At 45.5% G+C, this 72,089-nt stretch overlaps 1 protein-coding gene across 3 annotated transcripts; it reads right to left on the reverse strand.

Annotated features, from left to right (window-relative positions):
* Window positions 1-15,325: 15,325 nt before the first annotated feature.
* LOC100281480 (protein kinase) lies at window positions 15,326-19,886 on the reverse strand. Of its 3 annotated transcripts, none has more exons than XM_035966739.1 (4): window positions 19,125-19,886; window positions 17,549-18,926; window positions 16,290-16,745; window positions 15,326-16,055 (listed from the first exon to the last, which is right to left on the reverse strand). In XM_035966739.1, the coding sequence occupies exons 2-4, from the start codon at window positions 18,605-18,607 to the stop codon at window positions 15,774-15,776; spliced, it is 1,797 nt and encodes a 598-aa protein (XP_035822632.1). In that variant the 5' UTR covers window positions 18,608-18,926; window positions 19,125-19,886; the 3' UTR covers window positions 15,326-15,773. The 3 variants fall into 3 exon arrangements, with proteins under 3 accessions (XP_035822632.1, XP_035822633.1, NP_001147870.1); XM_035966740.1 differs by having other exon boundaries at window positions 19,701-19,878; NM_001154398.1 differs by having other exon boundaries at window positions 15,327-16,055; window positions 19,508-19,842.
* Window positions 19,887-72,089: the final 52,203 nt, after the last annotated feature.

Here is a 72,089-nt window from a genome sequence, read left to right on the forward strand (position 1 = left end):
AGCCAGAAGATAAGATTCATGATGCTACATATCCTCTTTGTGGCTTCGGAGGAAGACAGATTGTAGCACTGGGCAAGATCACCATGTCAGTAACCTTCGGATTCATCAACAACACTAGAACTGAGCAAGTTGTGTTTGACATTGTTGACATGGAATATCCTTACAATGCAATTATTGGTCGTGGTACTCTTAATGCCTTCGAAGCAATCCTTCATCCTGCCTATCTTTGCATGAAGATACCTTCGGATCAGGGACCCATTGCTATCCATGGAAGTCAGGAAGCTGCAAGAAGGGCCGAAGGTAATTGGACTGACTCAAAAGCAATCCATAACATAGATGGAGCTGAAGTTTGTGAACAGTACAAGTTTAGGAGGGAGAAAGCAGCTTCAGCAGACCAGCCGAAGCCTATGCTCTTATGTGAGGACATAGCAGAGCAGAAGGTGCTGTTAGGATCTCAGTTATCCGAAGAGCAAGAGAAAACCTTGATAAGGTTTTTGTTCAATAACAAAGATGTTTTTGCATGGTCAGCCAATGATCTTTGTGGAGTTAATAGAGATGTTATCGAGCACTCGCTCAATGTCGATCCATCCTTCAGACCCAGAAAGCAACGGCTTCGGAAAATGTCAGATGATAAGGCCGAAGGCGCTCGCAACGAAGTCAAAAGACTTCTCAGTGCAGGAGTTATTAGAGAGGTGAAGTACCCAGAATGGCTGGCTAACACTGTTATGGTAAAAAAGGCCAATGGCAAGTGGCGAATGTGCATCGATTTTACAGATCTTAACAAGGCTTGTCCGAAGGATGAATTCCCACTACCAAGGATAGACTCTTTAGTTGATGCAGCAGCTTCGTCAGAGCTCATGAGTCTGTTAGACTGCTATTCAGGCTATCACCAAATTTGGATGAAGAAGGAAGATGAGCCGAAGACTAGCTTCATCACTCCAAGTGGCACATATTGCTATCTTCGGATGCCTGAGGGGCTCAAAAACGCTGGAGGAAGTTTCAGCCGAATGACTGCGAAGGTTCTTCAATCTCAAATAGGCAGAAATGTGCTAACTTATGTTGATGACATCATTGTCAAAAGCACGAAGCAGGAAAATCATATTGCTGATTTGCAGGAGACCTTTGCCAGTTTCAGGCAAGCTGGTTTAAAGTTAAATCCAGAAAAATGTGTCTTCGGAGTGAAGAAGGGAAAATTTCTTGGATGCTTGGTTTCAACAAAGGGAATTGAAGCCAATCCAAGTAAAATTGAAGCTATACTTCGGATGGAGCCACCAACTACAAAGAAGGGGGCTCAAAGATTGACAGGAAGATTGGCATCTCTCAATAGATTCATATCCAGATCAGCAGAGAGAAATTTACCATTCTTTGAAGTGCTGAAGTCGGCCGAAGTCTTTCAATGGGGCCCAATCCAGCAGAAGGCTTTCGAAGAACTGAAACAGTATTTGATAGATCTAACAACACTGACTCCACCAATGCCAGGGGCTCCTTTATTATTATATGTGGCAGCTTCGCACTCAGCGGTAAGTGCAGCGCTTGTCCAAGAGAAGCTTGATGGTCAAGTCAGAAGGCAGGCCCCAATATATTTTGTTTCCGAAGTCCTTAGTTTATCAAAGAAAAATTATACAGAGTTGGAGAAGATACTGTATGCTGTCTTGATGGCCTCCAGGAAGCTTCGGCACTATTTCCAAGCTTACAACATAATTGTTCCTTCTTCACAACCTCTGAAGGATATTATGAGGAACCGAGAAGCTACTGGAAGGATTGGAAAATGGGCTGTAGAGCTCAATGAATTTTGTATTGAATATGTTCATAGATCTTCGATTCAGTCACAGGCACTGGCAGACTTTATTGCTGATTGGACGCCAGGGGCTCAGGAGGAGGAAACAAATAAAGACAACGAAGCCTGGACAGTGTTTTGTGATGGATCTTGGGGAACCTTCGGAGCAGGAGCGGCTGCTGTGTTGGTTTCACCTTCCAAAGTCAAAACTTGTTATGCAGCAAAGCTTGATTTTAATTGCACAAACAACATTGCTGAGTACGAAGCATTGATTCTAGGTCTTCGAAAGTTAAAAGCAATGGGAATCAGAAGAGCCATACTTAAAACTGATTCCCAGGTTGTTTCGGGTCATATTGACAAAAGTTGCAAGGCTAAGGATCCGAAGCTTGAAAAATATCTGGATATGGTTCGAAGAGTTGAAGCTTCCTTCGAAGGGTTTTCTGTGAAAAATATCCCTAGAGGACAAAATGAGCATGCTGATTTGCTAGCAAAGTCAGCAGCACAAGGGCTGCCTTTACCTTCGGATGTATTTTTCGAAACAATAAAAGCACCTTCGGTGGAACTTCTTGAAAGAGCAGTTCTTAATATATCTCCTGTTTTTAGCGAAGATTGGAGAACCGAGATCATCTCTTACCTTCAGGGTAAATTTCTTTCAGATGACGAAGCTTATAACAAGAGGATAGAAGCAAGAGCTCGCCCATATGTCATGATAGAAGGGGAGTTGTATAAACATGGAGTTTGTGCTCCGCTGCTCAAATGCTTATCTAGAACCGAAGGTATAGAGTTAATGAAAGAAATACATGCAGGCCTGTGTGGATCTCACATTGGATCTAGGCCGTTACTCGGAAAAATTTTCCGTCAAGGGTTTTATTGGCCGAAGGCAGCTTCGGATGCAGCAGAATTGGTTCAAAAGTGCGAAGGTTGTCAGAAATGTGCAAGAGATAAAAAACAACCTTCGTCCTTGACACAGCTCATACAACCCACTTGGCCATTGCAAAGGTGGGGCCTTGACTTGTTAGGTCCGTTACCACCAGCCCAAGGGAACCTGAGATATGTTGTGGTAGCTGTGGAATATTTTTCTAAATGGATTGAGGCGAAGCCTTTAGCCACAATAACTTCGGCTACCATCCAAAAATTTTTCTGGCAGAATATTGTTTGTCGTTTTGGGGTGCCAAAGGCTATCACTGTGGACAATGGAACACAGTTTGACTCCGAAGCTTTCAGGGATTTCTGTGACCAAATTGGTACGAAGATCCATTTCGCATCAGTCAGGCACCCGGAGTCAAATGGACTCGTTGAAAGAGCCAACGGCATTATAATGACAGGAATAATGAAGCTAATCTTCAATCAACCTAGAGGAAAATGGCCAGATCAGCTAACCAAAGTGGTGTGGAGCCACAACACGACAACATCAAGATCTACAGGCTTCACTCCATTCAAGTTGTTATTTGGTGACGAAGCAATAACTCCAGAAGAAGCTAAAGCCGGATCAATAAGGATAGTAGCTTCGGCAGAATCAGATTCCGAAGCTGCTTATTCTATAGAAAAAGATGCTTTAGAAGGGATCAGACTGCAAGCCGTGGAGAATATTAATAAATATCAAGCTGAAACAGTCAAATGGCGGGATAGAAAGGTTCGGCTAAAAAATATTGAGCCAGGGCACTTGGTGCTTCGGAGGGTAGCCAACCCGGAAACAGTGGGCAAATTGCAGTTGAAATGGGACGGGCCTTTCTTAGTAGCATCTTCGTCAAGGCCCGGTTCATACAGATTAAAAGATATGGACGGCAATGACATTCCTAGATCTTGGAATGCGGATGAGCTTCGGCGATATTATGTATAATTCGATGTAATTTTTCATATTTTTATTTTTCTTTTCATGGCACCCTTTTCCTTTCCAAAGGGGGAGAAAGGTTTTTAATGGGGCCAGTATATGTAATCTCCTTTTTTAGTCTTATAAGAGCAAAATCCCCCAAAGAATGTAAATGTAAAAGCTGAGAGTGCACCATCGAGTGCCCAAAAAGTAAAAACGAAGAAGCTCCAAAGACGTTCCTAAGGGAATGCAGAGCTTACAGCGAAAAGTCAACGCTGATTCCGCCAAAAAGTAAAGGCGAAGAAGCTCCAAAGACGTTCCTAAGGGAATGCAGAGCTTACAGCGAAAAGTCAACGCTGATTCCGCCAAAAGTAAAGGCGAAGAAGCTCCAAAGTCGTTCCTAAGGGAATGCAGAGCTGAGGTGTGATTGTTTTTAAGAAACTAATGTTTATGAATATGGCTTCGGATACGTGTTTGGCCATTCATTTGCACATCACATTACATCATAGCATTTGCATTCATAAACATTCATCTAGGCATATGTAGGATAATCATTTTCATCGCATAAAATGGTTGCTTCGGCAAGAGGAGAAAAAAGAAAGGAAAAAATGTTGTTTTCCATGAAGGAGAGCTTCGGATAAAAGGAAAATGTTGTTTTCTATGCTTCGTTGCGTACGAAAAGAAGGGAAGGTGTTTTTTCGCCTTCGGCTCAAAAAAGGAAATTTCGTCCACATCAAAGCATTTCACATACATCAGTGAAAGGTTAAGGATATATTACAAGGTATGGACAGCATACATGAAAAACAAGTTTTGTTTACATTCACAAAAAGTTATCTCAAAAGTTTTTCAAGTACTGTCTGCAGTCTACTATCTAAATCTCCAAGAAGCTTCGGCTTCGGCATTATCTTTGGTCATCAGCTTCGGCTTCATCATTCTACACGAATAAGGTCGTTGCAAGTCAAAATCAAGTTTACAGAAAAAAGGTAAGCACAAGGTATGATTTCTTACTGGATCAAGGTGGCTTCGAGCTTCGTCTCCAGCTTTCTCTCGACCACCTTTTGTCCATATCATTTTTATGAATCGATTTGAGATGCTTCGGGCGAGATCAGGAATGTCATCCAGGATTGATGGTGACAAAGTGAAATTTGGCCTGTTGACAATTCTCCCATGATCACAGCCAGCCTTCAGGAATGCTGCAGCTGTCCCTCGAGAAGCCACCCAGGCACAAAAGTCGCCATGCCCAGCTATGACTTCGTCGAGCTCGTCAATCTCCCCCTCAATGTGTTCGAAGGTTTTTGGTAGATCTTCAGCTGAGGGGGTAAAATTTTCGCTGCTGGCTCCAACTGAGTGAAAAATTTTCCTTAGTCGTTGAATACACTTGTTGCTAAATTCAAGGCATTTTTCTTGAAGATTTGTCAGTAGTTTTCTCAAATCCGAATTTTGCTGAGCTTCGGCTTCAAGTTTTGCATTGAGATCTTGTTTTTCTTGCTCGAACTGCTTAGACTGGCGGAGAAGCTTCGTGTTCAGTTCTGATATTTTTGCTTCAGCTTCCGCCAGTAAACCTTCGGCTGCCTGGAGCTCAAAGTTCTTTTTCTCAAAAGCATCTGATTGCTCTTTTATTTTGTTTTCCAAATTTCCAATTATAATTTCATGCTTTTTATCTTCAAGATCTTGTTGCATTTGCAAGGCTTTGCTCAATAGCATACTCTACATAAACACAACCTTCGTCAGACATGTTTTTACTAGAAGCAATAAAAGTTAAGGGACAAGTCATTCACCTTGAAGTTGGAGAAAAATAAACTACCAACGACATGTTGTCGTCGGTAGCGGCTGATATCTGTTTCTAGCTTCGGGAATCCAATACTCCTGGACAGAGTGCTGATGACTTTGGCCCCTGTTTGGTCCCGAATACACTCTAGTTTCTCATCATCAACGCCTCCGAAGAGGAGTGCCCCAGGTTTGTATCCACAGGATTGGGCATACTCTTTAAGCTCTTCTATTTCAGCTTTTGTTAAATGTTCTCCAACTAAGTTTTTGAACGCAAAGCCTTCGTCTTCCGAAGCTTCGTCAGCAATTTCTTTTCCTTTCTTTGACGCTGCGGTCACAGCTTCTTCGGCAGCAGTGGCAGCTTCCTCTGCAGCCATGTCTAGCAGCATTTGATCAATATGTTCAATTGTGCTCTCTAAATTCAAATCTTCAGCTGAGGTAACTTCGGCGGCTGCGGCCTCCGAAGGTGCAATTTCAATATCTGCCCCCTCTGCTGCTGCTTGAGTTTTTTGGGCCGAAGCTCTTGGCGGCGTTTTGTCAATTACCTCTGTCACGGTAATGATTCTTTGTTTCTTTCCCTTGATTGTTTTCCTCAATTTCTCAGGCTCCTTGTCCTTCTGAAAAAACTTAGTCAGTTGAGGACCCAGTGGACTTAGCTTCGCAGGTAAGGATTCAGTCATTACCTTCAGAATTTCTTCAACAGCAGCAGCAGAAGGTGATGCGGGGGTTTCTTCTGCTTCGGATATTTGTTGCTTCGGAGAAGAAGGTTTCTTTTTCTTTGAAAGTTTCTTCTTTACTGGCTCTTTTTCACCTTCATCTAAGGCTTCAGTTGCCCTTTTCCTTTTTTGCCCTCTGGCACCTTTGTTCAGATCTTCGTAGTCTGGGTATTCGAAGCCCAAGGCGTCCAATACTCGATTTAGCCTTCGTTTCGGACGGGTGCCGAAGGCTGCGGTCATCAATTGATCTTCCTTTTTTGAATAATTACCAAGTATCTCGTTGCACATTACTTCAATCGTATCCAGCCACTCTTGACAAGGAGTTTTAAAATATTTTTTAAATTTGAAGTAGTAAGGCAAACGTACAAGTTCACCTTTTTTCTTCTCCCCCTTCAGCTTCGGCATTTCCCACTCTTTTACACTAGGAAAAACCTTGAAGGCCAAGAATTCCTGGACCAGGTCCCTTGTACTGATATTCTCTGCAATTATTTTGAATTCAAACATTGCTTTTTGAGTTGGACCCTCTGGTAGCATGTGGCACTGGGGGCGAGTTTCTCCGAAGGTCAGTTCCAGTGGACTCTGCACAAGCTTTTCTTTATCATCATCAACCTTAACATAGAACCATTCTGATTTCCACCCTGCTGCCCATTTGCTTCGGTAGCTGATCACAGGATACTTCGTAGTTTTCCGATAAGCAAAATTATAACAACCAAAATTCTCATGTAAACCATCCTTTCTAGCCTTTGTCTGATAGTGCAGTTCGTGAACTCGACAGAAGCTGTCAGCAAATGGTTCCACCGTCTGGCTTCGGAGTGCCCAGATATAAACATTAAGCCTAACGATAGCGTTAGGAGTTAACTGGTGAAAATAGATTCCAAAATTTTTCAATATCTCTGCAATAATCCCATGAAGGGGGAATCTTAATCCAGCCTTTAAGAAGCTCTTAAAAATAACAATTTCATCTTTCTCCGGCTTTGGGGTAGTCTCTTCTCCCCCGAAGCGTAATAGCTTCTTTTGATTTTCAGTAAAATAGCCTGATTTAACCATCTTGGACAGATCAGCCTTCGAAACAGTAGATTTCCCGAAGTCCAAGTGACTGGGTTTGCTTGGCGTGGCAAGGTGATAATCATCTTCGGGGTTAGTTTCCCCAGCATCTTCTTCTTCTGCTTCAGCGACAGCTTGTTCCACATCATCACCAGGAATCTTCTCCGAAGTCACTAACCCGGACCGTTGCATGGCTTCGGAGATAGGGACAGTCTCCGAAGCTTCAGTTTCGTCCCCCTCACGCTCAACCCTAGCGGTAGAACGGACTCTGGCCATTTAACTATGAACTTGTGAAACTTTAATACTTTTTTCTCCGAAGCAGGCTTCAAGATGGAGCTTCGTTCAATTCTCACAAACAAGCTTCGGCGATGGTTAAAAATTTTGGCAGCAAAACAGTGCAAATAGCAGTAAATGCTGTGGTAACTTCACACCTACTCGTCTGTTTATATAGTGCCGCAGGTAAGAAGGCGAAGCGCCAGGAGTTTTACACCAGGCGGGCACCCGCTCGCACTCGCTGTACGGTGGACCGCAGTGACCAAACAGTAACTCTGCAAGGTGGGGCCGCTGCGCGCAGGGAAATCGAATCGTTTCTCGACAACGAGCTCAGGGAAGGTGTTTTTTGAGACCTTCGGCGCTCCGAAGCTTAAGAAATTTTTTTTTTCACGGATCAAGCTCGTTACGAAAAACGATCTAGCACCGCGAAAGGGGCTACTGTTGGGTCTATGCTTCGTCGCCGAAGGTCTTATAGAGAGAAGTGATCCTCGGATGAAGCTGTTCGTACAAGATAGCCGAAGGTACCTCTTCGTAGAGCTTCGGCATTACAAACCGACTTAAAGATAGAATGACCTTTTAGTCCATAAAGGTCTGAGTCAACGTTGTAAGTTCTTATAAGGGGCATACTTGTAATTCCTCACAGGCTGCGTCCTGTGCCTATAAATAGTGAACAGTATTCCGTTACTGTTCACGCATTCTGGTATTTTTGCAATCGCATCTCTCGGAATACAACCTTTGTCAAGGCATAGGTATTATTGGTATTTAATGATTCAATATATATTAAATGAATATGATTTGATGTATCTGTGAGACATTTATTCATCTTATATCTTTTATTTTGTATTATTTTACAATGTTCATTGGAAGTTCATTACGAAGGTTCAACTTCGTAATGAGACTCTTATCAACCTTCGTCTGAGATCCATTATCCTCAAAGGATTAATGTTTCATGGACGAAGGATAGTATCATTTAACATTTTATGTTGCCTTGTTCTTAATTCATAGCATTTGAGAACAAGTCCCCAACACCGTCGCATTGCACGGGTAACCGACTAGTCACCTCTAGTGCTGGGAATTGGGCCGGGTCGGGCCAGCCCGGCCCAAGCCTATCGTGCTTCGTGCCAAACGGGTTCGGGTCAAAAAAGCCCTAAAAACTTTTGGGTCGTGTCGTGCCAGCCCGAAGTACAAAAACAGTGGCCCAGCCCGGCCCTAAACCACGTCGTGCCTTCGTTGGGCCGTGTCGGCCCAAGCCCTTCCCGTATATTTGACCGCATAATATCAAAATATTATAACCGTAAAGTCCATAGCTTACTAAATTAAAGATATTAAACAATCCTAGCATCATTTGACCAAATAAACTCCAAATATCACAACAATATAAAGTCGATATCTTACTAAATTAAAGAAATTAAACAAATTGGTCTTAATTGGGCTGTGCCGGCCCAAGCCCGACCCATCTGTACGGGCCGTGCTGGGCCCCGACGGGCTGGAATTTGAGACCCGGTCAAGCCCGCCTTCAGGCCATGCTAGCCCGACCCATATTATTTCGTGTCGGGCCGTGCTTTAGACTCCTGTTTTCGGTCCGTGCTCGTACTGGTCCGAAAAGTCAAGCATATATTGCCAGCACTAGTCACCTCTATTCATGAGTTTGACTCATCCGTTATGTTATGACGTGTTTTCCGGAGCCGTACATGTACAGCCGTACAGGCGAGCACAGCTACGAGCTACTGGACGTGGCGGTGGAGCTCTGCTTCCGCGACGGCCGACGGGTAGGAGCTGGTGGGTGTTGGTTGGCCGGGGCGACCACCACTCCGCAAGAGAGCCGTGGTGAGCCGCGGCCAAGCAGCGCATGATGGAGGACGACATACAGTATATACTGCCGACATACACAGAGTGTCAATGTTTCGGGAAGAAGAAAAAAGTTCTCTAGCACAACATTGTGACGTAGCATCATCCGATCGCGTCACTGTAAGGGAACTGCAAGCTCATGAGGAGTGCCCCTACCGCAAAGGAATACAAATTTGCTTCACTTGCACTGACTGTTGGAATTGTATTAGGATTTGGGTACATTTACTCTTTTGCCCCTCTATAATGGGCCAGGCTCAACTCATGGTTATTAATATACTGTCCCACCCTATCCTAGGGTTAGGGTTTCCTCACTTCTACATGGTACCAGAGCCTCCCAGCCGGCAGTTTTTTTTCCTCCCAGCCGCCGGCTGCCTCTCTCTCCCTCCCTCCTCCCAGCCGCCAGAGTTCCGGTGCCCCTGCTCCGACAGGGCTCGCGCCGCCCCACTGCAGGTCGCGCCCCCTCCCCCGATAGCCGCGCCCTGCGCCGCCACTCCCCCGACGGACTTGCCTTGCGCCGCCCCCTGCAGGCCGCGCTCCCTGCCTCTCCCCCACCCTCGCCAGCCGGCCGGCCGCCGCCCTCTGCCGCGCCCGCCCGCCCCAGGGCGCCGCCCAGATGCGCCGCCAGAGTTCCGGCGCCCCTGCTCTGACAGGGCTCGCGCCGCCCCACTGCAGGCCGCGCTCCCTGCCTCCTTCCCTCCGACCCGGCGTCGAGCGGATTCGGCGCTCGCGGATCCCAGGCGTCGCCAGGAGCACCCGCCAGGAGGCCCGCGCCCCTGCCTCGCCTGTGCTGTGCTGCGCCCGACGCCGCGCACCCGGCCGTGCCCTTCCTGCTGCAGTGCCGCAATGCGTGCTTCGGCGGCTGTCCAAGCCGCACCTCCCTGCACCGGCTGACCGCGCCCCGTCCCTAGCAGCGTCGCGGCCCTCCTGCATCGGTCCCTACCCGTCGGATCTTCGTCGTCCACCGTCGGCCGCCGTCTGGCCCCTATCCCGCTGCGCTGGCCCCGGCGCCGTGCCCGCTCTTCCCAAGCCGTGCCACAAGTGGGTTGGCCTCGCCGAAGCAGCCTGCTCCCCCTGCGCGCCCTCCTGCCCTGCCGCAGTGGGTCGTTTCCGTCGGAATGGTTGTGCGCGTCCTTCTCAACGATGGCCAGCTTGTCCGAGGCACCTTCGTGCACTTCGATCCCACCATGAGCCCTGTCCTTTGTGACTGCGTCGAACTCCACCCCCAGGCCGGCCATCACATGTCCGGACCCCTTGTCTTCCCCCGTGTAGTGATCGCCTCCCTGGCCATTGAGCCCTCGTTCCCTCCCTCCCCTCCCAGTAACCACATCAGCGCTCCTCCTCTGGCTCTATCTGCGCACCCTACGGCCTCCCCACTGTCTCCCTCTCCCACCGATTGGGTGGTCGACTCTAGGGCCTCCTTCCACACCACTCCCACAACTAGTTCATTATTCCACTCCCATCCACCACACCCCTCACATCCTTCCTCCATCGTCATAGGCAACGGTTCCACTCTCCCGATCACCTCAGTAGGTGCATCAGTTCTTCCTGGACCATTCTGCCTTAACGACGTCCTTGTTGCTCCCGGTCTGACTCATCCCCTCCTCTCGGTTCGTCGCTTCACTAGTGACAACCACTGCTCTATGGAGTTCGACCCCTGGGGTCTCACCATACGCCACCTTCGGACACATGGTGTGCTCGCTCGCTGTAACAGCTCCGGCCCCCTCTATTCTCTTCACTTGCCCTCCACTCCCCCACCCGAGTAGCCTCATCTCCTGCACTTACTACTACCACCACCTCCTCCGCCATTTGGCACCGTCGCCTCGGGCACCCTGGACCTGACATCATGTCCCAACTTTCCAGCCACTCAGACATATCCCATACTCGAGGCTCTTCTGAGCGCCTCTGTCATGCTTGTCAGCTCGGCCGCCACTCTCATCTTCCTTTTTCTACTTCCACATCTAGGGCTATTCAGGCTTTTGATCTTGTCCACTGTGATCTCTGGACGTCTCCTGTCCTTAGCCTCTCCGGCTACAAATACTACCTGGTCATTCTGGACGACTACTCCCATTTTCTTTGGACTTTCCCCTTCGGCTGAAGTCCGACACGTTTACCACCCTCACTCACTTCTTCGCCTGGGTATCTACCCAGTTCCAGCGCCCGGTCCGTGCTTTGCAGTGCGACAACGGCCGCGAGTTCGACAACCACGCCTCTCGGTCATTCTTCCTCACCAGTGGCGTTCAGCTGCGTCTCTCGTGCCCCTACACCTCCACCCAGAACGGCCGGGCAGAGCGCATGATTCGCACCACCACCAACATGATCCGCTGCCTTCTCTTCTAGGCGTCTCTCCCTGCCAGCTACTGGGCACAGGCCCTGCACACCGCCACCCACCTCCTCAACCGTCTTCCCTCTAAGGCGGTGAGCCTCCCTACTCCCTACTTCGCCCTGTATGGTACAACCCCCACCTACGACCACCTTCGTGTGTTCGGCTGTGCCTGCTACCCTAACACTTCCGCTATTGTCCCTCATAAGCTTTCTCCTCGCTCCACCCGCTGCCTCTTCCTTGGCTACTCCTCTGACCACAAGGGGTATCGGTGTCTGGACCTCGCCTCCCACCGCATCATCATGTCTCGTCACGTCGTCTTCGACGAGGATGTGTTTCCCCTTGCTGGCCCCTCACCACCCACCGACCTCGACTCCCTCCTTGAGTTCGATCCGGTCTCCTCCTCCCAGGCGCCCCGCCTTGCGCCATTACCCGCACCCCGTGCGGCCTCGACGCCGCGGCTCGTGCCTATTCTCGCGCCACGCGCGGCCCCGTCGATCACGCCTGCGCCACGCGCGGCCCCGTCGACCACGTCTGCGCCACGCGCGGCCCCGTCGACCACGCCTGCGCCACGCACGGCCCTGTCGACCACACCTGCGCCTATACCCGCGCCACGCGCGGCCCCGTCGACGCCCACGGCTCGCTTCGCGGACCCCGCGCTCGTCTACCACCGCCGCCGCCACGTCACTACCTCGGCTCCTGCTGACCCGGGCCCGTCGACGAGCCCGGTGCGGTTCGCCGACCCCGCCGTCGTCTATCACTGCCGCGAGTCGGCCATGCCCGCGGCCCCCGATGTCCCGGCAGACCGCCTCGAGCCACCGGTGTACCACCCGGTCGCCATCCACCGCGACCCCGGGCACGTCCACCCGATGGTGACCCGGCGCGCCGCCGTTGTTCTTCGACCTGTCGCCCGGCTGATCTTGGCAGCTGATATGACTACCACTCCACCGGACGCCTCCCCGGTCCCCTCCTCCGTTCGCACCGCCCTCACCGACCCACACTGGCGACGCGCTATGGAGGAGGAGTACGCGGCCCTCCTGGCCAACCACACCTGGGACCTGGTGCCGTGTCCACCAGTCACCAATGTGGTCACTGGCAAGTGGCTATTCCGCCACAAGCTTACCTCGGACGGCTCCCTCGACCGCTACAAGGCCCGTTAGGTCCTTGGGGGCTTCACCCAACGCCCCGGAGTGGACTACGACGAGACCTTCAGCCCCGTCGTCAAGTTCGCCACTGTTCGCACCGTACTCTCCCTCGCCCTCTCCCGGGACTGGGCGATCCATCAGCTTGACGTCAAGAATGCCTTCCTCCACGGCACTCTGACGGAGACTGTCTAATGCAGCCAGCCCACCGGTTTCGTCGACGAAGCTCATCCGGATCTGGTCTGTCGGCTGAACCGCTCCCTCTACGGCCTCAAGCAGGCGCCGCGGGCCTGGTACAGTCGCTTCGCTTCCTACTTGGCCTCCATCGGCTTCGTCGAGGCCAAGTCGGACACGTCCCTCTTCATCTACCGCCGCGGCGACGACACCGTCTTCCTTCTGCTCTACGTCGACGACATTGTGCTCACGGCATCCACCGCCGACCTCCTACAGCGCATGATCGTGGCCCTGCAGCGAGAGTTCGCGATGAAGGACCTGGGGCCCCTCCACCACTTCCTCGGCATCACCGCCGAGCGTCGGCCCCATGGTCTCTTCCTCCATCAGTGCCAGTACGCCATCGGCATATTGGAGGGGGCTGACATGTCCAACTGCAAGCCCTGCTCCACGCCTGTGGACACTCAGGCGAAGCTCTCAGAGGTCGACGGGCCCTCGGTCTCCAATGCGACGTCCTACCGGAGCCTGACCGGCGCGCTCCAGTACCTCACCTTCTCCAGGCCTGACATCGCCTACGCCGTCCAGCAGGTGTGCCTACATATGCAGACCCCGCGGGAGCCTCATCTCACCGCTCTCAAGCGGATCCTGCGCTACCTTCGCGGCTCCCTCGACTACGGCCTTCTTCTCCGACCATCCCCGACGTCGGAACTCGTGGTCTACACCGACGCCGACTGGGCTGGCTGTCCAGACACGCGTCGATCCACCTCCGGTTACGCCGTATTCCTGGGCACAAACCTTGTCTCATGGGCCGCCAAGCGGCAGCCCGTCGTCTCTCGCTCCAGTGCTGAGGCCGAGTACCGCGCCGTGGCCAACGGCGTGGCAGAGGCCTCCTGGCTGCGACAGCTCCTCCACGAGCTCCACAGTCCCCTCCAGCGTGCCACCCTCGTCTACTGCGATAACGTCAGCGCAGTCTACCTCTCCACCAATCCCGTGCAGCATTAGCGCACGAAGCACGTGGAGATCGACCTACACTTCGTCCGCGAGCGTGTCGCCGCCGGTGACGTTCGGGTTCTCAGCGTCCCCACTACGCTGCAGTTCGCCGACATCTTCACCAAGGGGTTACCGTCGAGTGTAGTTTTAGACTTTCGCTCCAGTCTCAACATCTGTACAGGATAGAGTTGTGACTGCGGGGGGTGTTGGAACTGTATTAGGGTTTGGGTACATTTACTCTTTTGCCCCTCTATAATCGGCCAGGCCCAACTCATGGTTATTAATATACTGCCCCACCCTATCCTAGGGTTAGGGTTTCCTCACTTCTACACTGACAGACATTAGCCAACTGGACGGTGGACGCCAAAGATCTTAAGGAATTGTTTGTTTTATTATGATGGATTATAATGAAAGGGTAGAAGTGTAAATATAACTTTGGGATTACAAATAAGCTGAAATAAGCTATCCAATACTAACTTATTTCAGCTTCTTTATGGTCAAAATGTGATATTTTACTTTCTTACCCTTCTACTATAATCTAACCTATATAATCTAGGAGGGAAATAAACACACCTTAAGTCCTAAAGCACTGATTTGTCTACTAACACGCTTAGAATAAACACGTATCCACTCATTAAATATTATTTATTCGTGTTTCGAATTATAAAACTTTTTGATTTTCTAAATACATAATATGCACTTTCGAATTATAAGACGTTTGATTTTTTTAAAAAAACATAAATTTATTATGCACTTAAGGCTCTGTTTGGTAGAGCTCCACTTCAAAAATTTCAAGTCTATTTCAACTTCTTTTATCCAAACAGGTCCAGTTCCACAAGCTCTAACTTCAAAAAAACTGAAACTATAGGCCAATTTCATGAACACTGTTTTCATACCTCCTCAAGTTGCATAAAAATTACCCACCATGTCATTGGTTACATAACCTACCGATTCAAGTCTTTTTCTCTACCCGCTAATAATCAAGGGAAATTAAGAAAACTCACACAAATTAAGGACGTGTTTGGCATGGCTCCAGAGCAAAACTTCAAGGAGGAGCTGGATAGGGCATACCAAACACCCTAACTCCAGAGTTGTAAACTCTATAGAGTTTTTAGAGCTACAGTACAATTATTTGGAGTATCTCTTTTGCTGCTCCGAAAACTCTAAAAAGGCAATCTAGTCATAGAGTTTGGAATTATTTACCCGCCACTGCCACCAGTTATGAGAAATAATTTTGGGAGTAGATCTAGAGTTGGGATGGAGCAAAGCCATGACAAACACACCCTAAATGTATTATAGAAGCTGGAGTTTATGTGCAAACCAAACACTCTTGAATCTCGTCCAATCAATCTGTTGAAGTTGTTTTGTGGTGAAGCTGGAAAACCAGGCCTAAATATACACTATGATCAGATACATAACAAAATCGTCGTAGAATCTAGAACAAATAAAGTATATGAAAATCATTGATGATGAGAAAAGTGACTCCATTTGATTCAAATTTGTTCCGTCGCACATTTACATGTCCACAAGTGCACAGAATTCCGAAATTTTTAAGCAGCACAAGAAGTGAACAGTATGAAACAACACCAAGCCACCAAGCATGTAGAAAGCTCTGTTACTAGCCAACACATGGCAAGGCTGCTATATTAAATAAACATGAAAAGTCAGATGAGTTCTTATGTGACGATCTCAACCATTTCAAGCCCTTGAAGATGCATTCTTAGCAACCTTTGTATTCACATCTTGTGTATTGATTGAAAGAGAGAACACCGTGGTGAAGCGAAGCAAACACTAACTGTGCTACTACTACTACTAATTTTTTTTTGTCTATAAACAGAAAATAACCTGAAATTGCATTCTGTTGCCTATCGGATTAGCAGGGTTTGGAAGGGAGAAGGTACTGAATGGTGAATAGTTACAACAGTTTTGGCGGAGGAGGCCCAGAGAGATCAGGCTGGCTATGCTTGAGCCTTTGGACCCAATGAGCAAGCCAGTTCTTGTGATCATGAGTCTCCTGACAGATCGAGCTTGGCATATTGTCGAGTGTGCCATCTCTGTCAAGAACACTCTTAAACTTCTCCAGTATCTGAACTATTTGAGAGAAGTCAGGCCTCTTCTCCGGATGCGAGGCCCAACATTGCTCAATTAGAAGACGTACTGGTGTTGGGCAGCTAGTAGGAATGGCCGGCCTCACATTCTGAAAAGTAGAAAAGTACGTTCGTCATTTAGATTTTCCAAAAAGCAACACTATATATTGCACAGTCATGAGGCAAGAATGTATGTGTACTCCTAAAACTTCACCATACAGCATCACTATTTGAAATGTCTTTTCAACATATTGTTTCTTTAGCAACTCAATCTCTTAATTTTAAACAAGTCAATGAATATATATGTGACCATGGAGGAAAGAAAATAGGCATCAGGTTATTACCTTGTCAAAAACAGCGAAAGCTGCTTGAAATGGGTTCAGCTCTTCATATGGTATCGTTCCAGAAAACATTTCCCACAAAATAAGGCCAAAGCTGTAGACGTCGACTTTTCGACCGTACGCTTTGTGCTTCATCATCTCTGGAGCCATCCATCTAAATGTCCCAGTGTCGTTTGCCAGAGGGTCACAGTACTCTTCTTCACAAGCTATTCCAAAATCAACAATCTTTGCACAGAATACATCATCGAATATGATGTTCTCTGGCTTCACATCACGATGAACAACTCCCTGCGAGTGAATGTATGACATGCCGCGTGCGATGTCCAAGCTAATTGAGATGATCTTGCCTAGAGGAAGAGCTTTGTGATCCAACTTGTGCAAAAACGCTCGCAGAGAACCACCAGAAAGGAATTCAGTGATGACACAGAATACTGGTGGACTGCTGCATGCTCCAACCAGCTACAAAGAAAAAATGTGAATGAAGTGAGAAAACTCAAAAAAGCAAGTCCTGATCTGTAAATATGATAAAGATGGCTTTCGTTTCCTGAATTTCAGTATGATTGCACTCAACTGAACAGAGGACTACACTACATGTCCCCATGTGATAGGCATTTAAGTGTAGGATAGGATTCCACAACGTACCTAACTTTTCTGCCTAAACTTAGTTCTTCAATTCGAGCGACTAAGTTTGACAGATTGTGTCGTCTTAAGTATGAAACCAAATAGCCCTTAAGGTTTTCCATTCAAAATAAGTTGAAAGTTCATAACAGGTTCAAGCGTCCATGTGGCTATGCAATTTTATATACTGTAACAGTTGTCAACAAGAAAAAATACTCTACTTTTATAAATATATGACACCGTTGACTTTTAAAAAAAACTTTGGCCACTCATCTTATTTTAAAAAATAATGAGTTATTTTTTGGTTTATTTTATCACTTAAAGTAGTTTGTGCTTAACTTAAAATTTTACATTTTTGAATAAGGCGAGTGGTCAAAGTTTTTGAAAAAAAGTCAATAGTTTCATATATTTGTGAACGGAGGTAGTAGAATACTGCATATACATCAATAATCAAATTTCTTTTTAGTTGACCATATAACCATGATTGCATCTAAACCCAAATTTTAGCAAAGTAAAATAACTAGAAAACCTCATGCACGCAATAAAATAATTTGACATTCCAAGCTGTTCCACAGCCAGTGTAGAATCATGTTAGCATAATCATCATAAATAAAAATATCACAAAACGGAAAGTCGTCAGTTACCTTGATGACATTAGGATGATTGAGGCGTGACAGAGTGGCGACCTCGGTGTGGAACTGCTTCTCAAGCTGAGCAGCCAGCTCTGCATCTTCCTCATCATCAGGCTGTCTGATGAACTTGACAGCAACAGGCTGCTCTTTGTAGATTCCGTGGAACAACCGGCTGTGAGCCCCGGACGCGAATCTGTGCCCAATGAGCAGCTGGGAGCGATCGACGGACCATTTCTCGAGTACCTCCAGTGCAGTTGCAGCAACCTTCATCCTCCCGTTGGCATGGCCCTCCTTCCTATTCTTCAGCTTGCCCGGTGCCCTCACCGTCACCGGCGCTGGAGGACAACCATTCAGCTCTAGAGAAGACGCGGATCTCCGGGGCGGCGGCGGAGTGGAGAACCTCTTGGTGGCTGATTTGGCCTCTTGAAACACTTCAGCAACGTGGCGAGACGGGAGGGGAGACCTCGCCCTCTGCTTCGTCTTGGGCGCCTCGCCGAGCACACTTAGCGACGAGCTGCGCGTGAGGGCATCATCGCCGGGCGTTTTCTTCCGCGGGAACGGGGCAGGGCTTGAGCACGCTCTCTGCAGCTTCAGGCTCTGCTCGTCAGGGTGGAAGGAGAACTCGAGTGCTCCCGGGCTCTCAACCTCCGCGCTCTGAACCGCGGGTACCCGAGGTACGGCCACGCTGAGTTTGCCAATTCCTTTCTTTCCGTTTGAAGCCTTGGCATCGTCCTCCTTCCTCGCCGATGCCTCTTGCGACGACGGGCGATCGCTGACTGCCTTGGCGTGCTGCCCCGGCTTGGCGTCTGAAGATGACATGTCCTTAGGCTTGGGCTTGGGCTGGGCGCAGAACGAGCTCGTCGTCGGAAGGGACGATGTGGACAACCTCGTCCCTGGCTCCATGTTGAGGCCATGGAGCTTGAACCCCGAGGCGGAGCCCTTCTGCCTGAGCGCGGCCCCACGGTTGAACTGCTCGACGAATGCGCCGAACTGCTCCCTCCCGGAATTGGAGCGGACGACGGAGTGGGAGAAGCGCGTCCGCCGCACCCACGAGTAATCCTCGTCGTCCATCTTCCTCTCTCAGATCCCGAGGCCACCAACCAATGGCGAGCCCAGGAATTGGCAGCCGCTCGTGTCGTCAACGATAAGAGCGATGGAGCGCGCGCAGGAGGCGGATTGGTGCCTTGGTCTTGGTGGATGTCTGCTTCGCTGCCACCAACGAGATGGTCCCGTATTCCCGATACAGCTGGATCAGAGAAATCTGGACGAGAGGAATCCGGATCCTAGCACATCCCACAGGTCATTAAACAAGCGCCACATTTGGTAGTGCTGCTCCCTTTCCTTGTTGAAGAAGGACCCCGAACCGAACCTTCTGCCCCGCTCGATAGCTCTGCAGATTCGATGAATGAAACAAACCAATTCGAAAGCAGAGGCAGCAGACGTCAGAGATCAATACGCTTGGTCAACGAGAAAGAAAGAAACGTAGATGAATTCTTATTTGAAATTGAAGTCGCCAGAAAAGAAAAACGGTCAAAAGCCACAAGCTACGTCTACGAACAGAGGAGTTTCGGATCGAAGCGCGACGAACCGTGCCGGATCCGGACTTCGGCGTGGAAAAAAACAGAGACGTGCGGGAAGCATCACCATAGCATAATGTGGAAATAGAGAAAGGTCAAGAAAAAGAAAAGGGCGGGCGGGCGAGCGGCGCGGCAGGGCGGTACGGGCACGCGAGAAACGCGAATCTGCGGGAAGCATGACGCGGAGCCGGAATTCAAATCCCACTATACACAGTTACACACACACACCCCGTCGTCCCTGACGACGCGACGCAAAACGTAACCAACCAACCGGTGCCCAAATCCAAACAGGAATTGGCCTTCGCCCCCTCCTCACAATCATCAACATTCAACAAAGACGACCCTTCCTCACAATCATCAACATAGACGAGCGAGAGGCGTCGCCGCCGCTTACCCGATCGTGAGGAGCGGACGACGCCAGCCGCGAACGAGCAGGCACCAGGCAAGCAAGGCAGCCACGAAAGTGGGAGGAACGCGCATCAACGTGGGTGTGCTGTGCAATAAAAGGCGGCCGACGGAAGGAGGGACGACGGTACGGATCCAAAGCTGCGCGCCGGTAAGGAAGGCGGCCAGGCGACGCCGGAAACCTGGAAGCGGAGTTCGCGCGGCGCGGGGGGGAGGAGGAGGATGAGAAAAATGTTGCGATGGAGAGGCCGCCAAAGGTTTTTATTGCTTTGGCGAATCCAGCGGCTTCGGCCTTCGGTGCGGGCAGGTGCTGGGGGAGGCCGGCGTCCCCGTCGCCGTCCTAGTCCCGCATGAGCACCAATCCTGCCGGCTTTGTGCGTGCTATGTGGCCTGACGTGACACGATGGGAGTCATCCGAATACTTTTTTTAAATTTTAAAATACTATTCCTACACTAAAGTTAGATCGAGATCGAAGTTTACGTGCGAAGTCACCGATTCAACGAATATTATACGGTCAATTATTGGATACGACTTTTTTTAGATTAATTAAGCATGTACGTATGGTGCTTCTTTTTGTGAGGGGGGTGGGCCGGCGGAGGTGCGTGAGAAGCGAGACAGGTCTTCTCATGTATTTCGTAGCGTGGGCTGCTACCCTGCTAGTGGTACCATCTCAGATCCATGTGGACCTCGTGCATGTGAAGGATAGTGTCCCCGTATGGCTGGGTGCCGCGAGTCGCAGGCACGGTCCATGGTCATAGCCTATTCTATTACGGGAAGCTGCGGTGTTACTGGATCCGTTTGCTGCCAGACTTTTGGAGATCTTTCGCTTTATTTTAGAGGTTGTGGGAACACGGCAAGACATAAAGTAGTTTGTTGGCGTAATGTCGCTCAAGATCGTAATGTCCCCAAGATCCTCAAAACAGTAAAATACATTTTCGGTACTTAAACTTATCGTCATATGTCATCCTGATCCACAAACTTTGAAAGTGTGTCCGTTGGGTCCATAATCGTTGTTCGGGTCTCAATTAGGTCTAAACAGGATCATATTTGACATGTGGACCCCACATGTTACCATGTGTATCTATTTTCTCTCTCTCTTTTCCACGAAGCAGTTAATCTGGAAACGAAGGAGGCCATCGTGTCTACTGATGCTTCGAAACAAATGACGATGTTGTCTCCATGTGATATCCTGACCCCTAGTGGATGGTAATATCCTAGCCTAAGGCTTAATATAATTAATATAGTACTCATATCAACAAGATGCATCTTCTTTTTTGTAAGCCTACCTCGAAAGAACCTCTGGGTTAAGTGTATCACCTTGAATTTGGGGATATAAATTTTCTTTCTAATTATCACCCAAATTCATGTGTTACTCTTCTCTCTCTAGTTTCTATCTATCTATAGATTGTCTCTCCCTCTCTCTTCCTTTTTAGTAGAATTAGCTTAAAGTTAGGGGGATTTAATTATTTATTTTTGCCAAAACATTATGAATCATGACATTTGCATCATGCTGAGCTTAAAATATTCTTTGAAGTGTTGCACATGTTTGAATTTATTTGAATTTGAAACCTAATTTGATTTTGGAATTGAAAACCCTATAGAAAAGAAATAGAAAAGGAATTAGAAAATCCAGAGAAAAAGAAAAAGGGAAAGCAGCCCAAACCAGCCCAGCCAGGCCGCGCGCCAGCCGCCCCTGATAGGCGGGTCCCGCCTGTCAGCGGCAGTCTGTCCCGCGCTCCCTTCCCTTCCTCTCGCTCGCTGCCCAGTGGAGCCGACCTGTCGGCGCCAGTTGCTTCGCCCGCGCGCGTCCCTCTTCTCTCTCTGTCTCGCGGGCCCGTTCTGCCAGGCGCTGAGCCGTTGTCCCATGCGCCCCTTCTCTCTCTGCGTCGTGGACCCTCCCTGTCAGTTCCGCCCTCCTCGCCCTCGCCGTGGACCGGCGCGTGCGCACTCGCGCATGTCGCCGGAATTCTCGGCCATGACGCCACCCACGCGCCCCCAACTCCCTCTTAGAGCCCCGCCAGAGCCCGCACTCACTCCCCCGCCTCATTTTGCACAGCTCCGCCCTCTCTCGCGCTCTGCCCACGCCACCAGAGACCCGCGCCCGCTTCCCCGGCCATCTAGCTCGACGGAGACCGCGCCAAGCCACCCCGAGGTGAGACACCTTTGCCCGTGCTTAATTTCCCCGATTTCGCTCTATGCTCGGCCAATTTTGGCATCGCCGGTGCTCGGCCGTGGTGGTCCATTGCGCCCGCGCGGTGGCCAGCCAAATTAGCCCGGCCTAGTGCCCGATGTTGGTCCCTGTGTCACCCCTGCCTCTGCTGAAGCTATCCTAGGCCTTAGCGTGCCTCAAGCCCCCTCCCCACGACCGGAATCCCTCACCGAAGTTCCTCCGACCCGCCCGAGGCTTTCTCCCCACCGTTCTCCCCTCTCTATCCGCGGATTCGTGGCCTTTTCCCCGCCACTGAGTTCGCCTTGACGTTCTCTCCCTCTCTGCCCAATCCCGGCGACCCCGGAGCCACCCTAGCACGCGTCTGCCTCAACTCCGTCGACCTCACCGCTGCGGAGATGAGCAGCACCGCCCGCAGCCGTTCACCCCTCCCCGGTCTGATCCCCTCCGTCCGATCTTGATCGCACGACCCAGATCGTGGATACCGTTTCGCGTACGCGCGCCCTGTGCCCCTGGCTCGCTGTCAGCATTACTTTATGAAACCTAAGGATTGACTAATCTGTATTCACTTATCCTTGTTTACCTTTTGGGTTATCATGGTTAGCATTTTGCTATTGCCTTGACTTTAATCAATGAACATGATGTGAACATTTATGGTACGATATTCTTATCCTGATTATGTTGATGATCTTGTGATACTTTAGGGGACTCAGGCCTTTTTCCTGATTACCTCTCCGTAAGGACCTGTTCGTGGAGTGACCACCCGGGATAACAGTGCAACCATGAGGGTGGAATGGGACGCCCTTAGCTGATTAATTAGATGAACCTGGGGGTGTAGTTGGCTTTGCCTGAGGGCCGTCAATGGGGACCGGGCGTAGTGCTCGCTCTGCCAAGGTTGGGGTGCAGAGGTTCATTCGATTTGGTTTTGTTAGTCACCCACTTTGGGGAGGTGTACTGCGTTTGTACGACTGGCAAAACCTAACGAGCAACTATACACCAGGGGAGTCTTTGTAAAGGCTACGTAGTGTATCCCTAGCCATTCACCTTGGTAGTGAAGATCGGGTCTGTACAACCCAGGCTGGAAAGGGATCACGACTTGTGGGTAAAGTGTACAACCTCTACAGAGTGTTAAAAACCGGTATATCAGCCGAGCTCATGGTTAAGAGCAGCCTTGGGATCCTCTTTGATTAGAAGAACTTTGGATACTTTTATGGTGATGGTTAACAATGGTGATATAATTCTGATTTTCTGGTATTTCCTCTTTTGAGGGAGTACTTTTGGGTAATAACTGGGTTTATTACTAAAACTTGGCTCTACTAATAATACTAAATACTTGACTAACCTAAAAGCAACTGCTTGACCTCAACCCCACATACAACTAGTCCACTTTAGCCAAACAGGACATTTGTTGAGTACATTGATGTGTACTCACCCTTGCTTTACACACCACCCCCACCCCAGGTTGTCCCCACTGTACTCAGTGCTCAGGAGGTGATGCTGGCAACATGGAGGACTTCGAGGAGTTCCAAGAATACGATGAGTTTTAGTTTACCTTAGTGGCAAACCCCCAGTCAACTGCATGTGTAGGCTTATCATCTACGTTTCGTTTCTCCGCACTTTGATAGTTATGCTAAAGACAATGGTTATGTAATAGACTTTGTGGATGTCTTGGACATCTTGATGTAATTAAGTACCTTTCAGCTATTTATTTCAAGCATTGTGTGATGATGTCCAATTATGTAATCGCTGTGTACGTGAGTTCTGATCCTGGCACGTACATGGTTCGCATTCGGTTTACCTTCCAAAACTGGGTGTGACATTAAGCGTGCTTGGACCAGAGCAATCTTGAGATGGTGGCTGACCGGGAAGTTCTCCCGGGTGTGCACGAGTGAGGACAAAGTGCGTGCAAAAGACTCGTGTTGGTCTGTCTTGGGTGGAGGCCGAACACACCCTCAATTAACCGGTCGAAGACTCTGTTTTATTACTAACAGTTTTCACAGGTCCACGAGCGAAGGGGCCATCAACGATGCTCTAATGGAATGCTACAGAGGGGCTACGTAAGGCAAAGGCCTCAGGATGGCCGAGCAACCGAGGCCCTACCACAATCACGATGCGGAGTCCTCAACATTCTTCGCCGAGTCTGGACAAGCAGACAGCTATATAAGGCGTGACGGTCCAACAGCGCCAGCGAAGATCACATGTCGGTCCACCGCTGGCCCATCGAGTGACGACTTCGTTGGCCCACCTATCAGCATAGGGTATGGGTCTACCGTTTCGTGTGCGTCGCATGTGGTGCACACGATGTTGTAACTACTCCGTTGTCAGGAATATTCCCTGTATATGATTGGTAGCCAGGGATAGGATCATACTTTCGACCACCTACCCCTGGACGGACCTATAAATACCCCCGCCCTACAGCTGGATGGGGCACGCATAACAAGAAGCTATAGTCCCTGTTGTTCGTTTCGTTGCGCTCCTTAGCTCTCACCTATTCTCTGAGTGTTTGGGTCCACCTGACAGTGCCTAACATCTGCCACGTGTCAGTGCTGATATGACCACGACATTAAACAACATATTACAACCCTCAAGTCAAGTTATATCAACTCAAGTACAACTAACATCATCACTGGCCCAAGTCTTTGATGGACCAATTACATGTAGCCGAGCTAAGAAGCTACAATAAGAGGTGCATGCTCTACTTTATGAATTTTAATTAAACACTAATGAGAACTTTATGCTACCTAAGTCGTGTATGTTGATATTGCTTAGGTTCACCAAAGAGGAAGGACAAAACATATCAAGGGCGAATCACAGAGAATAGCTATGTTCGAGTCAGTCCAGCTCAACAGAACTATCCAGAAGAAACAGTCGTATCTTTTTATTCCCAAAAGCTATGAAGGTCCATAAGTACTTTTTGGAAAGCTCTTGAAGTCTAGTTTCCAATGCTTCTAAGGCTGACTTAATCAAATCTACTAGAAAGGCGAACGACCTACTTTAGTTCTGACTAGTCAGAAGTTCACCAGTCTGTTTGATGACCAAGTTTCCGTAATAAACGGTATCATTCTACGAAGTTTCATTAGGCTTGCTATACATGGTGAGAAAGCTTATGACGTTAGATTTCCAACACATCTAGTCCCACACCATTTGGAGACACCTAGGAGAAGTTATTATCAAAATACTGAAGGTTGCGCAGAAGTCAAACATCCACGCGTAATTCAGCTGTGGAGATCTCTCGAAGAGGCACCTTCACATTAGCACATTAAAATACTTTCTTTTCATGTTTATACTTATCTAAAGTTGGTTGTTGCTAGTATAAATACCCCCTATGTCTATGATGTAAGAAAACTTTGGATAACCTTTTGATAATCTAAAAACAGAACTCTTTTGTTCAGTTGTGTGCTAACAAATTTGAGATTGATCTCTACCCCTTTGCTCTTGTGATTTCCTTCGCAGGACTGCAGAAGCGGTAGCTTCATCCACTCCCAATTGATGCTCCTACTCCCTTCGTCATCTCGATTGATTTTAGGTATTGTTGATTGGTTCTTTGAGAGTGTGGTTGGGTGAATCCTCGATTCAGGTTGTCGGTTAAAGATGGTGGTTGGCTTCCAATTTTATTTGTCAGGTTGCACTAGTTATTGCTGCTTGCAGCAAGTTATCTTGGCTTCTTTGGAGCTAGCTATCTGAAGATTGATCCTACATCCTGAAGATCGGGACATCGTGATGCATCAAGTGCCCAATGTTTGCGTCCACCATTTGTGCGATGAATACAACACCCACGACGACTCCCAAAAAAAGCACCTGTCCCAGCCCACCATCAAACGACGACGACACCAGGGCCGCCCTCGCCTTCAAGAAAGGCAAGGTAGCCCTCGCCGCTAATCAATCCCCACCACCTAACCCAAAAACGCCAACCTTATCAAGTCAAGGTTCGGCCAAACCAGACAAGGAACCTGCCTCCCGCATCCCTGGGTTTCGCAGCTGCAGCAGGCCCCACACACATTAGGATGCCCTTAGTGAATGACGACGAAGACTTATAGGCCAGCCTAGACCTCAACATCAACACTGAGGAGCAGCTGTTACTCAAAAGGTTTCACACATGCAACTCCAATCTCCATACATGACCCTCCTCATATATAATGTGTTAGTCGGCGAAGCTACTGTGTAAATGCGTAATATTTAAACATTTGGGCCTTCGGATGGCCATGTAATATTTAAACACCAAACATTTAGGCCCAAGCTCTTTTCCTCGAAGGGGGCGAGGCTTTCAATGAGGTGGAGCCTTGTAATAAAGCATATCCCCAACAAACGCCACAGCCGAAAAAGGCTCCCAAGCCAACATTCGGTAAAATAGCCTCAGGGCGATGCCAAATTGAAAGGGAAATGGACTTAATCATTTCCTATAATCGATTTTGGTGGTTGACGTCCAACACAAACCACATGGACTAACTAGTTTGTCTAGATATCAGTTATCTTAGGTGCATAAGGTTCAACACAAACCAAGAAAGAAATTCAGTTGGGGACACAATCAAAATTTGGAGCAAGACATGAGAGTGTGCTGCCAAGTGGCACACCGGACACTGTCTGGTGTGCACCGGACACTGTCCGGTGCACCAGGCCCTCGACCAAACAAACAGGCCACTCTCGAGAATTCAATGGGCACCCTCCGCTATAATTCACCGGACTGTCCGGTGAGCCAGCGGAGCAACGGCTCCCTGCGCGTCAATGGTCGACTGCACATATGAACAGTAGTGAACAGTGTCGCACAGAAGTCAGAGCGTAGAAGTCAGAAGTCACCAGACATGTCCGGTGTGCCACCGGATTGTCCAGTGCAGCAAAAGGACAAAGGATTCTAACGGTCAACAGCTCCAAACCCCAAGGGCGAGCTGACATTGCGCGCACCGGACAATGAACAGTGACTGTTCGGTGCACCACCGGACTGTCCGGTGCGCCCATCGACAGCAAAGACATCCAACGGCTAGGAAGTGGTTGGGGCTATAAATACCCCCAACCACCTCATTCAAAGCAATCCAAGTATTCTGAACTTCCCGTTCAATACAAGAGCAAACCCAACCCCTCAAAGACAGATTCAAAAGCATTCAATCCACTCCAAGTTTCCAAAATCAACTCTAGTGCTTAGAGACTTGAGAGAGGATCATTTGTGTTCATTTGCGCTCTTGTTGCTTGGATTGCCTTCTTCATTTCTCTTTCTAATTCCTAAGTGCTTTGTAAAGCTAGCAAGAGACACCTAAGTGTGTGGTGGTCCTTGTGGGGTCTTAGTGACCCGTGTGATTAAGGAAAAGGCTCATCCGGTCTAAGTGACCGTTTGAGAGAGGGAAAGTGTTGAAATAGACCCAACCTTTGTGGCCTCCTCAACGAGGACTAGGTTCTCTGGAACCGAACCTCAGTAAAACAAATCACCGTGTTCACTTGTGTTGATTTCCATTTGATTTGTTTGCTCCCTTTCCTCTCTCTATAGTTTCCTTGCTAATATCAATTTGAGATTGCTCCCAAACGTCATCTGCATCATTTGAGCAACTCGTGGCAAGAGAAACAATCTTCCACACTCGGATTTATTTCCAACGCTAACCCCGACCCTAGTGTGTGTTTAAGTGTATAAATTTCAGGTTTCACCTATTCACCCCCCTCTAGGCGACTTTCAATTGGTATCAGAGCTAGTGCTTCATTAAGAGTCTAACAAACTCGAAGTGATGTCTGGAGATCATGCCAAGAGGGAGATCGTGACCGGCGATAAGCCCGCGGGCTCGGGGAAGACTCTCTCAAGGGAGTCCAACAACAAGTACAAGGAGGAATCCTCTTCCTCCATCAAGTCACATAGGAGGGGTGATAAGAAGAAAAAGAAGATGAAGAAGGTGGTATACTACAAGACCGATTCTTCAACACCCTCCACCTCCGGCACCGAGTCGTCCACTACTTCTAAGCGCCATGAGCGCAAGAAGTATAGTAAGATGCCCCTACGCTATCCCCGTATTTCCAAGCGCGCTCCTTTACTTTCTGTTCCCTTAGGCAAACCACCATATTTTGATGGTGAAGATTATTGTATGTGGAGTGACAAAATGAGGCATCATCTAACCTCACTCCACGAAAGCATATGTGACATTGTTGAATTTGGAGCGCAGGCACCGCAGGTGGGGGGCGAGGACTATGACTCAGACGAGGCCGCCCAAATAAGGCACTTCAACTCCCAAGCAACTTCTATACTCCTCACCTCCTTATGTCGAGAGGAGTATAATAAGGTGCAAGGGTTGAAGAATGATAAAGAAATTTGGGACGTCCTCAAAACGGCGCACGAAGGGGACGAGGTGACCAAGATCACCAAGCGAGAGACGATCGAGGGAGAGCTTGGTCGATTCGTCCTCAACAAAGGTGAAGAGCCGCAAGCCATGTACAATCGACTAAAGACCATGGTCAATTAAGTGCGCAACCTCGGGAGCACAAAGTGGGATGACCATCAGATGGTCAAGGTTATTCTAACATCCCTTGTCTTTCGTAATCCTACTCAAGTTCAATTAATTCGTGGGGATCCTAGATATAAACAAATGTCTCCCGAAGAGGTTATTGGCAAGTTTCTGAGCTTTGAACTTATGATCAAAGACTCCAAACACATTGTCAACTTGGAGCAAGGCACCACCTCCACACCCGAGGTGCAACCCGTTGCATTCAAAGCAACGGAAGAAAAGAAGGAGGAGTCTACACCAAGTCGGCTTCCAATCGACGCCTCCAAGCTCGACAACGATGAGATGGCTCTCATCATTAAGAGCTTTCGCCAAATCCTCAAGCAAAGGAGGGAGAAGGATTACAAGCCCCGCTCCAAAAGGGTGTGCTACTGGTGTGGTAAGTCTGGTCATTTTATCGCTAAATGTCCATATACAAGTGATAGTGACAAGGACGACGACAAGAAGGGGAAGAAGAATATGGAGAAGAAAAAGTATTACAAGAAGAAGGGTGGTGAGGCGCACATGGTGCGGGAATGGGACTCTGACGAGAGCTCCACCGACTCCTCCTCTGACGAGGACGCCACCAACATCGCCATCAACAAAGGCCTCCTCTTCCCCAACGTCGGCCACAAGTGTCTCATGGCTAGGGACGACAAAAAGAAGAAGGTACATTCTAGAAGTACCCCCAAATATACTACATCTGATGATGAGGGTAGTTCTAGTGATAATGAAGATGATTTAGTTTCTCTCTTTGCCAACCTTAACATGGACCAAAAGAAAAAATTGAATGAATTAATAGAAACCATTAATGAGAAGGATGATATCTTGGAATGCCAAGAGGACTTGCTCGTTAAGGAAAACAAAAAATTTGTTAAATTGAAAAATGCTTATGCTCTAGAAGTAAAAAATTTGAAAATTTGTCTAAGGAGCTTAGCATGTGCAATGATTCAATTTCTAGTCTTAGAATTGAGAATGATAATTTAATTGCTAAGATTGAAGAATTGAATGTTTGCAAAGCCTCTACATCTACCGTTGAACATGTTACTATTTGTACTAGATGTAGAGATGTTAATCTTGAAGCTATTGATGATCACCTTGCCATGATTAAACAACAAAATGATCACATAGCCACATTAAATGCTAAAATTACCGAGCATGAGCTAGAAAATGAAAAGTTTAAATTTGCTAGAAGCATGCTCTATAATGGGAGACGTCCTGGCATTAGGGATGACATTGGTTTCCAACAAGGAAGCCAAAACAACACCAAACTTAGTGCCCCTAAGAAATTGTATAATTTTGTAAAGGGCAAGGCTCTCATGGTTCAGGATAGAGAGGGCTATATTTTATATCCTGCAAACTATCCTGAACACAAGATTAGGAAAATTCATGCTAGAAAACCTCACAATGTTTCACATCATGCTTTTATGTATAAAAATGAGGCTTCTAGTTCTAGGCATACCACTCGTATCAAAATGCCTAAGAAGAAAATTCCTAATGCATCAAATGAGCATAATATTTCATTCAAGACTTTTGATGCTTCTTATGTGCTAACTAACAAATCAGGCAAAGTAGTTGCCAAATATGTTGGGGGCAAACAAAAGATCCCAAAGACTTGTGTTTGGGTACCCAAGGTGCTAGTTTCTAATGTCAAAGGATCCAAGACCGTTTGGGTACCTAAGAACAAGGCCTAAATTTGTTTTGTAGGTTTATGCATCCGGTGGATCAAGTTGGATAATCGATAGCGGGTGCACAAACCACATGACATGGGAGAAAAGGATGTTCTCCTCATATGAGAAAAATGAAGATCCCCAAAGAGCTATTACATTCGGGTATGGAAATCAAGGTTTGGTAAAAGGTTTGGGTAAAATTGCTATATCACCTGACCATTCCATTTCCAATGTTTTTCTTGTAGATTCTTTAGATTACAATTTGCTCTCTGTTTCTCAATTATGCAAATGGGCTACAACTATCTATTCACTGATGTAGGTGTTACTGTCTTTAGAAGAAGTAATGATTCAATAACATTTAAGGGAGTGCTAGATGGTCAGCTATATTTAGTTGATTTTAATGATAATCAAGCTGAACTAGACACTTGCTTAATTGCTAAGACTAACATGGGTTGGCTCTGGCATCGCCGACTTGCCCATGTTGGAATGAAGAATCTTCACAAGCTTCTAAAGGGAGAACACATTTTAGGACTAACAAATGTTCATTTTGAGAAAGACAGGATTTGTAGCGCATGCCAAGCAAGAAAGCAAGTTGGAATCCATCATCCGCATAAGAACATCATGGCAACTAACAGGCCGCTTGAGCTACTCCACATGGACCTATTCGGCCAGATCGCTTATATAAGCATCAGTGGGAGTAAGTACTGTCTAGTTATTGTGGATGACTATTATCGCTTCACTTGGGTATTCTTTTTGCGGGAAAGTTCTCAAACCCAAGAAACCTTAAAGAGATTCTTGAGACGAGCTCAAAATGAGTTCAGATTGAGAATCAAAAAGATTAGAAGCGACAATGGGACAGAGTTCAAGAACTCACAAATCGAAGGGTTTCTTGAAGAGAGGGGCATCAAGCATGAGTTCTCCTCCCTACACACCTCAACAAAATGGTGCAGTGGAGAGGAAGAATAGAACTCTATTGGACATGGCAAGAACAATGTTTGATGAGTACAAGACACCGGACCGGTTTTGGGCCGAGGCGATTAACACCGCCTGCTACTCCATCAACCGGTTATACCTTCACCGAATCCTGAAGAAAACATCGTATGAACTCCTTACCGGTAAAAAGCCTAATGTTTCATATTTTAGAGTCTTTGGGAGCAAATGCTTTATTCTTATTAAGAGAGGTAGAAATTCTAAATTTGCTCCTAAAGCAGTAGAATGCTTTTTACTAGGATATGACTCAAACACAAGGGCATATAGAGTCTTCAACAAGTCCACTGGATTAGTTGAAGTTTCTTGTGACATTGTGTTTGATGAGACTAATGGCTCTCAAGTAGAGCAAGTTGATCTTGATGAATTAGATGATGAAGAGGCTCCATGCGTCGCACTAAGGAACATGGACATTGGGGATGTGTGCCCTAAGGAATCGGAAGAGCCTCCACAAACACAAGATCAACCATCATCTTCCATACAAGCATCTCCACCAACCCAAGATGAGGATCAGGCTCAAGAAGAAGAAGATGAAGATCAAGACGATGAGCCACCTCAAGAGGAGGACATTGATCAAGGGGGAGATGAAGATGATCAAGATAAGGAAGATGATCAAAAAATTAGGGATCAAAGACCGCCACACCCAAGAGTCCTCCAAGCAATTCAAAGAGATCACCCCGTCAACTCCATACTCGGTGACATTCACAAGGGGGTAACCACTAGATCTCGAGTTGCACATTTCTGTGAACATTACTCTTTTATGTCCTCTATTGAGCTATACAAGATAGAGGATGAACTAAGGTATCCGGATTGGGTGGTGGCTATGCAAGAGGAGCTCAACAACTTCACGAGGAATGAGGTATGGCGGTTAGTTCCACGTCCTAACCAAAATGTTGTAGGTACCAAGTGGGTATTCCGCAACAAGCAAGATGAGCATGGTGTGGTGACAAGGAACAAAGCCCGACTTGTTGCAAAAGGTTATTCACAAGTCGAAGGTCTAGATTTTGATAAAACATATGCACCCGTAGCTAGGCTTGAATCAATTCACATATTACTTTCCTATGCTACTTACCATGGCTTCAAGCTTTATCAAATGGACGTGAAGTGTGCCTTCCTCAATGGCCCTACCAAGGAAGAGGTATATGTTGAGCAACCTCCCGGCTTTGAAGATATTGAGTACCCTAACCATGTTTATAACCTCTCAAAGGCGCTTTATGGGCTCAAGCAAGCCCCAATAACATGGTATGAATGCCTGCGAGACTTTCTTATCACTAATGGCTTCAAAGTCGGTAAAGCTGATCCTACTATCTTCACTAAAACAATTGCAAAAGACTTGTTCATATGCCAAATTTACGTTGATGATATTATATTTGGGTCTACTAACAAGTCAACTTGTGAAGAGTTTAGTAGGATTATGATACATAAATTTGAGATGTCTATGATGGGGGAGTTGAAGTATTTCCTTGGATTTCAAATCAAGCAACTCCAAGAGGGCACCTTCATTAGCCAAACTAAGTACATTCAAGACATACTTAAGAAGTTTGGAATGAAGAATGGCAAACCCATCAAGACACCCATGGGAACCAACGGGCATCTCGACCTCGACACGGGAGGTAAATCCATAGATCAAAAGGTATATTGGTCGATGATAGGTTGTTTACTCTACTTATGTGCATCTCGACCGGACATTATGCTTTCAGTATGCATGTGTGCAAGGTTCCAAGCAAATCCTAAGGAAATTCACCTTAGGGCCGTGAAAAGAATTATGAGATATTTAGTATACACTCCTAAGTTTGGGCTTTGGTACCCCAAGGGATCTACCTTTGATTTAATTGGGTATTCCAATGCTGATTATGCCGGATGTAAAATTGATAGAAAGAGCACATCAGGGATTTGTCAGTTTCTAAGAAGATCCCTGGTGTCTTGGGCTTCAAAGAAACAAAATTCAGTAGCCTTTTCCACCGTCGAAGCCGAGTATATTGTTGCAGGTCATTGTTGTGCGCAATTACTTAGGATGAGGCAAACCCTTAGGGACTATGGCTACAAATTGAGCAAAGTCCCTCTCCTATGTAATAATGAGAGTGTAATCTGCATGGCGGATAATCCCGTTGAACACAGCCGCACTAAGCACATAGACATCCGATATCACTTTTTGAGAGATCACCAACAAAAGGGGATATCGAAATTGCTTATGTCAATACCCACAACCAATTAGCCGATATCTTTACCAAGCCACTAGATGACAAGACTTTTAGCAAACTTAGGAATGAGCTAAATATACTTGATTCTCGTAATTTTGATTGAAACTTTGCACACGTAGCTAATTCATATACCTTTGATCATGTCTCTTTCATTTGGTACAAATGCATATTTCTTATTATTCTTATGCCAAGGCTAAGACTAATGTGCTGTCAAGTGTATTTATATGCTTATTCTTAGATTGAAAGGGAAATGGAGTATTTGGCAAAGAAAAGGCTTCCACTCCAACTCTGACGGTATCATTTATCCTTTGCCGCTACTCAAAAACTCTCAATTGGTATAACCCTTCACTCATATTTCTTCTATTAATGGGGAGAAAGTATTAGGAGAATTGTAAAGGGCTCTCAAGTTCTCCATTTTTGGTGATTAATGCCAAAGGGGAGAAAGTATTAAGCCCAAAGCAAAAGGACCGCACCACCATTTCAAAATTTCACTAATGTTTATTTCAATTGGTATTTGAGTTAGTCTCAAAATGGATTTTCAATTGGTATCTCATTTGGTTTCAAAATTTCAAGTTACTATGAAAAATTTCAATTGATATAATATAATTTTGTATCCATTTCAAAATGGAAAACCATTTCAAAAACCCTCTTGAAAGCTAAGGGGAGAATTACTTCAGGGGGAGCTTTCATTTAGTCAAAGGAAAAGCATTTGAAACAGGGGGAGGAATTTCAAACCTCAAAAATGCTTCTTGCAATCACATTTCTATACCTTTGACTATTTGCAAAAGATTTTGAAAAGTTTTTTCCAAAAGATTTGCGAAAACAAACAAGTGGTGCAAATGTGGTCCAAAATGTTAAATAAGAGAAAAAGCAATCCATTCATTCTTAGTCATATGTATAAAGTCTTTCATTGGTTTAATTCTAAGTAACCTATGCACATCAATCTCAATTGCAAACTAGTTATGTTTCTACACTTTATATTTGCTTTGGATAGTGTTGGCATCAATCATCAAAAAGGGGGAGATCGAAAGGGAAATGGACTAAATCATTTCCTATAATCGATTTTGGTGGTTGATGTCCAACGCAAACCACATGGACTAACTAGTTTGTCTAGATCTCAGTTATCTCAGGTGCATAAGGTTCAACACAAACCAAGGAAGAACTTCAGTTGGGGACACAATCAAAATTTGGAGCAAGACATGGGAGTGTGCTGTCAAGTGGCGCACCGGACACTATCCGGTGCACCAGGCCCTCGACCAAACAAACATGCCACTCTCGGGAATTCCATGGGCACCCTCCGCTATAATTCACTAGACTGTCCGGTGTGCACCGGACTGTCCGGTGAGCCAGCGGAGCAACAGCTCCCTGCGCGTCAACGGTTGACTGCACAGATGAACATTAGTGAACAGTGCTGCGTAGAAGTCAGAGCGCAGAAGTCAGAAGTCATTGGACATGTCCGATGTGCCACCGGACTGTCCGGTGCAGCAAAAGGACAAAGGGTTCCAACGATCAACAACTCCAAACCCCAATGGGCGCGCTGACGTGGATGACTGTCTGGTGCACCACCGGACTGTCCGGTGCGCCCATCGACAGCAAAGACAGCCAACAGCTAGGAAGTGTCTCGGGGCTATAAATACCCCCAACCACCTCATTCAAAGCCATCCAAGTATTCTGAACTTCCCATTCAATACAAGAGCAAAGCCAACCACTCAAAGACACATTCAAAAGCATTCAATCCACTCCAAGTTTCCAAAATCAACTCTAGTGCTTAAAGAGTTGAGAGAGGATCATTTGTGTTCATTTGCTCTCTTGTTACTTGGATTGCCTTCTTCCTTTCTCTTTCTAATTCCTAAGTGCTTTGTAAAGCTAGCAAGAGCCACCTAAGTGTGTGGTGGTCCTTGCGGGGTCTTAGTGACCCGTGTGATTAAGGAAAAGGCTCATCCGGTCTAAGTGATCGTTTGAGAGAGGGAAAGGGTTGAAATAGACCCGACCTTTGTGGCCTCCTCAACGGGGACTAGGTTCTCTGGAACCGAACCTCGGTAAAAACAAATCACCGCGTTCACTTGTGTTGATTTCCATTTGATTTGTTTGCTCCCTTTCCTCTCCCTATAGTTTCCTTGCTAATATCAATTTGAGTTTGCTCCCAAACGTCATCTGCATCATTTGAGCAACTCGTGGCAAGAGAAACAATCTTCTGCACTCGAATTTATTTCTAACGCTAACCCCGGCCCTAGTGTGTGTTTAAGTTTATAAATTTCAGGTTTTGCCTATTCACCCCCTCTAGGCGACATTCACAAATTAAAATAAAATCTAGGTGAAGACGCCTCTGGGCGCAAAAGCCACCTTTGGGTGCAAACAACGGTTTAGGGTGACACCATATTAAAATAAAATCTAGGCGAAACCGCCTCTGGTTGCAAACACAACGGCTCAGGGCGATGCCAAATTAAAATAAAATCTAGGCGAAGATGCCTCCGGGCGCAAAAGCCGCCTCCAGGTGCAAACAATGCCTCAGGGTGACGCCAGATTAAAATAAAATTTAGGCAAAAGCCGCCTCCGGGTGCAAATAACGCCCCAGGGCGATGTCATATTAAAATAAAATCTTGGCGAAGCCGCCTCTAGATTAAAATAAAATCTAGGCAAAGACGCCTCTTGGCGCAAAAGACGCCTCTGGGCGCAAAAGCCACCTCCGGGTGCAAACAACGCCTCAGGGCGACGTCGGATTAAAATAAAAATCTAGGCAAAGACATTCAGGTGCGAAAACACCCCCATGTGCAACTAACACAACAACGCCATATTAAATAAAATCTTAGCGAACACACCCTAGGTGCACACCGTATTAAATAAAATCTTGGTGAAGACACCTCCGCATGCAAAATAGATGCCCACGGGCGACCCCGATCAAAACAAAACATTGCTAAAGACAACCAGAGGTACGAAGTCTCTCAGCAGCATAGTAAAACAAATAGCGGCAAAATACACCTGTGGCGCGGGGGCACCCACAAAAAAGGTCTACTCTAAGGCTAGCACCCGTTCCCCATCGACAAAGGGGGGAGAGGGCAACATTTCACTTTTATTTTTGTCGATCGGAGAGAACCGCCAACACTGCCAGACTACATTATTAGTACAAACCGCTCTCAGCGTTGACAAAGTCATCATTACATATTCATGAGGTCCCACAATCAAGGACTCGGGGGCTCCTCCTTCTGTATAAGACCAGCCTCCCTATATTCACGGAACATGATCTCAAGCTCCCGGACCTCGCTAAATATCCGAAAGAAAAAACATCAAAAGCACAGCTATTGCTATCAGCCCCCACCAAAACTCAACGGGGACCTAAATCAACATCGCCAAGTTCGTTGACCTTAATACACACATCTTTTCTCGATAAGGAATCAATTGAGATATTCCCAGCATCGACCCCAACCTCGCCTTTTCTCAGAACCATCCACTCGCGGAGGGGGCCCTTGCTCAGAGGCACTAACACGAGTTCGACGCACCTCGCTTGCCTCAACAACTTAAGGGGGCCTCGCTACCCCGGAAGCCTGCGTGGCCATGACGTCTGTAACACCCCTAGTGTTTAGCATACTCATGCATTTCCTCAAGATGCCTGCGTGGCCACCTCTTCGGAATCTTTGCCCCCGCTTTCTGCATCATAACTATCGCTGTCATCGGTATCTTCAGATAAGCCTTCTAGAATTTCTTTCGTAATCTTTTCTGTATTTGTCTTTGCAATTGACTCAATGAATCCAGCAGTCTTTTCCTCAAGAAGCTTCTCCTCTTCGGTTAGTTTCATTTCAGCAATCGTCTTCTTGTCTTGAGACATCTTATCTTCGGAACTGACAAAAATATGTCCTTAAATCCGAAGCTTAGAAGCTCAGAAAACTTAAGAAACAAAGCAACTGTTGGAAAGCAAGAGCTAAGAAATCAAGCAAAGCAAAGTAAGCGTATCAAATGTGCTCGGGGTGAGTTCTTATTTATACGCCCAGCGCGCTCCAAGTTGGAGGACCACGACTGTCATTGACTGTTGCTATTCTAGCAAAGGGAAGGTATTTTTTCGGACCTTCAGTTTAGGGCCTTCATCCATATCGCAATCTGAATTCGTTATTCTAACAAATTAACCTTGCGAGGGGCTACTGTTGGGGGCCTTCGTCTTCCGAAGGTCCTCAAAAACATGATTTAACAATGTTTCTGGAGTATAATACATGAACAGGTACCTTTGGACTCGGATCAGAACCAAAATATGAAGAAGTACAAAGAATGCGAAGGTTGGCGCAGAGCCGAAGCTATACGCAGGGGACCTTCGGCGTGATATCAGAAAGGGGAACCGACTTAAAAGGGAAAAGGCTATTCAGACCTTGATGGATTACTATAGAGTCATTAGCAAATGTAAAGGGCATGAGTGTAATTTTACATGGGCTGCGCCCCGTGCCTATAAATAGATGAACAGTGCCCTCGTACTGTTCACGCTGACTTGGCATTCATGTTTTTGCGTCACACTTGTACCCTTACCTTCTTTCGAGCCGAAGGTACATTTGTAATTTGATATCATTTCTATTTTTCCATAGTAATAAAATAGAAATGAGTTGATATATAATTGTTCATGTTATCGTTTACATTTCATATGATTCTTTTTTCATTATTATATTTGCATCGATGAAGGTACGTCCTTCACGACCTTCGTCCGAAGATCATTATATCCTAAAGGAAATAATGCCTCGAGGGACGAAGGGCTTTGACGTTTAACATTTTTCGTGTTGCCTTGTTCTTAAGTCATAGCTTTTGAGAACAAGTCCCCAACATTGGCGCCCACCTCCGGTGAACTCTTTTTGACCACCTTCGGCAAGCACTAACCTTCGTCATGCCACCGAAGAAAGCTTCAGCGACAGGGGTTGCAGCTCTGCAGCCGCTGGACCCGAACCAGGACACCCTTTCTCTTCGAGAGGCTCGAAGCCAGAAGAGGAAGGCCACTAGTCCAACACCCCAGGAGGACGAGTTGGACCGAGAAATCAGAAACATGGAGATGCTTCATCAACAAGTACAAAGGAAGAAGGAGAAGATGGCCCGACTAGCCGACCTTCAGAGGCAGATTGACGAAGCCACTGAAGAAATACGCCATCTTGCTCAAGATGAGCAAGAACGAAGGCCCCAACACAGGGAGCTTCATCAAGAAGGCTTGTTCGATGATGATGGATGGTATGATGATTTTAATCATGGTACCTTTACTTTTGACGATGCTTCTCCCTTGGCAGCAGAGCTGCAGGCTATTCCATGGCCCCCATCGTATAAGCCACCTCAGCTTCCGATGTATGATGGGCATTCAGACCCGAAGCAGTTTTTGATGAGCTACGAAGCAACTATATCCTCTGTCGGAGGCAATGCAGCTGTCATGGCCAAGTCTTTCGTCATGGCAGTTAAGAATGTGGCCCAAACGTGGTATTCCTCTCTTTGGCCAGGATCTATTACTTCATGGCAGAAGCTCAAGGATATGCTGGTAACAAGTTTCCAGGGCTTTCAGACAAAGCCAGTTACAACTCAAGCTTTGTTTCAATGCACGCAAGACCACGAGGAGTATCTCCAAGCATATGTCCAAAGGTTCTTGCGCCTGAGAGCACAAGCGCCTACAGTGCCTAATGAAATTGTCATTGAGGCCATGATCAAGGGGCTTCGTCCAGGACCTACTGTCCAGTATTTTGCTAGAAAGCCTCCACAGACTTTGGAGAAGCTGCTCCAAAAGATGGATGAATACATCCGTGCTGACAATGATTTTCGCCAAAGAAGGGAGGAAGCCTACAGGTTCTCTGAGATGACCAGGGGCTTTGGCGGTAGAATCCACCCAAGGCATGTCAGGTCGATTCACTCCACCCAGAGTGACGACAGAGGAAGTCAACAATAGAGGCCACAATACTCCTCACAAGTTTCGGGGCAGCAACAAAGCTATCTTCGGCCGCCAGCTCCAAGAGGCAGAGGCGCCAGGGGCTTCGGAGGAAGGTTTGGGGATCAACCTAGAAAAATTTATTGCCTATTCTGCGGTGAGGACAAGAGCCATACTACAAGGATGTGCCATGTCACCATTCAGAAATAGAAGGAAATAGCAGAAGCTGCAGCTCAATAGAACCAGCCGAAGCAGGTCATGCATACTGCCTCGTATCACTCACCCTACATACCAGAGTATGTAGCTAACCATCCTGCAGCGTCTGTTGCTTCGGCTAGTCAGCCACGGGCATCCTGGCCACAGCCCCTACCTCCGCCAGCACTACAACCTGTATATTCACGCGGCCAACAGCCAGAAGGGAGTCAACAGATCCATCAGCAGAGAGACTTTAGGGAGGAGTCCAAAGCTCGCACAGTCAACAGTACTGTGCCAGAATCGAAGCATATCTATTAAAGAGATATCCTACCCCTAAAACAGTTTTACATTCATTGTCATTTTCTTTCTTACTAAGGAACAATTGTTGAAAACCTAGTTTTCTTGTCGTTTTCAATTCCTTGTAATAGCTTCGTTTTTGCCATAGTGAAATTATATCTTCTCCACAGACTTACGGAGTCTAAAAAGTCTCCGAAGCTACGAAAAGTCGTTCTATGGAACGCAGCGTAAGTTTACCGAAGCTACAAAAAGTCGTTCCTAAAGGAGCGCAGTGTAAGTTTTCTGCTCAAAAGTCGTTCCAAAGGGAATGCAGAGCCAAATACCGCCGAAATATAAGGCAAAGCGTGAAAAGTCAACACGAATACCGCCAAAATAGAAGGCGAAGAAGTTCAAAAGACGTTCCTAAGGGAATGCAGAACTTACAGCGAAAAGTCAGCGCTGATACACCGAAAAATAAGCGGTGAAGCCGAAAAATAAACGGCAAAGAGATTGTGTATTCCAATATGGGGATGTGAGTGTGTGTCTTCGGCACAGAGTATCATTTTGCATAGCATAACATCATCACATCATTTCACATAACATCATACATCATATTGCATTAATGGCACAAGAAGGGGATACAATGTTGACCTTCGGAGGATGCTTCAAAAAAGTGAAATTGTGCTAAGGCACAAAATAAGTTTTGAAGAGATACAGATTTATCAGCTCTGAAGTGGAGGAAAAAGTCTATTGTTGACGAAGCATCAGTGTTATGGCGGCGCTTGAAGCATTTTTTATGAAGTACTCTGATATCGAGGAAGAAAGTCTATTACCGACGAAGCATTAATGTTTCTGCGACGATTCGAGGATTTTTCACGAAGCATAAAAACTCTTCTTTATGAAGGATGAAAAGAAGGGAAGGTGTTTTTTCGCCGAAGGCTCAAAAACGGTATGTATAATAAAAGTTTCATGCATCGCAAAGAAATGAATTACAAAGCCATTTATACATTACATTAAAAACTCATGAGCACCAAATATTACAAGCATAGTCCAGCAAATGTTACATTAATATTCTAGCAATGTTTTTACAATATCTATTATTCTTCTTTCAAAACTTTGTCTGCAGCTTCGGTCAGCAGTTGAGTAACGACTTTGTCCAAAATGCTTTCGGCCATGTTAATAATTTCTGTTGATTCCTTTGCCTCTGGCTCGATCAATGACTCGAAGGGCTCTGGGGGAGGAGATAGTTCGGCTGCGGTAGAAAACATAAATAAGTTCGAAGTCACAAAAATAAAAAAAAGTTAAAAGCTATTAAGCAATACCTATCCGCCTTTCGAGTTCCGCAGCTTTTTCAGCTGCCTTCGTTGCTTCCCTAGCATCGTGAGTATCTTTTTCGCTCTTCTTTATTATTTCGTGGGCCATCCCTCAGCCGCCATTTTCCCAGATGTCAGTAAAGAATTTTCCACCAACTAAGCTTGCTTCGGCCGAGGGGTCCTTCATATCATTAATAGATAAAGTAGCTTCGGCTTGGGCCAAAGCTTTCACATGATCGCAACCTGACTTCTCCAAAATAGCCGTAATTCCCCTCGCACCTGAGAAGGCACAGACATCCCCACGATCATTTAAAATCTCCTCAAAGGCTTCGGCCTCGCTGCTGATCCACTCAGTTGCCCCTCGGGATCGCCTCATACGAAGTTGTCTTCACTTGAATATGCGCCAACATTGGCGAAGCTAGTTTTTATCTTTTCCACACATTCTACAGATTTTTCATAACATCTTTCTTTTGAAGAGCGAAGTTCTACAACTGTTTTTCCCAATAATTTTTCCAGTAATCACTGGCATCTCAGTCAGCTTCGGCAATAGCACATTTCAATTTTGCTTCAGCCAGCTGTTTCCGAAGGTACTCAATTTCGCATTTCTGGGCTTCAGCTTGGGCTTTGGAAGTAGCTTCGTCTTCTTTTATTTTGTTCACCAATGAGTTTAATATTTTATCTTTTTCAAGACCTTCGTTCCTTAGTCCAATTACTTCGGAACGAAGGTTGTTCAAAGCTATAGTGCATCCTTCGTCTTCGGCACTTTTCTGCGCCCTGAGGGCGTTGCTAAGAATCAGGCCCTGCAAAAGAAGTGTGGTATTAAGTATAAGCAAATAAATTTTTTTAAGTACAAAAAACTCATTCTCACACCTTTAAACTATTATATGCTAAGCTGTCGGCCAATTCATCTTTCGATAGCACCGAAAGCCCGTCTTCTAGTGTCGGGAATCCAAAGCTTCTGCTCATCTCCCGGCAGACAGAAATCTCCTTGCTGTCTGGGAGACAATACAAGAAATCTTCTTCTCCGCTGCCGTTGAATATCAATGCCCCCTTTGATATTTCAGTTTCTGGGCATAGTATTGAGCTTCTCGCTTTTCTTCTTCAGATAACCTTTTTCCCGAAGCGTGTCGTACAATATAATCAAGAACTTCGGAAGATGCTTCGGGAGTAGGAGTGGTAGTTTTTTCAGGCAGAATTTGTTCTACAACTTCTTTTTCTGTTTCCTCTTCTCCGGTTTCCAAGGATTTCTCCTTGGCGGGCTCTGAAGGCCCAGCTTCGGTCTCGGCCTGGCTCTTTGCAGCTTCGACTTCGGTTAGTTTTGTCTCAGTCTGCGCTTTTGAAGCTTCGACAGCTTTCCCTGGAGTAGAGCTTGAAGTCTTTATCGTCTCCACAGCATCTAGTATGTTGACCATCCTTTTCCCCTTGGGGGTCGTTGTAAGACCTTTTTGTGCCTTCGTCACTGTCACTTCTGCCGAAGGGCTTATAACTTCTAATATCTTTGTTCCTTCGACCCCTATCTCTTCAATATTATCGGCCTTCGGCTCAGCTAATTTGGCTGAGGATGCCTTCGGCATTGCAGCCGGCTATTCAATCTTTTGCGTAAGCGTAGGTTCTTTGGCTTCAGTAGCCGAAGAGGTCTCACCGCCAAATTCGGGTACTGTAGTCGGTTCAATGTAGCGCGGTCAGTGAGTAAGAACCTTCACTTTTCTCCTCTTCGGCGCGGGCTCACTCGGAGCAGCTGAAGTAACATCCTTCCCAGAAGTTGCATTCTTTCTCTTTTGCCCCCTTGGCGGGTAGCGGTAGTCAGGATACAAAAATCTGATAGCATCAAAAACTCTATTTAGCCTCTTCTTTTTTTGGCTCCCGAAGGCCGCAGATAGCGCGTTATCTTCAGACTTGGAGTAGGCTCCAAGTAGTTCATCGCTGGTGTTTTCAACGCACTTCAATCAATCGTCGTCTGGTTCGATAAATTGGTCTCTAAACCTGAAGGTATATTTTAATCGAACCAAACCACCTTCGTTAGGGTTGCTGATGGTCTCTTTTGGCATCTCCCAGTTGTCTACCAATGGCCATATCCTGTAGGCCACGTGTTCTTGGACTAGGTCCCTTGTCCCGATGAAAGAGCAAACTATGCCGAAGGCCCTTTGGCATCCTTTGGCTGCTTCATCAATCTCTACCTTCGGTTTCCGAAGGCCGAAGCGGGACCAGATGGGGCGCATGATGATCTCTTTAATATCTTCTCTCGCCTTTAAATCATTTTTCACATAGAACCATTCTTTCATCCAGTCTCCAGGCCATCTCTTTCGAAAGGTTGGCACTGGGCAGCTTGAGCCTGAACGAGCAACGAAGCTGTAGCAACCAAAATTGTTATGATACTGCTCCTTACCCCAGGGCTTCGTCTCATATAAAAGTTCGTGCATGCTGCAGAAACATTTTACACTTGGTTCCAAACCTTGACTCCTCACGGCCCACACGAAGATCCCCATTCTAATAATTGCTTCGAGGGTAATCTGGTGAAGGAAAATCTCATATATCTTTAGAACTTCAACCACAAATCTGCTTAAGGGGAACCGAAGCCCAACCTTGAAGAAGCTTCGGTAGATTACGACTTCATTCTCTTCAGGAACAGGAACAGTCATGTCTCCATTGTCAGCCCTCACAATAGATATGTCTCAAAAATACCTTCCTCTCATGTTATCAAGATGACTTTGTCTGATAGTCGATTTCCCGAAGACTGCGTGACTTGGTCGCCAGGGCCGATCTTCGGAATCTTCGCCCCCGCTTTCTGCATCATAACTATCGCTGTCATCGGTATCTTCAGATAAGCCTTCTAGAATTTCTTTCGTAATCTTTTCTGTATTTGTCTTTGCAATTGACTCAATGAATCCAGCAGTCTTTTCCTCAAGAAGCTTCTCCTCTTCGGTTAGCTTCATTTCAGCAATCGTCTTCTTGTCTTGAGACATCTTATCTTCGAAACTGATGAAAATATGTCCTTAAATCCGAAGCTCAGAAGCTCAGAAAACTTAAGAAACAAAGCAACTGTTGGAAAGCAAGAGCTAAGAAATCAAGCAAAGCAAAGTAAGCGTATCAAATGTGCTCGGGGTGAGTTCTTATTTATACGCCCAGCGCGCTCCAAGTTGGAGGGCCCCGACTGTCATTGACTGTTGCTATTCTAGCAAAGGGAAGGTGTTTTTTTGGACCTTCGGCTTAGGGCCTTCATCCATTTCGCAATCTGAATTCGTTATTCTAACAAATTAACCTTGCGAGGGGCTACTGTTGGGGGCCTTCGTCTTCCGAAGGTCCTCAAAACATGATTTAACAACGTTTCTGGAGTATAATACATGAACAGGTACCTTCGGACTCGGATCAGAACCACAATATGAAGAAGTACAAAGAATGCGAAGGTTGGCGCAGAGCCGAAGCTATGTGCAGGGGACCTTCGGCGTGATATCAGAAAGGGGAACCGACTTAAAAGGGAAAAGGCTATTCAGACCTCGATGGATTACTATAGAGTCATTAGCAAATGTAAAGGGCATGAGTGTAATTTTACATGGGCTGCGTTCCGTGCCTATAAATAGATGAACAGTGCCCCCCGTACTGTTCACGCTGACTTGGCATTCTTGTTTTTGCGTCACACTTGTACCCTTACCTTCTTTCGAGCCGAATGTACATTTGTAATTTGATATCATTTCTATTTTTCCATAGTAATAAAATAGAAATGAGTTGATATATAATTGTTCATGTTATCTTTTACATTTCATATGATTCTTTTTTCATTATTATATGTTGCATCGATGAAGGTACATCCTTCACGACCTTCGTCCGAAGATCATTATATCCTAAGGGAAATAATGCCTCGAGGGCGAAGGGCTTTGACGTTTAACATTTTTTGTGTTGCCTTGTTCTTAAGTCATAGCATTTGAGAACAAGTCCCCAACACCAAACCTTGTCATTAAGGGAACCACAGGGCACCGAAATGTTTTGGGTAACCTTACCTTGTCGCCTTGAGTTGAGTAGTGTATCATTTGCGACCCAAGCAACTTCAATTGAAGAGATCCTAGTAGTTCATGAATTTCCTTATGTCTTTCCTGAAGATTTGCTGGGACTTCCACCTAAGCGAGATGTGGCGTTTGCAATGGAGCTGAAACCAGGCACATCACCAATTTCTCGGAGACCCTATATGATGCCACCAAATGAGTTGGTAGAATTGAAGGTCCAACTGAAGGAACTATTGGACAAAGGTTTTATTAGGCCCAGTACTTCAGAGTGGGACAGTCCCGCTCTATTTGTGAAGAAGAAGGATCAATCATTGCGGATGTGTATATATTACCGTCCTCTCAACGCGGTAACTATAAAAAACAAGTATCCTTTACCTTGTATAGACATTCTGTTTGATAAATTGTCTAACGCTAAGGTATTTTCCAAAATTGATCTTAGATCAGGGTATCATCAGATCAGAATCAGGCCCTAAGATATTCCGAAGACCACATTTTCCACCAGATATGGGCTATATAAGTATTTAGTCCTGTCATTTGGCTTGACCAATGCTCCTGCCTACTTTATGTATTTGATGAACTCGGTCTTTATGGCAGAGCTGGACTGATTTGTTGTGGTATTCATCGACGACATACTGGTCTAGTCTGAGTGCAAAAGGAGCATGAAGAGCATTTGAGAATCGTGCTAACTAGACTCAGGGAGCACAAGTTGTATGCCAAGTTTAGTAAGTGCGAATTCTGGCTTAAGGAAGTGCAATTTCTGGGGCACATCTTGTCAGAAAATGGGATATCAGTGGACCCAGGTAAAGTTCAACAAGTAATGGAATGAAAGGCACCTACCTTAGTCTTAGAAATCAGGAGTTTCCTAGGATTGGCTGGATATTATTGTCGCTTCATACAGATTTCTCGAAGATTGCCAAACCTATGACTCGACTGCTAGAGAAGGACCATAATTTCGCTTGGATAACAGAGTGTGAAACAGCTTTTTGTACCTTATGAATGTTGTTGACCATGGTGCATGTCTTGGCTCAATCGGATATTGAGAAACCCTTTGATGTGTTCTATGACACATCGGGGATTGGACTTGGTTGTGTTCTTATGCAAGATGGCAAGGTGATTGCTTATGCTTCACACCAACTAAGGAAGCACGAAATCAATTACCCAACACATGATTTGGAACTTGCCACCGTAGTCCACACATTAATAATTTGGAGGCACTACCTACTTGGGAATGTGTGTAATATCTTCACTGATCACAAAAGCCTAAAGTACATCTTCACTCAACTAGAGCTTAACATGAGGCAACACAGGTGGCTCGAGTTGATCAAGGACTACATTTTGCAAGTGCACTATCATCTGGGGAAGGCTAATGTTGTGGCTGACGCCTTGAGTTGGAAGTCACATTGCCATAGTCTTCAACCACTCCTAGAAGATGGATTTAATTTGTTACATCCATTGGTGCTACTCAACATTCAGATTCGTTGCTCACTAGAAGATTAGATCATCCAAAAGCAAAAATCCGATAAAGGTATATTTCACATAAAGGAAAGGATGAAGAGCGAACCCGATAGCCACTTCAAACATGATGAAAGAGGTGTATTGTGGTTTGACGATCGTCTTGTCGTACCAAAGGATCATGAGCTTAGAACCAAGATTCTAGATGAAGCTCACCAGTCCAAACTATCGATTCATCCCGGTAGTAGCAAAATGCACTGTGATATGACATCAAAATTTTGGTGGACTAAGATCAAAAAGGAGATTGCAGCGATGTTGCGAGATGTGATAACTGTTGCAGAGTCAAGGCTATTCATATGAAGTCAGCTGGCCTATTGCAATCGTTATCCATGCCTAAATGGAAATGGGAAGAGATTAGTATGGATTTTATTACTGGACTTCCCATTACTCCGAAAGGCAATGACTCAATATGGGTGATTGTGGATCGACTCACCAAATTAGCTGACTTTCTACCTATCAAGACTACATGTCGACCACCAAAGTAAGCGGACATTTATATCGCGGAAATTGTTCGTTTGCATCGAATTCCAAGAACCATTGTGTCGGACCGTGAGACACAATTCACCGCTCACTTTTGGGAACAATTGCAAAAAGGATTGGGAACTAAGCTTGTGCATAGCTCAGCTTACCACCCTCAAACATCGAGGTAAACTGAAAGGCTAAACCAGATTCTCGAACACATGCTAAGAGCTTGCGTGCTATCATCAAAAGGATCGTGGGAATCGTGGCTACCATTGGCCGAGTTTTCCTACAATAACAGCTACCAAAGCAGCATCAAGATGGCTCCATTCGAAGCATTGTATAGAAGACGATGCAGGACACCACTCAATTGGGTCGAAGCCAGAGAATGAAAGTTCTATGGGAACGACTTAATTGCTGAAGTTGAAGAGAAGGTTCAAGTTATTCACCAGAATATGGAAACAACGCAATATCGCTAGAAGAGTTATGCTGACAAAAGGCGAAGACCAATTACGTTTCAAGTCAGAGATTTTGTGTATCTTAAGGTATCACCAATGAAGGGCGTGTAAAGATTTGGAGTAAAGAAGAAGCTTGCTCCAAGATATGTAGGACCTTACCAGATTATTGAAAGGATGGGAGAAGTGGCCTACAAAATTCAGTTGCCAGGGGACATGAGCACAATCTTTCCAGTGTTTCACGTATCACAACTGAAGAAATGTATTAGAGTACCCGAAGAGAGAGTAGAAGCCAAAGATCTGAAGATTGGGTTAGACCTAGTGTATCAAGAACAACCCATCGAAATTTTGGACCCTAAGGACCGGATCACAATGAATAGTACGGTCAAGACATATAAAGCTCTGAGTCACCACGATGAACGTGATGCAACCTGGGAGACATATGCCTATCTGTGAGAGGTTTATCCTAACTTTTACCAAAAATGGTTAGTAATCTTAAAATCTCGGGGCGAGATTCCTTTAAGGGAGGAGAATTGTAACACCCCTAGTGTTTAGCATACTCATGCATTGCATGTGCATCATGAAAGCATTATCATGAGCATCATTAATCATTCACTACCTACATTAGAATCTAAAATTTGTCACATTGTTATGAAGTGAACTTTTGCTTGAAACAATAGGATACCTATGTTTCATGGTAATAGATTATCATTGAGTACTTGTGTGTATGAGTAAACCCACCTAGACAATCTAGGTTGATCATGGTTAATCTTTCAACTCGTGATTTCATGTGGTGATAGTTTCTTAAATTATACGTGATGGTGTGGCTTAGTGAATGTTGTGCTTAATGAGTGAAATACTATTAAGAACCAAAACTTAGGAAGCAAGCATTTGACTTCTAAAACTATTATTTATAAGAATTCAAATTCCAAAAGAAATGAAGCTTAACCAAGAATGAAAGATTGGGAAATGGGTGAAAGAAATGGGACCAACCCTAATTTTTCTAAGTCCAATCTTATACCTCTTTTCAAACGCCAGCATGTTCAAACAGAAATAATTTTCAAATCAAAATGCTCCAATTACAAAAGTTTTAGATAATTACTTAAGGCACACCCTGTAAAAAGTTGGCAAACTTTTGAAGTTGTTTGACATGTTTTGACACCGCTAGACAGCCAGTTTCCACTGTTTTGCGCAGTGCTGACAAACCAAAGTTTGGGGCCTGTAATTCAAAATCTAGCAGCTAAACCACCCTAATCCCTATAGCAAAGTTGTAGCCAGTAGAGAGGAGACCAGAATGATAGAGCTGGACGAGTTTTGTGCTCTCGTTTTGTCCCTATTGCGTCGGCAGCTTGGGCAGATGGCGATCAACTGGTGTCATTCGCATGGACGCATGGAGCGCACGTCCTGGCGTGCGCAGCGCCTTGTCCCCGCACGTGGGCAAGCGCAGCAGCCGCGCCTGGCTTCATTTGGTTGAGCACTCAACCATGCCTCACTCCCTCCCTCTTCTCTCGTCTCGCTCTCACTCGCCTTGGCCTCCTCTCTTCTTTTAGCCAACGCCGACCGCCATGGCCGATGCGAGCTGAGCTCGTGGTCACGCCGTCCGTCATTTCCCCACCATCCAAACCAAGCGTCGTCCCTTGCTTCACCGTCTAGCCAAGAACCTGGAGCCCTTGCTCGAGCTCGAAGAAGTCCTGAGCACCACCGTCGACGCCACCGTTCCTCGGTCCCCACCGGCGCGCGTGGACCAAACATCTCCATCCGCGACCCGCCGAGCCAAGACCACCGTCGAGTTCGCCTTCGTCGACCGCACCTGTCCGCCAAATTGCCTAGCCATCTCCACCGTCGGTAAGCCGTCACCCGAGCCGCGCGTTCTTCCCTCCCTCTCTCTCTGTTTTGAGGAAGAAGATGGATCTGATACGCGAATAAGCCAAAACCCGAGGGGTTTTCTGCAAACTGTCATAGACCCATGCAATTAGTACCTGAGGACCTTGAAGTAAAGTCAGCAGTTAGCTAGAACCCGAGGGACTGACATGCAAAATGATTTAGTGGTTTTCCTTTTTCTTCTTTCGGTTTAAAACGCAGATAACCTTGGAAAATCTGTAACTCGAGTTTGAGAACTCGAAAAATGGTGAAATAAGTTTTGTAGGACTCCTCCGTGTCAGAACTATGATTTAAAAATACTGCATGTCAAGGTTTGAATGTTTTTGTACACAGTTTGAATTTAAATATGAAAATCGAGATTCTTTATAAGTAATAAAATAAATAATCCGAGTCCAGAAAAATATGAGCCCTATTTTTCTTAGGTTCCCTTAGTCATGGTATAGCTGTGATAAATAATTTGGGAGTATATTTTGTTGATTAATTTATGTTTATGGATTAAAAGGTTAAGTCGCTGATTCATTAGAAATTAGGAAATAAATAGCAAAACCTCTAATATTGTTGTGAAACTTTTTGTGAGCAAATTATGTGTCATCAACCACCTCTGGAATTAATTTGAACTAGCAATCATGTAGAGAAATTTTGGATGATAAATTAAAAACAGAAATTTTGATTTCTTTAGAAAACCATGGAAAAGATTTATAAAGGAAATGTCTGTGTAAATTTTTATGTCATGTTGTTAGGCTAAGTAGAATATAGGAAAAATATGGCATTGACTGTTTGGATGGTTTAGTAATGGACAGTAGTTTAAATTATTTTCTACACCATTTTTTGTTATTTTTGTGTAGTCAAAAGCATTGGTCCAAGACAATTGAAATTTTTGTGATGAAGTATTGTAGGGGAATACTATATGTTAGAATTTTTGTAATGAATTTTGAAGTAGTCGAGTGGTAGTCTCAATATAAGTCCAACTAATTGGTATACAAAATTTTAAATAATTAGGAGAAATTCTAGTTCAATAGTGAGTTAGTCTGAAATAATTTAGGAGCTAATTACTATTGAGATAGTAAAATAACTAACTTCTAAAAGAAAAGGGGGCTAAATGAAGAATATTGCTTAGTGTGTCTACACCTATAGGTGTAAGGTAATTAGAAATGTATTATAACATAACTTGTATTAAGTTATGTGGATTCTTTAAGTGATAGTCAGGACCAACCAAGAAAAGATAGACTACATGTTCTTGGACATGTAGACTATCTTGTAGAAACCCTTGTACAGTGAATCAATCCAATATATGCACATTAAATGCACCCATAAGCATCATACATCTCTTGCACAAAGCATATGTATCCTCATACTGCATCCATGCATCATATAGGATCGCACGAAGAAGTATCAGTGGGGATTGTCGAGGAGCTGCCAGGAATTCTCGTGGAAGAGGGTGAACCTGAAGCTGAAGCTCAGGAGTGTCCTGATCATCGCCCAATTCCTTCGAGAAAGGCAAGCCTCGACATCTAACTTCCTACATTTGAATACTTTAATTTATTCACTACCTACCTATATTGTTGCATTAGGTATAGGAGTTGATTGAAACCAAATTGCTGCATATACCCTTGCTTACTTTGTTTACCCTATCCTTGCCACCTATTTAAAAGTAAGCACGCTTTAAATGCTTAGGCCTGCTTAGACGGTAGAAGTCGGGTGATTTCCTGTCACTTGCGAGCTATAGGTAATTACTTACACTTGATTTGGGATAAGTCATCGAGTAATATCCATGATGGAAACAAAGGTTTAAAATGAGACCGGGCGGACTCTTATGGGCATCACGTAGACCATAGTGATCCCACCTGTGTCGATTAAGGACCATATCATTGTGGTCCCTCGAGTCATGTTGGATTTATGCCTATACACTTAGTTGTCCGGATAATTCATTTTGACCGCGAAGCCAGAACACCATTCCAGCCGGATTCGACCTCGCGGTGCACTTACTGGTGTGTTGAGGAGTGACGGGGACACGACGAGATGACCCATTATGGATGGTATGCCTTAACCCTCTTGTAGTCGGATGGTCCCTAGGTATGGTGGCCCCTATGGAATCCGAGATGTGCGGCAAGTTTGCTACTGGAATTTAATGCCCTGAATTTGGGGGTATAAATTTTCGTCTCCGATATTCACCAAATTCGAGCGTTACTCTCTTTTCTCTTCTTGTTTCGCTCCTTCATCCCTTTTTCAAAGCAATATAGAGACTAGTGTCTTTATCGAGTATAACCAAAACCTAAGTTGATATGGTTGTTGCATTATGCTGAAGCATATTTATTTTGTCAGATGTTGTGCCTAATCGCGCGTTCGTCTAGTTTTGGTTTTTGATTCGCGATTTAATCTTGATTAGAAGCAGGCGAGAGTGAGTAGCGGGTAGTTGGCCCGGCCCACGGCCTAGCCCGACCCGTGGCGCGGCCACCTTGGCCCAAGCGCGCACGCCTAGGCCCCTCCCCTAGGCGCGCCCCCACCCCTCCCCCTCATTCTCTCTTTCCCACGCAACAATGTCCCTCTCCCTCTCTTCCACCCCTCCTCTTGCCCTAGGTTGGATCCCGGTGAGCAGTTGCTGCCGTTCGTCGAGCCCCAAGGTGAGCTTCCCCTCTCCTCCCCTCTCTTCTCTCCCTCTTCTCCCTCCCTCTCCCTACGCGCAACCCTAACACCGTGCGTGCAGCCCTAGCACGCGTAGTAACATTTAAATTTAGTTTAATTCATGTGTTGTATCGCGCGACAATCTGTTTTAAATTCAGTTTAATTAGTGTGTTGCATCGCGCGCTTCATCGCGCGCTTCGTCGCGTGACGATTCATTTTAATTTCAGTTTAATTAGCATGTGTTGTAGCACGCTTCGTCGCGCGACGATTCATTTCAATTAATTAGTATGTGTTGTCGCGCGCTTCGTCGTGCGACAATTCGTTTTAAATTCAGATTTAATTCATGTGCTACATCGCGCGATTCATCGCGCGACGATTCGTCTTAAATTCCGTTTAGTTTAAGTGTTGTGTCGCGCGCTTCGTCACGCGATGATTCATTTTAATTTCAGTTTAATCCATGTGTGCTGCTGTGCGCTTCGTCGTGCGACAATTCAATTTAATTTTAGTTTATATCGCGTTGCGTCACGCGCTTCGTCAAGTGACGATTCGTTTTAATTCTGTTTAAATTATACGTTGTGTTGCGTGCTTCGGCGCGCGATAATTCTTTTATTTCCGTTCGAGTAGTGTGTTGTGTCACGTGCTTCGTCTCACGACGATCTTTTAAATTTACCTAGAGTTGTGTATAATAATTAAGGGCGTAGCGCAATTTTATTTCTGCATAGCGCGATTGTTAAATTGATATGATTATGTCTAGATAAATATTTTAATCCATAGCTGCTTAACGTAATTACCTCTCGATAGTAGCCTCGACCGTGTATTTTCTTTCTCGCATAGTTGTAGATGCGAGCCCTGCGCCACGCGTTTGTTCATTTGTTATATTTTATTCTATGGTGTATTGTTTCTTTTTATGTTAAGATTGTGGAATGTATGTTTGAACTCGTATAAATAACGGTCCGTTGGCGGAGTCCGAAGGAGTTGCAGGCGAAGACCCTAAGCAACAACTGGTTGGTAAAGGCAAGTGACCTTTGACCTATTTATGTCCTATACATTTTATAATTCACCTTCCCGCATTTACACAATTTATATCTAAGGATTGACTAGCTTTGTTTATCATGTCCTTGTTCACCTATTTGGGTTGGATCATTTTTGGTTTAGCTCTATGCTAGCGTTTTACTCTAATCAATGAACATGATGAGATTATTTATGATACGATGATTACCTTCCGATTATGATGATGGTATTGCGACATTTAAGGGGGCTCGAGTGGTTCCTCGAGTGCCTCTCCATAAGGACTGGTTCGTTGGATGACCACCTGGGAAAACAGTACAACCATGAGGGTGGTAAGGGACGCCCTTAGCTAATTAATTAGAGGAACTAAGGTGTAGTTTGCTCCGTTGTCGTGCCGTCAATGGGGCTCGGTGTATGCGGCTCGCTCTGCCGAGGGTGGTTTGCCCCTTGGGGAGGAGTGTGGTACATTTAGGAAACCTAATGAGCGGCTACAGCCTCAGGAAATCTTTGTAAAGGCTTCGTAGTGAATCCCTGGCCATTCACCTCAGGAGTGAACAAGGGTCTTGCAAGCCCAGGTAGATCGGGAATCATGGCTCTTGTGTAAAGTGTGCAACCTCTACATACTGTTATGAAATTGATATATCAGTCGTGCTCACGGTTATGAGCGGCCTTGTGAGCTCCTTTGATTAGAGATACACACTTATTAGAGATACTATGGTTATAGATCATGATGAGGATAATTATGGTTTTGATGATTGTGGTTATGATTATGGTTCATGGTATTCTTTCCATTTGGAGGGAGTATTTTTGGCCTAACAACTTGGGTTTAATGCTAAAATCTGGCTCTCTACTAATAATAATTACCTGACCAACTAAAAGCAATTGCTTGATCTTAACCCCACATAAAGCTAGTCCACTAGAGCCAAACAGGACAATTGTTGAGTATGTTGATGTGTACTTACCTTTGCTTTACACACCAAACCCCTCAAGTTGTCCATATTGCAACCACTACTTAGGAGAAGATGAAATCGTGGTGGATGATTTACAGGAGTTCCAAGAGTATGATGAGTTTTAGGTGTGGGTTTGAAAGGGAAATGTGCCCATGGGCCATTTCTAAAGTGTTTTGGTGATTAAGTGCCCAACACATATTCTCTAAGTGTTAATTTGTGCCAAAGATTGAAGAAGTGCAAATCACGTGACAAGGTACGTTTCTAGACTTAGTACATTGATCTGGGTACTAATGTATTGTGTCTAAGTGCTAGAAACAAGAGAAAATAGATTGGAAAAGAGTTGGCTGTGTACAAGCAACTGCTGCTCAGTCGGGGTGCACCGGACTGTCCAGTGGTGCACCGAACAGTGTCCTGTGCGCCAGACGAGTCCAAGGTGAACCGGTCGCTCTCGAGAGATTTTGGCGGCGTACGGTTATAATTCACCGGACTGTCCGGTGGTGCACCGGACTGTCCGGTGGTGCAACGGCCGCCAGCGCAACGGTCGGCCACGCAATCTGCGGGCGACGCGTGGCCCGCGCCAACGGTCGGCTGGGGGCACCGGACTGTCCAGTGTGCACCGGACAGTGTCCGGTGCGCCAACCAGCCCGGAGTTGCAACGGTCCGCTGCGCCAAATTAGGAAGGAGATCCGCACCGGACATGCTACAGTGACTGTCCGGTGGTGCACCGGACTGTCCGGTGCGCCACCCGACAGAAGGCAAGATTAGCCTTCCAAGATTGCTTCCAACGGCTCTTAGCTGCCTTGGGGCTATAAAAGGGAACCCTAGGCGCATGGAGGAGTCATCCAAGCATTCACTAAGCAATTCTAAGTCTCCACACTCCGTCTCCACGCACTTAATCGATCGTGTTAGTGATTTGAGCTCAGTTCTAGCTGTGAACTCTCTGTGCTTCATTTGAGCTCAAGTCTTGGCTTGTGTGCGTGTGTGTGCTACGGATTCGTGTGTGTTGCTCCCAACCTTACTCTTGTGTTTTCATTGTCATCTTTGTTGTAAGGGCGAGAGGCTCCAACTTGTGGAGATTCCTCACAAACGGGAAAAGATATAAGCAAGAAAAGTCGTGGTATTCAAGTTGATCTTTGGATCACTTGAAAGGGGTTGAGTGCAACCCTCGTCCATTGGGACGCCACAACGTGGAAGTAGGCAAGTGTTACTTGGCCGAACCACGGGATAAAATCGCGTGTCTCTTGTGATTGTTCTCTCTTTGATTATTTGTGTTGGCAAAAGCTCGTCTCATTAACTTGATTAACCCGCACTAATATTTTTAATCAAGGTTGTTGGCATTTAGTGTTGAATTTACAGGATCACCTATTCACCCCCCTCTAGGTGCTCTCAATTTGTATCAGAACCGTTCTCTTCACGTAAGGGACTAATCGCCCGAAGAGATGGATCCGAAGGGAAAGAGGATGGTGGTCAACGACAAGGAAAAGGAGTCTTTCCTCAACGAGCCTAGAGATGACAAGCCAACCAACTCAGGCTCGAGTCATAAGAAAAGAGATGGAAAGAAGAAGAGGCACATCAAGAAAATCGTCTACTACGACAGCGATGAATCTTCCTCTTCACCAAGAGACGACGACAAGAAAAAGAAACTGGTTAACTCAAATTTTCCATTTGATTATTCTCGTATTCCTTTCAATTCCAATGCTCATTTGCTTTCAATTCCTCTTGGTAAACCTCCACACTTTGATGGAGAGGACTACTCTTTTTGGAGTCACAAAATGCGCAGTCATCTATTCTCTCCATCCTAGTATTTGGGAGATAGTTGAAAATGGAATGCAGTTTGATAGTACGGATAACCCTGTGTTTATTAACGAGCAAATTCATAGAAATGCACAAGCTACCATTGTTTTGCTAGCATCTTTGTGCAGGGATGGGTACAACAAGGTGAGCGGCTTGGACAACGCCAAGCAAATCTGGGACACCCTCAAAATAGCACATGAGGGAAACGACACCACCATGATCACCAAAATGGAGTTGGTGGAAGGCGAGCTAGGAAGGTTCGCTATGATCAGGGGAGAGGAGCCAACTCAGGCGTACAACAGGCTCAAGACCCTGGTCAACAAGATTAGGAGCTATGGGAGCACGAGATGGACGGACCACGACGTCGTCCGACTTATGCTCAGGTCTTTTACTGTTATTGACCCTCATCTTGTGAACCTCATCCGTGAAAATCCTAGGTACACAAATATGATGCCCGAGGTGATACTCGGAAAATTTGTGACCGGGCGCATGATGGTCAAGGAGGCAAGGTATGTTGATGATGCATTAAACGGCCCCATGCCCATCTACGAGCCGCAGCCCGTTGCACTCAAGGCAACAAGCAGCAAGGAGGCGCTACCAAGCAAGGTAGCACAAGTAGAGGCTGTCGGGCTCAACGAGAGTGAAATGGCGCTTATCATCAAGCGCTTCAAGACCGCTCTTAAAGGACGCAAGGAGTACCCCAACAAGAACAAAACAAGGGGAAAGTGCTCCTGCTTCAAATGTGGTAAGACATGTCATTTTATTGCTCTATGTCCCGATAATGAAAATGACCAGGGGGAAGAAAGACATGGCAAGAAGGAGAATAAGAAAAGCTATAGGAAGGCTAAAGGCGAGGCGCATCTTTGCAAGGAATGGGACTCGGACTGCTCGTCATCCGACTCCGATGATGAAGGACTAGCAGCCTCGGCCTTCAACAAATCTTCTCTCTTCACCAACGAACGCCACACTTGCCTCATGGCAAAGGAGAAAAAGGTAAGCGTTCGAGAAACCCCTAAGTATTCTACTTCAAGTGATGAGGATTCTAGTGATGATGAAGTAGATTATACTAGCATGTTCAAAGGATTAGATAGAGCTAAAGTAGAAAAGATTAATGAATTGATTGATGCTTTAAATGAGAAAGATAGACTACTAGAGAGGCAAGAGGACATTTTGTATGAGGAACATGACAAATTTGTTAGTGTTCAAAAGTCTCTTGCCTTAGAAATTAAGAGGAATGAATTACTATCTTCTGAGTTATCTACTTGCAATGAATCTATCTCTAGTTTAAAGACTTTGAATGATGATTTAAGTGCTAAGCTAGAAGTAGCTAATAGATCAAGTTCATGTGTTGAACATGTTGTTATCTGCAATAGATGCAAGGATTTTGATATCAATGCTTGTGATGAACATCTTGCTTCTAATGCTAAATTCAATGATGAGGTGGCAAGTCTTAATGCTCAACTTAAGACTTGCAAGGTTGATTTTGATAAACTAAAATTTGCTAGGGATGCCTACACTATTGGTAGACACCCCTCAATTAAGGATGGACTTGGCTTTCGAAAGGAAGCCAAGAACTTAACAAGCCAAAGGAGTCCCATTTCCAACAAGGAGAAAGGGAAGGCCCCTATGGCTAGTAGCGCTCAAAAGAATCATGCTTTCATGTATAATAGGAAAATTGTTAGTCATAATAGGAGATATGATTATGATGCTTATGATTCACATGCTATGTTCGCTTCAAGCTCTAATGGTAGGCCTAGGAGAAATTTTGTGTCTCATACTCCTAGGAAAAACCTACTACTGTCTTTCATGCTTGCAACACTACGTTTGTACTTTCATGTAAAAATGAAAAAGTGGTTGCTAAAAAATTGGGACCCAAATGCAAAGGAGACAAGGCTTGCATTTGGGTACCAAAAGCTATTGTAACTAACCTTGTAGGACCCAACAAGAGTTGGGTACCTAAAACCTAAGCGTAAATTGTCTTGCAGGTTTATGCATCCGGGGGCTCAAGCTGGATTATCGACAGCGGATGCACAAACCACATGACGGGGGAGAAGAAGATGTTCACCTCCTACGTCAAGAACAAGGATTCCCAGGATACGATTATCTTTGGAGATGGGAACCAAGGCAAGGTCAAAGGCTTGGGCAAGATAGCCATCACAAATGAGCACTCTATTTCTAATGTTTTTTTAGTAGAGTCGCTAGGCTATAATCTGCTGTCTGTTAGTCAATTGTGCCACATGGGCTACAATTGTTTGTTTACAAATGTTGATGTATCTGTCTTTAGAAGGAGTTATGGTTCATTAGCGTTTAAGGGTGTACTAGATGGCAAACTCTACTTAGTTGATTTTTCGAAAGAGGAGGCCGATCTAGATGCATGCTTAATCGCTAAGACTAGTATGGGCTGGCTGTGGCATCGCCGTCTAGCACATGTTGGGATGAAGAACCTTCACAAACTTCTAAAGGGAGAACATGTGTTAGGACTAACCAATGTATGTTTCGAAAAAGATAGACCTTGTGCAGCTTGTCAGGTAGGGAAACAGGTGGGAGGCACTCATCACAACAAGAATGTGATGACAACATCAAGGCCACTAGAGCTACTACATATGGACCTCTTCGGACCCGTTGCCTACCTTAGCATCGGGGGAAGTAAGTATGGTCTTGTTATTGTTGATGATTTTTCCCGCTTCACTTGGGTATTCTTTTTGCAGGATAAATCAGAAACCCAAGGGACCCTTAAGCGCTTTCTAAGGCGGGCTCAAAACGAATTTGAGCTCAAGGTGAAAAAGATAAGAAGCGACAACGGGTCCGAGTTCAAGAATCTGCAAGTGGAGGAGTACCTTGAGGAGGAAGGCATCAAGCACGAGTTCTACGCTCCCTACACACCACAACAAAATGGTGTGGTAGAGAGGAAGAACAGGACGCTTATCGACATGGCGAGGATGATGCTTGGAGAGTTCAAGACGCCTGAGCGGTTTTGGTCGGAAGCTGTGAACACAGCTTGCCATGCCATAAACCGGCTCTACCTTCATCGCCTCCTCAAGAAGACCTCGTATGAACTTCTTACCGGTAACAAACCCAACGTATCATACTTTCGTGTATTTGGGAGCAAATGTTACATTCTAGTGAAGAAAGGTAGAAATTCTAAATTTGCTCCCAAAGCTGTAGAAGGGTTTTTACTAGGTTATGACTCAAATACAAAGGCATATAGAGTCTTCAACAAATCATCGGGTTTGGTTGAAGTCTCTAGCGATGTTGTATTTGATGAGACTAATGGCTCTCCAAGAGAGCAAGTTGATCTTGATGATGTAGATGAAGATGATGTTCCAACGGCCGCAATACGTACCATGGCGATTGGGGATGTGCGACCACAGGAACAACAAGAGCAAGATCAACCTTCTTCCTCAACGATGGGGCATCCCCCAACTCAAGATGATGAACACGTTCCTCAAGAAGAGGCGTGTGATCAAGGGGGAGCACAAGAAGAATCAGCTATGGAGGAAGAAGCACCATAGGCCCCTTCAACTCAAGTCCGAACAACGATCCAACGAAATCACCCCGTTGACCAAATTCTGGGTGACATAAGCAAGGGAGTAACTACTCGCTCAAGATTAGCTAACTTTTGTTAGCATTACTCGTTTGTCTCTTCTATTGAGCCTTTCAGGGTAGAAGAGGCCTTGCAGGATCCGAACTAGGTGTTGGCCATGCAGGAAGAGCTCAACAACTTCAAGCGAAATGAAGTTTGGAGCCTGGTGCCATGTCCAAAGCAAAATGTTGTGGGAACCAAGTGGGTGTTCCGCAACAAGCAAGACGAGCACGGGGTGGTGACAAGAAACAAGGCTCGACTTGTGGCAAAAGGTTATGCCCAAGTCGCAGGTCTGGATTTTGAGGAGACTTTTGCTCCTGTGGCTAGGCTAGAGTCCATTAGAATATTATTAGCCTATGCCGCTCACCACTCTTTCAGGTTGTTTCAAATGGATGTGAAGAGCGCTTTCCTCAATGGGCCAATAAAGGAGGAGGTGTACGTGGAACAACCCCTGGCTTTGAGGATGACAGGTATCCCGACCATGTTTTTAAGCTCTCTTGGACTTAAGCAAGCCCCAAGAGCATGGTATGAATGCCTTAGAGATTTCTTAATTGCTAATGCTTTCAAGGTTGGGAAAGTCGATCCCACTCTTTTCACTAAGACTTGTGACTGTGACCTTTTTGTGTGCCAAATTTATATCGATGACATAATATTTGGTTCTACTAATCAAAAGTCTTGTGAGGAGTTTAGCAGGGTGATGACACAGAAATTTGAAATGTCGATGATGGGCGAGTTGACATACTTTCTTGGGTTCCAAGTGAGACAACTAAAGGACGGCACCTTCCTCTCTCAAACGAAGTACACTCAAGATCTTCTCAAGAGGTTTGGGATGAAGGACGCCAAGCCCGCGAAGACGCCGATGGGAACCGACGGACATGTAGACCTCAACAAAGGAGGTAAGTCCGTTGATCAAAAGGCATACCGGTCTATGATAGGGTCACTGCTTTATTTATGTGCTAGTAGATCGGATATTATGCTTAGCGTATGCATGTGTGCTAGATTTCAATCCGACCCAAGGGAATGTCACCTTGTGGCCGTTAAGCGGATTCATAGATATTTAGTTGCTACGCCTTGCTTCGGGATCTGGTATCCAAAGGGGTCTACCTTTGACTTTATTGGATACTCAGACTCAGATTATGCTGGATGCAAGGTTGATAGGAAGAGTACATCAGAGACTTGCCAATTCCTAGGAAGGTCCCTGGTGTCTTGGAGTTCTAAGAAACAAACCTTCGTTGCCCTATCCACCGCTGAGGCCGAGTATGTTGCCGCAGGACAGTGTTGCGTGCAACTACTTTGGATGAGGCAAACCCTCCAGGACTTTGGCTACAATCTGAGCAAAGTCCCACTCCTATGTGACAATGAGAGTGCAATCCGCATGGCGGATAATCCTGTTGAACACAGCCGCACTAAGCACATAGACATCCGGCATCACTTTTTGAGAGACCACCAACAAAAGGGAGATATCAAAGTGTTCTATATTAGCACCGAGAACCAGCTAGCCGATATCTTTACCAAGCCTTTAGATGAGAAAACCTTTTGCAGGCTGCGTAGTGAGCTAAATGTCTTAGATTCGCGTAACTTGGATTGATCTGTAGCATACATGTGTTTTATGCCTTTGATCATGTTACTTTATGCATTTATGAGATTTGTTGTTTATTTATTGTGCTCAAGTTGTGTAAGGGATCCCTGGACCTCACAAGTCCATGCGTGAATGATGCGCATATTTAGGGGGAGAAGTGCTACAACTTGACCCTTTGAGACTAACCTTTGTGTTTAAGTGTACTTAATTTAGTCTCAAGGGTGAATTGAAAGGGAAAGGTGAACTTGGACCATGCAAAGACTTCCACTGCACTCCAGTATTAGTGTACTCACCTCCAAGTTCATTCTTATACTCGTATTGCCTTTTTGCTCTTAATTGACATTTTTGGTGAGGCAATGGGGTTCAAGGGCCAATACTGATCCCGTTTTGGTGCTTAATGCCAAAGGGGGAGAAATTAAGGCCAAAGCAAATGGATCAGCTACCACTTGAGAATTTTGAAAATAGTAGAGTTGGAACTTTTGATTTGTCAAAATACTCTTATTGTCAAAATTTGGCCTCTAATGGGGAGAATTTATGATTATGGGAAAAAGGGGGAGTTTTTGGCTCTTGATCAATTTTCCATTGTATTATCTCTTTTTATGCCCAAACAAGTGAGTTTGACTTAGAGATAGGAAAATGAATTTGATTTACGAAAACAAACCAAGTGGTGGCAAAGTATGATCCAAATATGCCAAATTAGAGTCAAAACAATTTGGTTCTCTTTTGCATTGATATTGCACTTCTTTTTGTTGCTTTTGGATGAGTTGGCATAAATCACCAAAAAGGGGGAGATTGAAAGGGAAATGTGCCCATGGGCCATTTCTAAAGTGTTTTGGTGATTAAGTGCCCAACACATATTCTCTAAGTGTTAATTTGTGCCAAAGATTGAAGAAGTGCAAATCACGTGACAAAGTACGTTTCTAGACTTAGTACATTGATTTGGGTACTAATGCATTGTGTCTAAGTGCTAGAAACAGGAGAAAATAGATTCGAAAAGAGTTGGCTGTGTACAGCCAACTGCTGCTCAGTCGGGGTGCACCGGACAGTGTCCGGTGAGCCAGACGAGTCCAAGGTGAACCGGCCGCTCTCGAGAAATTTTGGCGGCGTATGGCTATAATTCACCGGACTGTCCGGTGAGACAATGGCCGCCAGCGCAACGGTCGGTCGCGCAATCCACGGGCGACGCGTGGCCCGCGCCAACGGTCGGCTGGGGGCACCGGACTGTCCGGTGTGCAACGGACAGTGTCCGGTGCGCCAACCAGCCCGGAGTTGCAACGGTCGGTTGCGCCAAATTAGGAAGGAGATCCGCACTGGACATGCTACAGTGACTGTCCGGTGGTGCACCGGACTGTCCGGTGCGCCACCCGACAGAAGGCAAGATTAGCCTTCCAAGATTGCTTCCAACGGCTCCTAGCTGCCTTGAGGCTATAAAAGGGACCCCTAGGTGCATGGAGGAGTCATCCAAGCATTCACTAAGCAATTCTAAGTCTCCACACTCCGTCTCCACGCACTTAATCGATCGTGTTAGTGATTTGAGCTCCGTTCTAGCTGTGAACTCTCTGTGCTTCATTTGAGCTCAAGTCTTGGCTTGTGTGCGTGTGTGTGCTGCGGATTTGTGTGTGTTGCTCCCAACCTTACTCTTGTGTTTTCATTGTGATCTTTGTTGTAAGGGCGAGAGGCTCCAACTTGTGGAGATTCCTCGCAAACGGGAAAAGATATAAGCAAGAAAAGTCATGGTATTCAAGTTGATCTTTGGATCACTTGAAAGGGGTTGAGTGCAACCCTCGTCCATTGGGACGCCACAACGTGGAAGTAGGCAAGTGTTACTTGGCCGAACCACGGGATAAAATCGCGTGTCTCTTGTGATTGTTCTCTCTTTGATTATTTGTGTTGGCAAAAGCTCGTCTCATTAACTTGATTAACCCGCACTAATATTTTTAATCAAGGTTGTTGGCATTTAGTGTTGAATTTTACAGGATCACCTATTCACCCCCCCTCTAGGTGCTCTCAGGGTTAGCGGCAAACTCCCACTCGGCTGTCTGTGAAGGCCGTGTTTAGCTATGTTTCGTTTTCGCACTTTGATTTATGTTAATGACTATGTGGATGCCTCGGGCATCATGATGTATTCAATATTCAGACTATTTCCTATTTTATATTATTATTTGAACAATGTGTGATGATGTCTGGTTTTGTAAATTGTTGTGTATGTGAATTGATGATCCAAGCACGTACATGGTTCGCATTCGGTTTGCCTTCTAAAACCGGGTGTGACATAAGTGGTATCAAAGCCGTGTTGACTGTAGGACCGCTAACCTAGAGTAGAATGGCCATTATAAGGATTATAGACCCCTATTCTCACCTTGACCTTGGTGTCACTTCAAAAGTTGGTCATCTTGACCAATCCTATGTTCTACTAGATATATTACACCTTGCTAAAATGTTGTTTTATTTTATTTCCTTATTTTTTTATGGTTTACTTGCTGGTCATATTACTTCTGTTCTTACTCTTATGTTTATGGTGTCTTTTGTAGATGGCTCGTCTTAGACACACAACACAGAAGTCAGTCATTCCTTTCTTGCCCTCTCATCTCACGGAGCGTCCACTTCGTCGCCCAGTGACTGGCCAGTCCAGCCATTTGGAGAGGTTGCACCACCGCCTGCACGAGGAGTAGAAGCGTCAGTGCTAGGAGCTAGAGCAATATGGCTCTTCTTCCTCGCCTCAGCAGGAGGTAGAGTCTGTGAGGTGTTGCTCTCCTATGCCCTCGTTGGAGGCGCCCCCTGCACCACCAGTGGGCATCCCGGCCACTTGAGTAGCTGCTGGAGGAGACCCTGACGACGGAGACAGCGACGAGAGCAGCTCGAGCCACAGCACCAACTTCTTAGAGGAGCAAGAGCTGGAGGGATGGGTTGCCTAACCCATCACTCATGACGCCGCTCGCGGGTATCACTTCCACGATGCGCTCGACACCTTGCTGCACCAAGCACTTGACTGGCACAATTGGTCCATCGAGTATCGTTGTGTGGTCTTCCAGCACAGGCGTGGGGCATACCCGGATCGCTGGGAGGCGACTTGCTTGGTGCGCCGTCCGGAGGATAGTCTCCAGGTGCGGAGGTCTGCTTGGAGAAATATTCTATCTCTGAGCGGGATTCAGCTGAGGCGGCCATGCAGGATGTCGCACGATGTGCGCTTTCACACTACTACTCGGTGCTCAGTGGGGTGGCCGATGGTCTTGACCTGAGGTATTACCTCCGCCGTCCATCTGGCAGCACAAGACGAATGGTTGTCTCACCTATTGGTGAGGACAATCCTAGGTTGAGAAGAACAGTCAACCTAGCCGTAGTGCTAAACATGGAGTTGGACCACACTTTAGATGAGTTGTGTAGGGCTCGTGCTGAGATTGCCCAGTTGCGGGCTGAGCGCGCGGAGCGCCGTCACCAAGTGGATGGCTCTCTCGCCGCCGTTGGGACTCAGCACCCTTACCATTCGCCTCGGCGTGAGCGCCATGTCTATAGCAACCCTGACTGCAGGACCAGGATAAATTTAGAACCATAGATCGTCAACGTTGGATTTTGTAATTAACGCTTAAAATAGAAGTTTTAGTTTTAGTCTTAGTCAACCATAGATCGGTGTTTTTATGCTTGTCATGATGAACTATGATGGATTTGGATCTTTGTAATGACTGTCGCCAGAGTGTGGGTACCCCCTTGCATTAGTTATCTAGTTGGGAAGCCTTTTGTATCTCTACTTTCCTCTTTATCTAAGGAGCTATTTTGCCTGTGTTGGGAGTTAGTGAAGATGCTTGTTTGTTCAGTGTTATGAAGAATTCTATACCCTTTTCTTATGATGCAAGATTTGCAAGGCCAGTTATGATGTGTGATTGCCTTCCCCAGATGTCAGACCATAGGCGCGGAGGAGGGAGGCATGCCTAGCAAGAGCAGCAGGCACCATAGGATGAGGCACCTCAGAAGCAGTTGCCACCACCGCCCCCAGTGACAATACAACAGATGTTTCTGATGCAGACTTAGGCAGTCCAAGTGATTGGTCAGACTACGGCTGCCATGCAGCAAGTGCAGCATCCCCCACTTCAACCTCAACTGCAAGTGCAGATGCCTCAGATGCCCAGAGATAAGCGTGCAGAATTCATGAGAGGTCATCCCCCAGTGTTCGCTCACTCTGCTGACCCCATGGATGCCAAGGATTGGCTGCGTACCATGGAGAAGGAGTTGCACACCGCTCAATGCGAAGACAAAGAAAAGGTTCTTTATGGCCCCCGTCTGTTGAGGGGAGCAGCTCAGTCCTCGTGGGAATCTTATCTCACCGCTCATGCCGACCTCGAAGCCATTACTTGGGAAGAATTCAGAGATAACTTTCGTCAGTATCATGTTCCAGCAGGTTTGATGACAATGAAGAAAGAGGAGTTTCTGGCACTAAAGCAAGGGCCCTTGTGAGTCAGTTAGTACAGAGACAGGTTTATGCAGCTGTCCTGCTATGCTCCTAAAGATGTCAACACAGATGCCAAGAGGCAGTACCATTTCTTGAGAGGCTTGGTCGATCCCCTGCACTATCAGCTGATGAATCATATCTTCCCCACCTTCCAGCACCTGATCGACAGAGCAATCATGACAGAGAAGAAGCACAAGGAGATGGAAGATCGCAAGCGCAAGATTGGTGGACCTCAACCCGGGAGCTACAATCACCCCCGTTTCTTAGGTAATCCACCTCAGCAGTTCAAGCAGAGTCACCCTCAGGGATATCAGCAGCCGACCCAGCACCCGCCTCAGCAGCAGTTCCAGAGGCAGTACCCTCAACATCAGCAGTAGTACCGCCAGAACAACCAGATAGGAGGAAGTCAGTTCCAGAGACAGAATCAGCAGACATATCGTCTTCCTGCCCTAGCTACCAACCAGAGCAGTCAAGCAACCCTAGTGCAAGGAGGAGGCAGAGGATGCTTCCATTGTGGAGAACAGGGCCATTGGGCAATGCATTGTCCAAAGAAGGTAGCTCAGCAGCAACTAGGCCCCAATGCCCCAGCAAGGAGCAGGTAATCGTGTTCAGACGTGCTACAACCATGGGAGCCTAAACCATCTGGAGGCCAAAGCAGTACAGGAAACACGAGGCATGATAATAGGTACGTTTCCAGTCAAATCCCATCTTGCAGAAGTGTTATTTGATACTGGAGCAACACATTCATTTATTACTGCATCATGGGTAGAAGCGCATAATCTCTCAATAACCACCATGTCAACACCAATTCAAATTGACTCAACCGGTGAAAAAGCCTGAGCCGATAGTGTATGCTTGAATGTAAGTGTGGAAATAAGGGGATAGAGTTTCCCACTAACCTCATAGTAATGGGTACTCAGGGAATAGAAGTTATCCTAGGGATAAATTGGCTAGATAAGTACCAAGCAGTTATCAGCTGTGATAAGAGGACAGTGAAGTTGGTGTCCCCACTAGGAGAAAACATGGTGACTGAGCTATTCTTACCTAAGCCAAGGAAAGGTGGTTGTCACCAGATAGCTATTGATAGCAAAGAGGCCAACACACTCGAGGCTATCAAGGTTGTGTCAGAATTTCTGGATGTATTCCCTAAAGATTTACCAGGTATGCCACATGAGCGGAAAGTTGAGTTTGTCGTAGAGCATATTCTTGGCACCACCCCTATTTCTAAAAGAGCCTATAGAGTATCTAGACTAGAGTTGGTTGAGCTCAAGAAGCAGATAGATGAGCTGTCAGAGAAATGTTACATCAGGCCAAGTACTTCACCTTGGGCCTCTCTTGTCCTGTTCGTGGAAAAGAAAATGGCACTAGGAGGATGTGCATCGATTACCGAGCTCTGAACGACGTCACAATCAAGAACAAGTACCCCCTGCCCAGAATAGAAGATCTGTTTGACCAGCTGAGTGGAGCCAGCGTGTTCTCAAAGATAGATCTGAGGTCAGGCTGTCATCAGCTCAAGATCCGACCTTCGAACATCCCGAAGACGACATTTATTTCCAAGTATGGGCTGTATGAGTACACATTTATGTCTTTTGGCCCGACGAATGCGCCAGCCTTCTTCATGAATCTGATGAACAGCGTGTTCATGGATTATCTCGACAAGTTTGTGGTGGTATTCATTGATGATATTCTCATATATTCTCAAAATAAGGAAGAGAATGTGGATCATCTGAAGATGGTATTGCAGAGATTGCGAGAGCACCAGCTGTATGAAAAGTTGAGCAAATGCGAGTTCTGGATTGATGAAGTCCTGTTCTTGGGTCATATTATAAATAGAGATGGATTGGTTGTGGATCCAAAGAAAGTGGTAGACATTCTGAACTGGAAAGTGTCAATAGATGTTCGAGGAATCAAGAGCTTCATTGGAATGGATGGATATTATCGACGATTCATTGAAGGGTTTTCAAAGATTGTGAGACCAATGACATCACTGTTAGCAAATAAAGTTGAGTTCAAGTGGATCGAGAAGTGCTAAGAGGCCTTTGAAGCGCTGAAAGGGAAGTTGACTACAACGCCTGTATTAATTTTACCTGATGTGCACAAGGCATTCTTCGTATATTGCGATGCTTGTTACACCGGCTTGGGATGTGTATTGATGCAAGAGGGAAGAGTTGTGGCGTACTCATCCCGACAGTTGAAGGTTCATGAGAAGAACTACCCAATCCATGATCTAGAGTTAACAGCAGTGGTTCATGCACTAATAGAGTGTTTGGTTTGAGGAATCAAACAATCCAAATTGAGGTGGTGCATCATGAGTTTATTCCTCAATTTTGGTGGAATGACTCCATTCCTCATATTAGTACTAACTAAATAACTATAAGGAATGAGGTGGCAATGGATCAACTCATTCTATTCCACAAACCAAACAAAAATAGTGAAGAGTGAGAAGATAATAGACTAGCTCAATCCTCAAACCAAACACATCATAAAGACATGGAGGCATTATTTGTATGGGCAGAAGTGCGATGTTTATACAGACCACAAGAGTCTGAAGTACATATTCACCCAGTCGGAGCTGAATATGAGGCAGCGAAGATGGTTAGAGTTGATCAAAGACTATGAACTAGAGATTCACTACCATCCAGGCAAAGCGAACGTGGTGGTAGATGCTTTAAGTAGAAAAAGTCAAGTCAATATGATGGTCGCTCACCCGATGCCTTATGAGTTGGCCAAATAATTTGATAGAGTTAGCCTCGGATTTTTGAACAACATGCAAGGAGTTACAGTTGAGCTAGAACCCACCTTAGAGCGAGAAATCAAAGAAGCGCAAAAGAATGATGAAAAGATCAAGGAAATCCGGCAACTAATTCTAGAAGAAAGAGGCAAAGATTTTCGGGAAGATGCAGAAGGTGTGGTATGGTTCAAGGACCGTCTGTGTGTTCCCAATGTCCAATCCATTCAGGAATTGATCCTCAAGGAAGTGAGACAACCTATTCCATACATCCTGGAAGTGAGAAGATGTATCAGGATCTAAAGAAGAAATTCTGGTGCTACGAAATGAAAAGGGAGATCGCAGAGCATGTGGCTATATGTGATAGTTGTCAGAGAATCAAGGCAGAGCATCAGAGGCCCACAGGTTTGTTGCAGCTGTTGCAAATTCCTTAGTGGAAATGGGATGAGATCAGAATGGACTTCATAGCCGGGTTCCCTAGATAAAATATTTAGAGTAAATAAAAAGATTCTTAAGAGCCTCTAATAAATAGAATGTGTTTTTCGAATAAAGGAAAAAATACTCGGAGAAATATGGAAAATTATTGGGTACTTTTACGAGGTATATTAACATATCTCAAACACGCTTTGCACTTAGAAACACTATACAACGGTATGAGTGTAACAACCAATATATAACAAAAGAGTTATCCATTTTTAGGAAAAAGAGAAGGAAAGCAAAGAAATGAGAGAGTAACACATGAATTTGGTGGATATTAGGAAATAAATTTTATACCCCCAAATTCAGGGTGTTACAAATCTAACCCCTTAACATAATCTCGTCCTCAAGAATCAAGAAGAGGCTAGCAAGAAAATGAGATGGATTCATTGGTTTTTTATAGCTTCTTTTAACTCAACTTTAACTCTGCCAGCTTAATTTGTGAATTGGTTGCTTTGACCTTCAGATGCTTGAGACCGATTGATGCAATTCTTGAGGATCTCTTGGACCTATGGGTTAGGACCCACACACGCTTCTGCTGCGCCACTTTGATCTTGTTTGTTGATGTTGATCGCATTGTCTTCATTGGGGTTAGCGACTAACCCCCTTAACATGAGCGTTGATATGCACTTTGTGAAGATGTTGCCGACTCTGATCTTGACTGATTAAGAGAGGTTATAGGATGCCAACCGGACAGGTGCAAGAGGGAAGGGTATAGGTAGAAAAGGCAAGTATAGATGGACTAAAGAGAGCAGGGGAGAGAACCCAACTACCTAACTATATGGCACTCACCTGGTAAACTGATGTCATTGCGGACCAAGGGCCACAACACATCAACACTCATTTCAAAGAAGCAAATTAGTCATAACACAAAGACAAACATCATGAGCACACAACAACAAACATCTCGTTGCTACATGTTAATGTTAACTAGATGGTGGTCTTTCCTTACCTATGGGGAACTACTCTAAGGCCATCGAAAGGCAAGTGGAATAATAAGACATGCAGGATAGGGGCATGAGCATAGTAAAGGATGGAGCTAAAACAAGGATTGTAACCGATTGGGAGAGAGAATGCAACCAAGATCAGGATAGGTAAAACACCATTCTCAAATCGAGATGGGAAATATGATATTTAAAATGTAGGCATAGGATAAGCATCATGGAAAGATCTAGATATTAGGAAGGTAAGGGTGATATCGAGCAAAAGCTAAGACTTGCAACGCGACAGAGGAAAATGGAACGAACAAGAGCGGGATGGGTAAGACATTACTCTTGAAATGAAATGGGAGAGGCGGCTTTGAAATGCAGGTACATGATAAGCATAAATGTAAAGATCGAGGGATGACAAGGGTTAAGATGATAACGGACAAAGACACAACAAAGGATGTATTTTAGACAAAACTTGCAAGGTGTCAAAGAAGGGGGAGCAGTCAATGATGAAATAGATGAGGCATTATTCCCGAACAGGTATGGAAAAGAGGAGGCTTCAAAGGGTAGGTTCAAGGTAAGCAGGAAGGCAAGGGCATAGATATCACGAGGGTCTTAAAGGTAATAACGGACAAGGATGTAGGAGAGGAGGTAAATAGACATAAGACAAAGGATATAAGTACCATAAAGGATGGAGTTAAGGCAGGACCTGCAAATGGAAAAGGAGAGGGTACGTCCAAGGGCCAGATAGGTAAATTGCCACCACTAGTACAATTTGGCTCTATACAAGCGGTAGGCTTTTTACATCACAGGCGGTTCGGTTAGAAAACCGCCTGTGATGTCCCAGGCGGTTCGGTACGCCTGTGATGTCCCAGGCGGTTCGGTACGCCTGTGATGTAATAGTATCACTAGCGGTTTTTGTTTAGGACCGCCTGTGGTGCTCTATCCTTTTCACAAACGGACCCTAAGGAAAAACCGCCTGTGATTGTGAAAATATGAAAATACAATTTAAATATGAAAATATTTTAATTTTTAACAGAAATATGCAAATACAATTTAAATGAATTAATATTTAATTTTTAACAAAAATATGCAAATACAAATTAAATGAATTATAATAGCACACATAGATAACTAGAGAGATTTTAAATTAATTGGCAACCACAATTCATAGTCGATCATACATGATAACAAATACAATTTGATTCATACAATTTTTCATGAACTACCATTTTTCCGCATGTATGGCTTTAAGTTCTTATCAATTTTCTTTTCCACACGCTTGATTCTCTCTGGACCGTTAAAGATGAACATCTCTTCATACTTATTGTATTCCTCATCTTGGTCTCCCACATTCTCAACTCCAACAATTTTTTGCTTTCCAGAAATAACTACATGCATCTTCTCATCTGCTGGATCGAGTACATAGAACACTTGTGCAACACATTCGGCGAGAACCCACGGGTCATCTTTATATCCTACTTTCTTTAAGTCTACCAGTGTGAGTCCGTAGTAATCCACTATCACCCCCACGGGATGTTGTACCCATCGGCACTTAAATAAGGGTATTTTCATGCTTGGGCCATAATCAAGTTCCCATATTTCCTCTATGAATCCAAAATATGTGGTCTTCTGTCCATGTAGATCAAAAGCATCGATACGAACACCGCTATTTTGTGCAACACTTTTCATGTCTTTTTATTTAGTATAGAATGTGTACCCATTGATGTCATATGCTTGCCATGATGTCACAAAACATGATGGCCCAGAAGCCAAATTCTTCATTGTTTTCTCTTCCAAAGAGTCTCCGAATGGGATGTTTTTGTCCATTAACCATTCGCTGAAACGATGTTTGTGCTCCCTCATGATCCAGTCCTCTGTGCGGTTCTGATTTTCTTTACGAAGCTCATCCAGGTGTTCCTCTATGTAAGGCTCGGCTATCGTGAGATGTTGTAGTACACTACCATGAGCACAATGTACTAGCTTGTAATCCTCAACGCGAAAAGTTTTCTTGCCCATTCTCCCTCTCCCACATAGTTTACCCTCATGTTTAGGTACAGGCACACCTATCATTGTTTCGTCACTGATGTAATCTATACAGCTCTCAATCACTTCTTCTGTAGTGTATCCCTCCATGATTGAACCGTCTGGGTGAGCGCGATTTCGCACATAACCTTTTAATGCTCCCAGGTATCGCTCCAACTGAAACATATGATGTAAATATAGTGGCCCTAATATTTTTATCTGATCCACGAGATGTATGATTAGGTGTACTTGCATATCAAAAAATGATGGAGGAAAACACATTTCAAGCTTGCACATAGTCTCGATGATGTATGCCTTTAGATAGTCCAAGTCTTCTAAAGCTATTACTTTTTGTGAAAACCGCATTGAAAAAGTAACACAAGCGTGTGATGACAACTTTGACATGCTCTGTTTCGAGGGCTCTTACCGCAATTGGGAGGAACACCGTCATCATCACATGGCAGTCATGAGAGTTGTAGCCAAATAGAGACAAGTCCTTCATCCTGACTAGTTTGCTGATATTGGATGAGAAACCTATGGGCACTTTGACCCCACGCAAACATTTGCAAATCTTTTTTCTCTCCTCAACTGACAAGTTGTAGCTAGCTTGGGGGAGGTAAGGCTTCCCTTTGCCACTATCCACTGGATGAAGTTCCGGTCTGATTTGAAGATCTACTAGATCATTGCGTGATTTAAGTCCGTCTTTTGTCTTACTCGGCATGCCCAGCAAGGTTCCAATGATGCTGTCAAAAACATTTTTTGTTACATGCATCAAATCAATGCTGTGGCAAATTTCCATATCCTTCCAGTATGGGAGGTACTTGAAAAAAATTGATTGCTTCTTGAAAGTTGTGTAAGTTGAAGGGTCAGTTCTCTTTCTCTTTTCTCCTTTGTTTTTTCCCTTTCTGAATACAACATGAATGTTCTTTACAATTTCAAAAACAAGTTTCCCACTATAAGGCTTTGGTGCACCTTCACTTTCCAGTTGATTGT

Source organism: Zea mays, chromosome 1, assembly GCF_902167145.1.
Source record: "Zea mays cultivar B73 chromosome 1, Zm-B73-REFERENCE-NAM-5.0, whole genome shotgun sequence".
In the NCBI taxonomy this organism is placed as follows: Eukaryota; Viridiplantae; Streptophyta; class Magnoliopsida; order Poales; family Poaceae; genus Zea; species Zea mays.

Coding starts and splice junctions, on each gene's coding strand:
- LOC100281480 (XM_035966739.1), bottom strand. CDS start 18,607: ATGGACGACGAGGATTACTCGTGGGTGCGGCGGACGCGCTTCTCCCAC. Junction 16,746..17,548: donor ATCATCCTAATGTCATCAAG/GTAACTGACGAC, acceptor TTTTCTTTGTAG/CTGGTTGGAGCATGCAGCAG. Junction 16,056..16,289: donor CTTTCGCTGTTTTTGACAAG/GTAATAACCTGA, acceptor TCTACTTTTCAG/AATGTGAGGCCGGCCATTCC.